Source organism: Myotis yumanensis, unplaced genomic scaffold, assembly GCF_028538775.1.
Source record: "Myotis yumanensis isolate MYYU_CA2020_CCGP unplaced genomic scaffold, mMyoYum1.0.hap1 SCAF_3, whole genome shotgun sequence".
Lineage (NCBI taxonomy): Eukaryota > Metazoa > Chordata > Mammalia > Chiroptera > Vespertilionidae > Myotis > Myotis yumanensis.
The window spans coordinates 129,673,893-129,745,981 of NW_027223754.1; positions in this window are offsets into that span (position 1 = coordinate 129,673,893).

Below are 72,089 nucleotides of genomic sequence, written 5' to 3' on the forward strand. Positions count from 1 at the left end.
CACCCCTGTATTCCTCATCACCATTCATTCCCTCTTGTTCACAAGGTTCAGTCACACTGGACATGGTGATGTTCCTTAAGCCAAGCAAGTTCTAGTCTCAGAAGCTTTGGCAAAATTCTACTATAGGGCCTCTACAGTCACTGTTCTCTCCCTGGAATGATTTAGCTAACTTTCTCCCTTATGCACTCGTCATCTCATTATGTCAGTGAACACTGTTGGAAACCCACTCAGACCCCTTTTACAGGTTTGTGTATCCAATCCCAGCTGTTGCTAACCTTGGCTAGATGAGAACACATAACTGCCCCTCCCTTATCCAGATAAGTGACCTCAGCCAAGTGGAGGTACCTTTTCCCCAGGCCATGTTGTACCACTTTGGCCAGCAATCAACTGAGACATGCTACCAAAGGCCAGACCTTGCCTAAGGTGGTATAACTTGTGCTCCACAGCTTCCTGTGGTCTACCTGAAAGTCTCCATCTGCGATCACATTCTTGCTGAACTTTTCACCCATTTCCATTCTCCTTGCCTCGCTTCCCTTCTCCTGACTTCACCTCTCTTTCCCTCTAATAAATCTTTGGACAAAAATCTACATCCCAGGTTATTCCTCTCGGGAAACAACCTAAGACAGTTGACTTCCCTGACCACCACACACCCAGGCACTCCTTACCTTGCTTTACATTTTTAACATAGCGCCTATCACCACATTGCACAATATATTTTTGCAATTTTTTAATGTTTATTCCCTTTATCTTCCAATAACATGTAAACCCTATGAGGGTAGGGGTTTACACTACTCTGTTCCCAAGCCTACAAAACTATCTGGCTTTTTGCAGTTAATAAATATGCATTGCTAAATGCACAAATAAATGCACAATGAAATTTTTATCATGTTTTTATTTGTTTAATTATTATTTATTTATTTTTTAAACTTCCTTATTGATTAAGGTATTATATATGTGTCCTTTATCATGTTTTTAAAAGGAATTCCTATTCTTAAAAACACTGGGAAACAATAGCCTGGATTGATTTAATCTGCAATAAAGAATGATTCTGTTAGGGACCATGTTTTCTGTGTGCTTTCAACCTATCTCACTATTGAGATACCGATTATTAATAAAATGTATTGTAATTAACTGATTAGTTCATTAAAGTACTCTTCTCAAACCTTGCAGACTTTAAATTCCGAGTCTTTAATCTTGTTGCAGTCTGATAATCAAATTTCCCTCTAGATTTCTTAATTAGCCTTTGTTTTTTAAATAAGACTGTTTTTTAAATCACCAATATTTTGCATCCAGATCTTAAGAGTCCATTTTAAAAACATATAAATGAAAATGTATGTATTTTAACAATGGAAATCATTAAATAATGAAGAATACTGAGAGGGAACAGACTTTGCCACCCAAAATATGCCTTTTTGAGATATAATTTAAGCTGGTTTTTAATAAGAAACAAAAGCCCCAAGAAAAACATTTTACTTCCCTTCCTACCTAAGAGAAATTTAGAGACAGGACCTGTTACAGAAAGGGAGATAGTACAGATAACTATAATAGTTTAATATGAACTAGTGTGATAGACAAGGAGGAACCTAGAAAGACCCAGTCTTCATCTCTGTCCCATTGTGTGAGAGATGGCCTGGTAAACATTGTTTGCCAAACATTTGCTTTTCTATCTTTATGTGAATGGCCTTTTTGCCTTTTCAAGTCCCAAACTGTAGCCCCTCCTTTCTCCTTAGCTCCAGAATGGGATATAAGCCTCCACTGCCAGTGTGTCCTTATATTCTTATGGAACGCCCCAGGTACATGTGTTAAATTCGGTTATTTTCTCTTGTTAATCTGTCTCATGTTAATTTCATTATTTGTCTAGCTGGTAATTAGAAAGGTAGGAAAAAATTATTTTTCCTTCCCCACAATACCTTACCACTATGAAATGGTGAGCATCACTCAGATTCAGTCAGAGATAGAAGGATTCTAGAGGAGTTTCTTGAAAATTGATTTTTAAGAAAGGTGATAGCTGTTTCACTAGACAGATCCTATTTTGCTATAAAGTCAGCAAAGGAGCACAGCTTACCTCTGAGCTCCTTCATTAGGAAAAGACTGCAGCCAGATATGACACATCAGAAATATTCAGATATCCAACTGTGGAGACTCTGGCTGCCTTTCCGCCCTTCAGTTCACAAGCTCTCCAATAGAACTCAGCTTTGATGAGTGCTTCCAGAAAACTGTCTACTTTGTCTTCTACGCTCTACAAAAATGACTAGGATAATTTGACTGCTACAGATTTAAAAAGTCAGAAAGGATTTGAGGTTGCAAGCCAACTTCACGGAGGTCTTTTCATTAAGCAATAAAGAGAGTTTGATTTAATTTTTTCATAAAAAGGCCTTTGTGGTCATGAAAGCCTGTTATCTGCTCCATTCAAAATAAAGATATCTTCCAGGAGAATATCAAACACAGTCCAATAAAGGCCTTGCAAAGATGCTTCATTCTAATTTGGGAATACATAATGAATGTACTTCTTTGCACTAGCACTTAATGCCAGTGCTTTTATGGCATATGATGTAACGTTTGTTTCTTTTTATTCAACAGAAAAGGTCGATGTGACTAATAATTAGAATTATGACTGAGAGAAGAAGACTGTAATTAGACTATTTTTCAACAAATAATAAAGTGTCAGATAAAAGAAGGTGAATCCTTGTTGTCAGCAAAACTAGTTTACATATAAACAGGAAAGTGATTCTTTCATGCAGATGCATATTTAGGTGACCTTCCAATGATCTAACTCATATAATAAATATTTATAAAAAGCTCTACCTAGATGTTCAAATAAAGAAATAGTTCTCTTGGAGTGTTATTTTGCCTTCCAGGTGATGTTTGGCAACTCTGGAAACTTTTGGGGTTCTGTAATTAGAGGAGCACCCCTGTCATCTAGAGGGCAAAGGCACCAGGGAGGCCGCTAACATCTGACAATGCTCAGGACAGTGCCCCACAATAAAGAATTGTCCAGGTCCAAGGATCAATAGTGCCAACTGTGAGCATCTCTGAACTAATGCCATAAATCTTTCTTGGTTCTAAAATGAATGAGCATTAAAGTAGTCCAATTATTAGAGCACAACAGTGAGAGACATTGTATAGCTAAAAAGTATTAAAAAGTGGAGGGGCTGTTATACTTTTTAGAACCAGTACTCTGTGATAACATTGGGATACAGGACACTTAGATATCCTATCATTGTCCTTTGGGGCTGTGTTTGTTAAGGCTGTCATAATGATGTGTCACTGACTAGGTGGTTTAAACAACAGAAATGTATTTTCTCACAGTTCTTTAAAGCCATGTTGAATGGATAAATGAGTAAATGCTTTCCATTCCTAGCCACTCTCCGGACAACAGACTTGGAGTTTATAATTTACCAGTCCATCTATGGATCTGACATATTTTGCTTATTCTTTTTTTGACATATGCTTATATTATTTATTACTTGTGTGTGTCTGTGAACTTATGTTTGCATCTCTCCTTTCCCTATCTCACCACCAATCACTCACCCCTACCTACATTATAAATTTTCATGAGAGGATCTACATCTTAGTCATTTACTTTTAACTCAACAGAATGTCACACATTAACGCAAATAATTTTCATTTATAACCAGAGAAGCATTCATTTTTAATAGTAAATGTTTCTTTAATTGTTTAAAGTAGGTTATCTTTGTATTTTCAACAAGGGTGAAATATCCTTGATTGTAGGTACAATGTCTTATCCTTTTCTATGTCCTCAAGACTTTGTACTATTTGGGGCATATAAATGGCACATTCAGAAATATTTTCCAAATCATTGACTTTGATTTCCCAGGTGTATAAATTATTTTTGAAAAGTAGTTTAAACACGGAGGATTTTGACTTATTTGGCATCTGGATTTGTCTGACAGATGATTTAAAGTCTTATAATTATAAAATATGACTGTTTATTGAGACAGATGTACATATGGTGCACCTTTTGAAATTGAATAAAAAGCGCCTGCGTCTAACATCTGTGTTGAAGGCATTCATCACAGCAGATTTCCCAGAAATTATTTTATACTTTCCTTGCTTCTACTAGAAATAGTCTTTCACCATGCCTTTTCTATAAAAGTTTACTCTTTTCTTTCTGAGACATTTCTTTACAGATTTGGTTTCATTTCATAATTTTATATGTCCTTTATAGCCTTATGAAGTTAAATTATATATTGTGTTGGATGCAGACTATGCTGCTATAAGACTCTAACCTACACGGTTTTTATTATAAGTTTATTTATCTCATATGTAATAGTCCAGAAGTGACCAGTCCAGGATGGTTGGGTGGCTCTGCTTTTCTAGGTCATTTAGGAACGTAGTCCCACTCCTCCTATTGCTTCCTCATACCCTAGTTGTGTTTGTCTACTTTGTCAAAGCTGAATCATCCTTTGTCCACAATCTAACTAAAATGATTGAGAAAAGGAATTTCAAAGCAAACATCTTTGTTTGGAAGGAGACAACTCAGAAGTTACTCAAATAACTTCCTTGCCTACCCTATTGGCCAAACTTAGACACAATGCCAAGAACCCTGCGTGTAAATCTGTAAGCTGGGTGAAGATGTACCAGCCAAAACCCCCAAAATTCTATTATTAAAAAAAATGTAGAGAACAGATACTGGTCAACAGTCTGACCCAGTGTGCTCCTCTAGCCACCTTCCAGGAGTCACTTCTTCCCACTTTCAGACCACATTCTTTCCTTCCCTAAATGAGGCAACCAACCTTCTATTAAGTTACTCCATTCACATAAAAATTGAGTTAAACTGTTGTCAAGTTTAACTTGGCCCTTTGCAATTTGTTACTCATAAACAAACACAAAAGTTACCTATGTCTCTGAAACTCAGTGTACAATGGTGAAGCTGAAATAGAATACCATAAGTTCGTTTTAATACAATAGTTAGAATGGGAGCACTCAGTGCCCTATCGAAATGACAAAAATATGGTATGCAATAATGTTCAGATACTTTTTCTAATACTAGAATAAATTGCTCAGCTGGACTTTTCTCCTGCTCTTTGAGAAACTCCTGGTCTGTTTTCAAGTTCTCTGATTTTCCTCACTGGAGTAGGATTGGATATTTTTCTGTCCATTACCTTCCTTTTCCACAACTTAAATAGGCATTGAGAGTACACTCAATAAACATTGTTTTAGGGTTAATAACAGTCTCTTGCAGGTCAGACTTATGCCTTCTTTGGCAATACGGGTTCCTCCAAAATGTAATAAGCTTCTAGTCTTTGCTCCCAATAAAAGCCACGTGAAAGTCACTACATTCAGCTTACTTTTATTAATAGTTCCTAAGTCTCTGAGGAATTTTATTATTTACTGCATCTGTGCTTGAACCCTCCCTCTTACTGTCAACTTAATACTAGCTAGTTTAAGGTCTTCTAAAAATATAGATTTCAAATAAGAAGTTAATCTGACTTATGTCCCTGAGCTGCCCTCACTGTTTCACTTAAAAAATTTTATTGGCATATAAGCATAACCAATGGACACAAGACACTGGAGGGTAGGGGAGACCGGGGGAAGGTCAAGGGGAAAAATAAAAAGACATATGCTAAAAAAAAATCTTATTGGAAAAACTGAAAGAAGACTCTGAAGGACAAACACAACTTATGCTGTTTGGAGCACAAAAAAGGGTTGACTTGTCCAGCTATGGGAGCCCATACACCTGTTAAAGCAGGAGGAATGCCACAGGTAGAAATTATCTCCATTAAGGAGTCTGTTTGCCTCAGTACCTGCTTGCAAGCCAGTTTATGTTACATTGTCACCTAGGATGATGTCTGCTTCTATGTGATTGGAGGCAGAGAAAAGAGGAAGATCAGGGTAAGTGACTTTATCTTCAAAGTAACGACTCTGAAGATGCACATATTACCTGTGCTCACATCCATACTGTTAGACCCAGAGTTAGTCCCAAGGCCACACACAACTGCTATGAAGGATGAGGAATGAAGTCTGTAGTGAGGCATCCCAACTCCTTGTAAGCTAAACTCCTTGGAGTTCTACTACTTAAAAAAAGAAGAAGGAAGGAAAGAGGAAAGAAGGAAGAGAAGAATTATTGAGGACACTTAGCAACATAAAATATTAATTTATAAAGAAAGTTTTATTGTACTCAATTTCAAAGAAGTTTAGTATCTATTACTAAGGATTGATTTTACCTATTCTCTTGAAATGTCATAAAAAGCATAATTAAGTGAAAAATTTGGAGTGAATACCTCCATCACAGCATGTTTCTACTAATTCTTAAACCTATCTATTTTGTTAGGAATACAGTAGCTATTAACTGATTTTGACTTTTTTTCGTAAGCAACTTATTTGGGTCACTGCACTTTTTATATTGCTCTTTAATATATTCTCTACAGAATTTTCAATTGTCTGTGAAAATGATTTAACAGTAGGCTCTCCTGCTGTTCAACTCAGTCACTCATGACTTCACCAGATGGTTTTGCTTTTTGGGCCAATGTTTTGTTGTTGTTGTTATTGTATGTGTTTTTTTTCATATTGTTTCCCCTCACCTAGATTCAATTAAAATCCAATATGTGACACTTATTTTTAATGTTATGAATAAAATGTAAAATACTGAGATGCATCTTTTATTTTTGTACATATTTAAAGCTAGTGACTAGAATATTTGCTATTACTTGTGAGCAAGGTAATTTTATTTTATTTTTATTATTTTTTTTAATTTTTATTTTTCGCTAAAAGTATTACAAAGGGTATTACATAAGTGTCCTTTTTTCCCCCCTGCCCTTAACAAGCCCCTACCCTCCCTTACCCCCCAGTGTCTTATGTCCATTAGTTATGGTTATATGGATGTATACAAGTCCTTCGGTTGATCTCTTACTCCCCTCCCTCCAGTCCCCCAACCCTCCCTGGTCTTCCCTCTGCAGTCCGACAATCAGTTTGAGGCAGCTCTGCCTCTGTATCTATTATTGTTCAAAAGTTTGTAATGGTCTTAATTATCCATGAAAGAGTGAGATCATGTGGTATTTTTCCTTCATTGACTGGCTTGTTTCACTTAGCATAATGCTTTCCAGTTCCATCCATGCTGTTGCAAATGGTAAGAGTTCCTTCTTTTTAACAGCAGCATAGTATTCCATCGTGTAGATGTACCACAGTTTTCTAATCCATTCATCTACTGATGGGCACTTAGGCTGTTTCCAGATCTTAGCTATGGTGAATTGTGCTGCTATGAACATATGGGTGCATATATCCTTTCTGATTGGTGTTTCTGGTTTCTTGGGATATATTCCTAGAAGTGGGATCACAGGGTCAAATGGGAGTTCCATTTCCAATTTTTTGAGGAACCTCCATACTGTCTTCCATAGTGGCTGCACCAGTCTGCATTCCCACCAGCAGTGCACAAGTGTTCCTTTTTCTCCACATCCTCTCCAGCACTTGTCGTTTGTTGATTTGTTGATGATGGCCATTCTGACAGGTGTGAGATGGTACCTCATTGTTGTTTTGATTTGCATCTCTCGGATGATTAGTGACTTTGAGCATGTTTTCATATGTCTCTTGGCTTTCTGAATGTCCTCTTTTGAAAGGTGTCTATTTAGATCCTTTGCCCATTTTTTGATTGGATTGTTTATCTTCTTTTTGTTAAGTTGTATGAGTTCCCTATAAATTTTGGAGATTAGGCCCTTAACAGATATGACGTTGGCAAATATGTTTTCCCACGAGGTGGGTTTTCTTGTTGTTTTGTTGATGGTTTCTTTGGCTGTGCAGAAGCTTTTTATTTTGATGTAGTCCCATTTGTTCAGTTTCTCTTTAGTTTCAACTGCCCTAGGAGCTGTATCAGTGAAGAAATTGTTTTGGCATATGTCTGAGATTTTGTTGCCTTTGTATTCTTCTAGAATTTTTATGGTTTCCTGTCATACATTTAAGTCCTTTATCCATTTTGAGTTTATTCTTGTGTATGGTGTAAGTTGGTGCTCTAGTTTCATTTTCTTGCATATATCTGTCCAATTTTCCCAGCACCATTTATTGAAGAGACTATCTTGGCTCCATTGCATGTTCATGCCTCCTTTGTCAAAAATTAATTGAGCATATTGGTTCGGGCTAATTTCTGGACTCTCTATTCTATTCCACTGATCTATATGTCTGTTCTTGTGCCAGTACCAGCCAGTTTTGAGAACAGTGGCTTTGTAATACAGCTTGATATCTGGCATTGAGATCCCACCTACTTTGTTCTCTCTCAGGATCGCTGCAGCTATTCAGGGTCTTTTTTTATTCCAGATGAATTTTTGGAGAGTTTGTTCTAGATCTTTGAAGAAGGCCATTGGTATTTTAATGGGAAGTGCGTTGAATTTATAGATTGCTTTGGGTAGTATGGACATTTTAATGATGTTGATTCTACCAATCCAAGAACATGGTATGTTCTTCCATCTGTTTATGTCTTCCTCTATCTCTTTTTTCAACGTCCTGTAGTTTTCTGAGTAGAGGTCTTTAACCTCTTTAGTTAAGTTTATTCCTAGGTATCTTAATTTTCTTGGTGCGATGGTAAATGGGATTGTTTTTATAATCTCTCTTTCTGAAAGTTCACTATTGGTGTAAAGAAATGCCTCAGATTTCTTGGGGTTAATTTTGTATCCTGCTACATTGCCAAATTCATGTATTAAGTCTAGTAGCTTTTTGATGGAGTCTCTAGGGTTTTGTATGTATAATATCATGTCGTCTGCAAATAAGGACGGTTTTACTTCCTCTTTTCCAATTTGGATGCCTTTTATTTCTTCTTCTTGCCTAATTGCAATGGCTAATACTTCCAGTACTATGTTGAACAGGAGTGGTGAGAGTGGGCATCCCTGTCTTGTTCCTGTTCTTAGGGGAAATGGTGTTAGTTTTTGTCCATTGAGTATGATGTTGGCTGTGGGCCTGTCATATATGGCTTTTATTATGTTGAGGTATGATCCTTCTATTCCCACCTTTCTGAGAGTTTTTATCAAAAATGGGTGTTGGATTTTGTCGAATGCTTTTTCTGCATCAACTGATATGACCATGTGGTTTTTTTCTTTCAATTTGTTTATGTGATGTATCACGTTTATTGATTTACGGATGTTGTACCATCCTTGCATCCCTGGGATAAATCCTACTTGGTCATGGTGTATGATCCTTCTGATGTACTGCTGGATCCGATTTGCTAAGATTTTGTTGAGGATTTTGGCATCTATGTTCATGAGGGATATTGGCCTGTAATTCTCTTTCATTGTGTTGTCTTTACCTGGTTTTGGAATTAGGGTGATGCTAGCTTCATAGAATGTGTTTGGAAGTGTTCCTTCCTCTTGAACTTTTTGTAGTAATCTGAGGAGGATAGGTTTTAGTTCTTCCTTGAAAGTTTGGTAAAACTCCCCTGAGAAGCCGTCTGGTCTTGGGCTTTTGTTTGCTGGAAGCTTTTTGATAACTGCTTCAATTTCTTCCATAGTTATTGGCCTATTGAGATTTTTAGATTCTTCCTAATTGAGTTTTGGAATGTTGTATTTTTCTAGGAATTTTTCCATTTCCTCCAGGTTGTCTAGTTTGTTGGAGTAGAGTTGCCCATAGTATTGTTTAACAATCATTTGTATTTCTGTGGGGTCTGTTGTTATTTCACCTCTATCATTTCTGATTTGGTTTATTTGGGACCTCTCTCTTTGCTTCTTGGTGAGCCTGGCTAGGGGTTTGTCAATCTTGTTTATCCTTTCAAAGAACCAGCTCTTGGTTTCATTGATTTTCTGTATTGTTTTTTTGGTCTCTATTTCATTGATTTCTGCTCTAATTTTTATTATCTCCTTCTTTCTGCTCACTCTGGGGTTTTCTTGTTGCTCTCTTTCTAGTTCTTTGAGTTGTAGAGTTAGATGATTAACTACCATTTTTTCTTGTTTTTTGAGATAGGCCTGTAGAGCTATAAACTTCCCTCTCAGGACTGCTTTCATTGTGTCCCAGGGGTTTTGGATTGTTGTGTTTTCATTGTCATTAGTGTCCAGGATGTTTTTAATTTCTTCTTTGATGTCATTGGTAACCCAATCAATATTTAATAACATGCTATTCAGCATCCAAGTGTTTGAGTATTTTGGGTTGTTTTTATTGTAGTTTATTTCTAACATTATGCCATCGTGGTCTGAGAAGATGCTTTTTATGATTTCAATCTTCTTGAATTTGTGGAGACTTGAGCAAGGTAATTTTAAAGCCTACCCATTTTCCTCAATTACTTTCCACACATACGCCCTTCTTTACTATTGTTCTGTAATAATTCAGGTGCCATTCATGTTTATCACCTCATACATCCCTTCAGTTATCCTATTACTTTTATGAATTTGCTTTATTTAACAAGTTTATTTAACATGTTGAACTAAGTCTAGCTGGGGAAAGCTGGTACTACTCTAATTATTTCTAGTCTATATAAATGGTACATACTTTAAGATACAGTCAAACAAAGAAAAACAGAGAGATTAAACTCCCTAAAAATTTCTCCCATGTTTTAATCCGGTTTGGCAATCTATCTGATCGACAAAACATTATGAAACTTTAACTCTTTCATTGGTCATATGACATTTCAGAAGTTCCTATGATCTTAGTGTATATGATCCTTAGTAACAATCATATATTCTTATGTTTTACTTTATAAATTATTTTTTACTTCATTTTCTTATGTTGACACTGTTACATATGTTCTTATTTCCTCCCTAAATTATTAACTTCTTTTATTGGCAAAACTTTTAAGGATCTTTGACCACACCAGCTTATAAAAGTGGTTATCCTAAAGCCACTTGCTCACTAGTGATCTCTAAAAAATGAGGTTCAGTTATGTATCTAAAAGATTTTTCTAATATAGAGAACGAGTTTGAAACTTGGTAAAATCAGGTTTTCAATTATTTTCATCAAAATATAGAAATTTAACTTGGATAGTGATGGAAATCATAAGTTGATTTTGTCATTTTCCAGATAGAGAATCTGGATTCCAATGGTTTGGATACCTTGTTTAGAATCACAGCCTCAACTCGGGGCAGTGAGGATGGAGTCTGGGCACCTTTATAGTCCTTGCTCATCCAATGCTTTTTCCTTTGCCACTTTTTAAAATTTCAAACGTAAATCTGTTTCCCACACTAAATAATTTTCAATTAATTTATATTATTTAAAAGTTAAATCAGCCCACCCAGTGTGGCTCATTGGTTGAGCGTCAGCCCATGAACCAGACCAATTCACAGTCAGGGCCCATACCTGGGTTTCAGACTCAGTCCCCAGTAGGGGATGTGCAGTAGGCAGCCAATCGATGTTTCTCTCTCATAGATGTTTCTATCTCTCTATTCCTCTCTTTTCCTCTGTCTAAAATCAATATATATATATATATATATATATATATATATATATTAAAAAGATTAAACTAAATATATGAAGGATGCAATATTCTCAAGAAACATAGAAAATAATTGCTTTCAATAGTTACTAATTTTCAAGAAAAGTCACTCTGAATGTAGTGAGTTTGAACTAATTACCTTTATTTTATAATCCAAAAAAATAAGGTTGATTTAAACAGAATTATTTGAAGAAAGCAACTATTACACATTTTTTATCTGTGTTTTTTTTTTTTAGTCACTGGTATTATACCTCCATATGCCTTTTCAATAAAGAGATCTAGCTACTGTTTGCTACATATATTCTAGGACATACATTTTTTGAAGTCAGGAATCTTGTATATCTTTTGTTATCATATATTTAGCATATATGATATATATCTATCATATATCTAGGTAAGGGGTCTGACACAAATTAGACAAATATTTGTGAATAGATAAATGAATACATACATACACATATGCACACATACATATATTGGAGTATTTACATATACTCACATGTACATTCATAAATTAATACATATATATTTTATTTTTACTAACATAACCGTACATAAAGTTTGATAAGTTACCCTATTTAAAAACATTACCTCCTCTTTAAAAGAACAATGATAAAGGTTATATTTGTGCAGTCTTGTGTGTTGTTGTTGTTGTTATTTTTAATCCTCACGCAAGGATATGTTTTTATTGATTTAAGAAAGGGAGAGCTAGAGAAGAAAATAACTATTGATTGTCTCCCATATGTATTCTGACAGAGAATCAAACCTGCAACCTTTTGGTGTATCAGACACCTGGCCAGGGCAATATTTGTGCAGTCTTGAAATAGGCGGGGTTACTTTGGTAAAGTGAAAGGAAGGAGAGAACATTCTTTATAGACAGATGGAAAACAGTATACACTGGACATGTGACTATGAATGAATTGCTGTTACTGTATCATAAAATGTATGGCAACAAGTGCTCACAGATAAGGCTGGAGACTGGATAGGAGGCAGGTTAGAAGCATGCTACAATTCAATACATCACAGACTTTAGTGGTCCTATAGAATTAATAGCTTCATAGAAACCTCAGAAGAGCGCATTTAGATCCTCCCTCCACAGCAAACCTAAAATGTAACGTCAATATTCCTATATGTGCAATTATCTTCCTGGACACACTGCCATTATGAATTATGTTGACTCTTCCTTCATTCAAAGTCCAATCTAGATGTTTTCCTTTTCTTTCACCTTTTCTTTTTTTTTTTCATTCTGTCACTTTCCTTTTCTTCTCCCCTCCTCTCAGGAACCTACAAGTTCACTTCTGTATTTTATTCACAACAAATTAGCAATGGTATTTTTTTTCTTAAGCATGTATGTTTGGTCTCACACTTCATCTCCATTGGCCAATCAAAGTTTGGGATTTGTTTCTCAACAAATTATGATAATTAACCTTAGGAGAATTCCATTGACTAAAAGAATTTTCCATCTTATTACACTGAAGGATCTCATTTTGTTTACTGTTGTTTAACAGAGCCTATATATTATAATCAAGAGGTAGGGACTGTCCATTGCACACACAACTTGAAAGTCCTGCTAGCACTGTAACAGGATTAAAACAAACATGAAAGAGGATCCCTAGTTTCTTCCTGACCTTTTATCCTTGTGAACCTTGTGAACCTTGACTAACTGACCAACCATAAGCCTTATAAAAGAAGTTCTCCACCCTAGCCGGTTTTGCTCAGTGGATAGAGCTTCGGCCTGTGGACTGAAGGGTCCCAGATTTGATTCCAATCAAGGGCACATACCTTGGTTGCAGGCTCCTCCCCAGCCCGGGCCCTGGTTAGGGTTTGTGCAGGAAGCAATCAACCGATGTGTTTCTCTCACATTGATATATCTCTCTGTCTTTCCCTCTTTCTTCCACTCTCTCTAAAAATCAATAGAAAAATATCCTCAGGTGAGGTTTAAAAAAAAAGTTCTTAGAAAGTACTATTCTGACAGTTATCAAGATAAAATTGCACAAACAATCCTGAGCAGGTGGCATGAAAATGAATACAACCTTACATTGCAAATTTTGCAGCATTTCATTATAAAAACTGATAACTTGGGCCAAATCATAAAAACTCAGGCCTCTCTCTTCTCCTCTCCCAATAAAACTCCAATCTCATTTCAACTCAGGAAGTTACCTGGTCCTTAGATGCACCCAATGTGCATCAGATGACCTAAACCTCTATCTCTTTGAGTAACTTAAATTGTATTCTTTTGATAGCACAGAAATACATGGATAAGCTTCATGCACAAAAACATAATATTTAACATGTGATCAGTGTCTAACAGAGAAAGATAGAAAATCTCCTTTTCTTCATTCTATGACAGCAAATGGTTGGCACTATGAACAACTAAGTCATTCACTTGAAATACCTGAAGATGAGGAAAGTTGTAGCAATAAGGCAACCTTCTTAATGTCTGAACTCTAATCTCTTGTTGTGCACTAACTGTTTACAGATCTCCTGCAAGAATCCTCCTCCTGAAGCATCAGGTGGAAACAGGGGTCTCCCTCTAAATTTGCTAGCATCTCTCTCTTCTAATGTATCTTTGGGCCAAAGCTCAGAGAAGAGAAAAGGTGGACCCATTGTGATTATTTTACTTTCTCTTTTTATTTCTATCTGTATTCTTTCCAAAATTCACTGGTCTAAGACTTCATGCAGGGCACAGTTATGTGCTGTATATTAAAGAGATTTCTGAAGTGCTACTCTAAGATGAGTTATTTGCAGATATAGGGAATGTAATAATAATGGAACTCTTGGGGACTTTGATTTACTATTATGGGAAGAAACTGCCAGTTCTCCCTTCAACCCCAAGAAACCCTTTTTGTAACACACTCCTTTATTCTTTTCTCTTTTTTATTTTTTGGGGACTTCCTCTTTGTATTTCTTCTGTAACAATCCTAATTTCCCTAGGCCTCTTGTTGCCTCAGGCAAACTAAGACAATGGTCTTGTAGTTTAAAAGGCAAAATAAAAAAGCACATCAATAATTTTCAAAGTATTACCCCGTTGTACATGTTTAGTTTAAACTACCTGCAGAGCATTTAGGAAAGCAATTCCCCCATGGTAATCCAGAGAGATTTGTTTTCTCATTTTAATTTAAAGTCTAAGCAATGTTCTAGTTTCATTTGGTCTCTTCTTATGATTAATCATCACCGATGGAGTTTGGCTGTAAACCAGGAGGAATTTTTAGACCTTTAAATCCATATAGTTTAAAGAACACATTTGGTTCTTAGAAAATATGATAAGAATTTGATATACCCAACCATAATATTTAGGTCCCAGAACCCACCTTAATTTAACAGTGGTAATTATTCGTTGTGTCGGCACTGTCAATATCAGTGTAGAACATTCATAAACAGGTCATCAAACCTTGAAAAGTTAAAGGAGGGGCCATAGAAGAGAAATAAGATAATCAGAATACACAGCCAAGAGTCAGATATGTCTTAGATACCAAGGTCACTGCAAACCAGAGCTAGGACCACAACAGCAAGAAGTCAGAGCCACAGGAAGCAGGAGACTCAATAGACTGTTCACAAAAATCAGGTAGGATATGTCCAGACTGGCAGAGAGACGAAAGCTGCTAAAGGCCACCAGGCATGAAGGCAAATTAGTTTTAAGAAACTATTGGATATATAATAAGGATTTAGGATTGATACTCTAATCCTTTTTTTTTTATCTCTCTCTCTCTCACAAGAACTGGTGATAAATAGACCATTGAGAGGCAATGGTCATTTTTCTTATGGCTGAGGCTACTGCTGACATTTGCCTCACACAGTAACTGGAGATTCTGACATCTAACTGAGTGAATAAGGCTAGACTTGAGGAAAAACAACAAGAACACAACAAAATGGAGATTTCCAGAGTGACTTCACATGGGGATGACTGTTGGCATGACAGTACTTTAAATTGAGGGGTAAATAGAGATGTGATCAAAATTCAGCAGAGCATGAGGGATCTTGGATGATTTGTCTGTAACATTAAATGGAACCTGTGAGTTGCCTGTGGATCAGATGTAAGATACACGAGTGGGTCAAACAGGATGTAAACTGGACAGCGTTTCATGCTGAAGCAGTGGGAACTGGGATTCCAGAGAGACTAGCAAGAAATCCCTAAGTGGCCCTAGTACAAGGAGATTTATAATATTCAACAGGTTATTTTTTATTTAGAGAACTAGAAAGTATATTTTTTAAAATGGTACAAGTCCCAATTCTACATGATAGGAAAGTAGAACAGGTTTCATTTGTCTAGTCATTTTCCAGTTTGAATCTTTCAATCTTACTGATTAAACTCCTTTCAGTGATAGTCAATGTGAATTCAGAAGCCATCTACAAGCCCTTGAAATTCCTCAACTTATCAGGAAGTGAGTTCTTAATAGATGCCTTTTAAGTGTGCTGAAGTGTTTCAACATTTATGTAAATGCCACTGTTTTTCTGTTACAGTCAAAGATATGAAATCAGATCCCTTCTTCTACATACTTGTTACTTTTTATTTCCTTAAGTTATTATTTAATATAAAATATGGTATTTAATTCCCCCTTCATCAACCAACATCTCTTAATACCTCCTCTTGACAAGCATTCAGCTCTGTGCTGGGAAGGATGTAAGGTATATGACATATAATCCATGTCCTCAGCACTTTGGAATAAATATATTTGGAGATGAGAGAGGAATAAATAGTGATGTTGCTAAATTCCTTTTTTTTTTTTTTTTTGAAAAGCAGACATTTGCCAGGATTAACAGTTGGTTTGAATAAAAAAAAATCATGTGCCCTCAATAGTAGCAATTAAATTTCAGAGGGTCAAAACTATATGTTCACAGGAAAAGGTAGAGTCAATACATGGAAGAAAAAAATCTATTTGCAGTTCAAAATGGGGTCTTCCTAATGCCCAAGTATCATCAGCATGAGTCCTTTATGTGAGCTGAGGAGATATATGGAGGACTTCATTTATTATATTTATCTTTTATAGAAGCTCTCATAAAACATAATTATAACTTTATTTGTTTGAATGTTTACACATGCCTGCTTTTCCCATCTGACTGTGAGCTTCATGAGCATAGGGACTACATTGGTGAGATTCATCATCACACACTCAATTCTGCAAAAATCTCAAACATGTGATATAGTCAGTAAACGTTTTTTGAACAAACAGAATTTGGGCCAAATTTTAGAACTCTGTGTATGCTATGAAGTAAGTTCCAATAAGTTCTCCAAACCTACAGTAGTTGGGATTGTGTAAAGGGCAATGCAATATCTTACTGAACTCAAGATCATTTTCACTTTGAGAGATGTCAAGAGACTAGAATGGTTTCCAGGCCACTCAAAGGCCTTAATCTTTTCCAGGTCACGCATGCCAGTAAGCATAGAGGCATTTTCTGAAGGACCTTTGAGATAAAGAACACTTTTGAGAGCAGGCAGTCACCCCTGACATTCTGCCTCGTGACACAGTAACAAAGCCATTTAACTAGCAGGTTTTGTAGAGGGTGCTCAGTCCAGACTATTTGCTATCCTGTGTCAGATTCAGCTCTTCCACAGATCAGCATATTCTAGTCAATGAACACTGCCCTTCAACTTTTGAAGCATTTTATAATCCAATATTACTGGGGAAATAAATGGATTCTTTCCATTTTTAATTTATTTTTTCATTGTCTCCTAGTGCTGAGTTTTTATGTAGCATTCTAGAAAGAGCTGCAGACATCCCAGCAGGGTGTTGTATTACACACAAAATCATTGCTTAACTGACATCAGTTTTGGGCCCCTGCCATTTATTTATAACTTCTCGGTTTTGCCCTTCAACCGAACTGTGTATAAATAGACTCAAAATAAACTCATTATGGAGTTGAAAGTTGAACATATGTCTGAAATGTCACAGCATTCTTGGCAGCCAATGGAAGATTGTCTATAGATTACCATTTTTATTTTCAACAATAAAAGCTTTTTCTCTGAAGCTAACTTCTAGGATTTAAAGCATAGCTCAACAAATTTGTGTTTGATATAGAAACACTATTTTTCAAAGTCTTATTTCCTGCCAAAGTGGTACCACGGGGAATTTTATAATAGTTAAATGACAAAAAATATATGTCATAACTCTCTGAGCACAGATAGGTTTTTTAAAGAGTTCAGCACCAGTCTTTGGCATTATTTGCCCATATTGCAGTGTCAAAGGTAACATAAATCAAACATTTTCTAAATATACATGAGTAGATAGTCCTCAAAGTAAGTGTATTCAACTAATTTTTGTTATGGACTTGGATTTTCGGGAAAGGAGAAACATGTCTGAAATAAAAACTTTGGGTTAAGACCATATATGTTTCAAGTTCAGACTATGATTAATCTATCACCTATATAATCATATTCAAAGATGCTTTAGGAGTTGAAGAAATTTATATTAGTCAAAATTGCCTATATTTGCTTTGATAACATATACCACCAAAATCACAGTGGCATAAATGTAACCAAACTTTACTTCTCACTCAGATAAGGTCCACTGTCCAGGCAACCTGCATGTTCTGTATTTCCTTCTCAAATCCAGATTTCATGCTTTACTGGATAGAGGTGAGAAAAAACAATTCTCACTCCAGCTTTTATGTAGTTAAATTAGAGGCCTGGTGCACGAAAATATGTGTACTTGGGGGGGGTCCCTTGGCCTGGCCTGCACCCTCTCATAGTCTGGGATCCCTTGGGGAATATCTAGTTGCCAGCTTAGGTCTGCATCCTAGAGTATTGGGCCTAAGCTGGCAGTCAGACATCCTTAGCACTGCCGTGGAGGAGGGAGAGGCTCCCACCACCACCGCTGCACTCGCAGCTATCAGCCTGGCTTGTGGCTGAGCAGTGCTCCCCCTGTGGGAGCGCACTGACCACCAAGGGGCAGCTTCTGTGTTGAGAGTTTGCCCACTGGTGGTCAGTGTGCATCATAGCGACTGGTCATTCTCGGTCGTTCCACCATTAGGGTCAATTTGCATACTACCCTTTTATTATACAAGATGGCAAAGTAATTCCTATCACTACCAGTCACAGGCTACTGGGAAAGACTAGTGGCATAGTCCCACCCACTACAAAGAAACCAGGAAATGTTGCTTTCCATAAGCACAAATTGGTTGAAGAGAATTGGTGACATTGGTAAACACTAATAATGTCAGCCTCAAAACTCCATCAAAGTAAGACAGATTTGACTTAGGCCACCCCTCACTGTAGCTTGGAGTGATGCATTTGCAAGCCAAGGAATGCCATGGGTTGCCAGCAGTCACCAGAAACTAGGCCTGGAACAGATTCTTCCTCAGAACTTCTACGGGGGACCAGTCTTGCCAACACCTTCAGTTCAGACTTCTGGCCTCCAGAATTGTTATAAAATAAATTTCTGTTATTTTAAGCCATGTAGTTTGTGCTAATTTGTTATGCTAGCCCTAGAAAACTAATATACCACCCCTAAAGCAAGGTGGTCCTATAGGAACATTTTCACACCAACTCCTCACAGAAGCTAGGGTGTATTTTAACAATCCTACATAATAATCCTATATAATAAAAGGGTAATATGCAAATTGACCCTAACAGCTGAATGACTGGTCACTATGATGTTCACTGACCACCAGGGGGCAGTGCTTAACGCAGGAGCTGCCCTCTGGTGGTAAGTACGCTCCCACAAGGGGAGCTCTGCTCAGCCACAAGCTGGGCTGATGGCTGCAAGTGCAGCAGCGGTGGTGGGAGCCTCTCCCACCTCCTCGGTAGTCAGACATCCTCCGAGGGCTTCCGGGCTGCTAGAGGGATGTCTGACTGCCAACTTAGGTCCAATCCCCTGGGGAGCGGGCCTAAACCAGCACGTGGACATCCCCTGAGGAGTCCCGGACTGTGAGAGGGTGCAGGCCAGGCTGAGGAACCCCCCTGAGTGCACAAATTTTCGTGCACCAGGCCTCTAGTTTAAGATATTCTTCTTGATGAAACAGTCTTAAAATATATAACATTGAATTACTTAAACTCAAGAGGGCACCTTTTAATGATCAACCAAAGGATCAGTCTGCCCTCCTTGTGTTAATACTAGAGGCCCAATGCACAAAATTTGTGCAAGGGGCTCAGCCCCTGCTGCCACGGCTTCATCCGGAAGGTCATCTGGAAGATTGCCTGGTCTAATTAGCATATTGTGCTTTTGTTATATAGATTCTATTAAAGTATTTGCTCTGGAACTCTGGAAATTCATGAAGAATCTGAAGTCTCCTGGAAAGCTAAGAACAATTAGAATAGCATTAATCGTCTGTACATTTTCTTGTATTTTTACTTCTTCACTAGTGTTCAAGAGGTTAGGCATATTGAGTTGGGAGTTGGGGAGTAAGAATTAAAGTTAACCATTTATAAAAATGTCAAGAATTTCTGTGCCAAAGTCACCATTGAACAATTTCACAAATAGCTAAGTGGGATGCCAAAAGTAGGTTGTAATAAAAGTCAGGTCAATGGGAAGATGGAAGTGAAGTATTTAAATTATTTCTTCCGTTAAAAATATGTTAGGAACTCTGTAAGATACCACCTATCTTCTTATGAAGAATTATTTATTCTCTATTAAAGTTGCAATCTTCCAGCAATAGATAAATCATGCCATTTCCAGAATGTTTTCAGAATATTTTGCTTTTCTAGGAATACTTTCCTCTTAATGTTTATAATGAACTAGAGAGGAACCACAAAACACTGAAATTTTTATTACATCAATTTATTGACATTAATATTTAATTTCACTTTGCAAATGCAACCACTTTTGAAACATGATTATTGCTCTTTACTGCATCTTATTTTGAACTCATTTCTTTCAGTGTTAGCTTCTGAGATTTGTGGCATATCTAGTTATGTGGAAGAAAAATCACTGAAATGGGCTACTGCAAGACTGATGTATACTCAGGCATTATCTCTGAGGTACTGCTACGACAGCCATTTGTGTAGTAACTCTATGGGTCTAATCATTCCAACAATGTCTTGTGATGATGTGCTCTGTGTTCATAACTATAATTAAATACAACATTTTAATGTATCCATATAGATGCATGTGTAATTCTGAAATCCATAATAACTAGTCATGATATTATGAAAGCTAGAATTTTCATGCTTAAATTTCCTCCAAGCCCACGTGGTTCCCCTAATAGTGTAGCTGGTTTTGATATCACAATACCTAGACTTAAATAAACAAATTATTATTTGCCATGATTGCTATCAAGTGAAACCAAAGCATTAAAATGAGCAGGAATGAGAAAGAGAGAGAGAGAGAGAGAGAGAGAGAGAGAGAGAGAAACAGCTCTATAATCTCTCTCTGGAATTAGTGCTTACTTGATTTGGAATCTGGAGACCAGAATCAGTTCGCATTTTCTTTACACAATAAACATAACTAGGAGATGTATGCTTTCTCTTATTTGCAGAAAAATCAGCTCTTTTTCTAATATTTCACTCAAGTGCATACTGGCTGCTTTTTTCACCATTTAATACAGTCTAATTTTTTAATAAGCCCTATATCAATATTTTCAAGGCAGTTTGTTTCCTTAAAAAAGATTTTATTTCTACATTATGCAAAATATATGCACATTTTTTGTTTACACTGTGAGCTTTTATCTCTGATTTTTGTATAATGGGTTTATATATTGTCTACTTGAGCATATCTGTCAGTCTTATGTTCCCACTAAAAAGAATAATCGCTAAATTCAAGAATGACTAAAATATTGTAAGACTATATTTTTTAAGTCTCATGATCCCTATGACAGTAATTTGGATAATAATGTTAAAAATATGAATTACCTGGCTCCTGGTTTGGTGAGTGTACAGCAAGCATTATATGACAGGAGTAAATGAATGTTTGAGTGACTTCTGTACACACTTACTGAAGATACAACCACGAAGAAGGCACACATAGTCCCTGAACTCCCAGGATTTATAGTACAGGGGAAATTAAAAAACAAAAACAAAACATATATAATTATTTTTAATTCTTTGGAGATAGCTCTCTAAACTGTCCTAATTATGCTATTTGTAGGTTAGCTGAAGATAACACAATGAAATGTTTCTTTCTTCCCATTCCTTATGAAATGTGTCTCTTCTATTTTCACACTCTTTTATTATATAAGTGTTATTTAAATTAAGTAACTAATATCTGACAGTAAAATAAAATTATTGTATACTATATATTAGTATATTCTATATTTCATTTCCAATCTATCTATACTATTTTATTTTAGTCTCTAAGACACTTTTAGAGACCTATAGTAGCACACCTATCATTTAAATTATATTTCAACTCCCAAATGCAATTAAGAGGAAATTAAGAACAAGATGTGATTTTCCCAAGTCTCTGGGCACAACCAATAATATAAGCATTAACGCATGTTAAATACTAAGTGATGCTATGTTACTACTCTGTGTACCCAATCTGTTATGTTGCTACTTTCAATGCAAAACCTTTTCAACAGCTTTTTTAGTGCATTAAAATTCAAATCCAAACCATCAAACATTATATTTCATAGTGTTTGCTTACTCTTAATCTACAGCTTGAGAATAAAAAACCATAAAATAGTGATGTAAAATCTATAATGAAAAGAGATTTGACTAGTATTATGGCAATTTGCTTTCTTGTTATCATACATTTTATTTTTTCAAACTCAAGCAAATTTATTTTAAAAGTCAGAGAGGTAGAAGAAGTGAAGTGTGGAAGAAGTGAGAAAGCTGGGCTGTGTGGACTCAGGAAACAAGTTACAGAGGCAAAAGAAGGGCCCTTGGAGTTTAGGAGAAAGAAAGCAAAGGTACAAACTTGAAGGAAGAAAGGGGGAGGAAAAGCTCAGGTGAGAGAGAGGAGAGAGAGGGAGTGAGAGAGAGAGAGAGAGAGAATCTGATGAAAGATGGGGGTGGGAAAATTTTTGCTCAAGAGAGAGAAATTGCATGCTTATACATTTTAAATGAAGAAGTGATGTGTCTTGGGCCAGTATTTATAAACCATCTCTTGAATTCTTATCAAAAAGAGTAATAGTTAGCTAAACACCAAGGACAAAATAATTTAGTAGATTTGTTGCAATAGCTTTTAATATTCATATATGTTGAGGCTTTTTTTTAATATAGATCCAATTCTGATATGTCCTATACCATCTGAGAATGCCTTGGGAGATTTCTTGGAATATCAGACTTTTAAAACATATTTTTGAAGATAATAAGAAATCTAATTTTAGTGTTGAATAAAGAGCATAAAAGGAACTGGTAATATTTCTAGCACAGAAATCCAGGAATATATTATATTTTTCCCATCTCTATAGTAAGAAACATAAAATAGAATAGGAAAGATTGCTAATCACATCTTATCTAATAAAGAAGGAATATGCTAATTGACCCTCACACTGTCGCACAGATGGTGGCGCCCACACCTAATAAAGAGGGAATATGCAAATCGACTGTTGTGCCCACAAAGATGGCAGTGCCCACAGCTACAAGATGGCAGCATCCCCTCAGCCCCACCAGGCTGGCAGGCGTACCTGGGGGCAGGCCCAGCCAATTCGTGCCTGCCTCCAGAGTCCCCCAGTCCCTTCAGGCCCCCCAGTCTCCCAGGGCCAGCCCGAGGCACAGGCAAGCCTCAGATGGTGGCTGCCCAGCTGCCCAGGGCCCGCTGAGGCTCAAGTAACCAGGGCCAGCTGAGGCTTGCACTGCCAGTAGTGGCAGCAGCAGAGGTGTGATGGGGCATCGCCTTCCCCTGATCACTGGGTCGCCTCCTGCCCCTGAGGTCTCCTGGACTGTGAGAGGGGGCAGGCCGGGCTGAGGGACCCCCCTCCAGTGCATGAATTTTCATGCACCAGGCCTCTACTTATAAATAAAAATAATTTTATTATGTGATCATTATATTAAATTCTTATTTTCTAAAATAAGCATATGTCAATTTTAAAATTTTAAGTATATATGAGTTCTAATTACCAAAGTTATTGCCCTAAATATCCTTTTAAAATATAATTCATACTTTTCTGCTTCAATTAATAAAAAGTACATAGAGAAACACTGCACCAACAAGGAAACTAATCCATATGCTAATTAGACCGGACAACTGAATGACCTTCCAGATGAAGCCATAGCTGCAAGAGACAAGCCCCTTGCATGAATTTCATGCATCAGGCCTCTAACAGGAATATATGCTTTCATGCTGCTAGATCTATTACACACACTTTGGACAAATCCTACCCCTTTCTGTGAGAACATAGAAAATGATAAATTGATGTAGTTGCTCTCAGCACCAGTCAGAAAATTGGAGTTGGAGCCTAGGGAAAAGACCCCAGGAATCATAAGCACATATAGTAAGCAAGAGCATTCTCCTAGAATATCAGCAATTAAAAAATCTTAGCAGTTCACAGTTGTTACCAGTATCTCTTCACTTGCTAGGTAAACAGAAATTTGAAGAAAACACCCCCTTCATTAGGAACATATATTAATTATAACTAAAGTATATATGTTAAAGATCTGATATAAAATGAGTTGCCATATCAAATTTTGTCTTCTAAACATAACTGAAATTTTTATGTGTAACCATTAAATCATGTCTTCCAAAGTTTCCCGGAACACTAATCATGCATACTTTAATTTATCTTTCCTAGCTTAATTTTACTGTCTTGGTTACAAAGATAATGGGAGTTCGATTCACACTGAGTGAATTCAATTTTTTTTAAATAAATGTAAACAAGAGACACCCTCCAATATTTAACAAAGATCACTAACCCACCTCTTAAAAAAACAAGAATACTTTCACATCTCTGAAAGATACAAATCAAAACAACAATGAGGTACCATCTCATACCTGTCAGAATGGCTATCATCAACAAATCAACAAATGACAAGTGGTGGCAAGGATGTAGAGAAGATGGAATCCTAGTGCACTGCTGATGGGAATGCAGACTGGTGCAGCCACTGTGGAAAACACTATGGAGTTTCCTCAAAAAAATAAATATGAAACTCCCATTTAACTCCGTGATCCCACTTCTAAAAGTATATCCTAAGAAATACCAATCAAAAAGAATATATGCACTCCTATGTTCATAGCAGGGTAATCTACAATAGCTCAGATTTGGAAAACCCCCAAGTGCCTATCAGCAGATGAGTGGATAAAAAAATCCGTGGTACATCTACACAATGGAATACTATGTTGCTGTAAAAAAGAAATAACTCCTACCATTTGCAACAGTGTAGATGAACCAGGAGAGTATTATGCTAAGTGAAATAAGTCAGTCAGAGAAAGATAACTAACACATGATCTCATTCATATGTGGAATCTAATGAGCAAAATAAACTGATGAACAAAATATATCCAGAGACATAGAAGTATGGAACATACTGTCAAACCCCAGTGGGAAGACAGGGGAGGGTGGATAGATGGGAAGAGATGAACCAAAGAACTTGTATGCATATATGCATAACCTGTGGACACAGACAATAGGGTGGTGAAGGTCTGGGGCAGAGGCAGGCTAGAAGAGGTTAATGGGGGGTAAAGGGAACATATGTAATACTTTCAACAATAAAATTTTTTTATAAAATAAATAAATTGTTTTTTAAAAGCCAATCCAAAATATTGCATTTTCAATGACTCTTCTTTTTAACTAACTCACCTATGAAAAGAACATCAAACTTATGTATAGTGGAATCTTGGAGACTTCCTTTTAACATTTCTCTTTATTACATTCTGCTTCAGCAAAATAAACTCTAAGTCATTAGGGAAACAGAATATGTGGGAATATTTTAAATGGTATAACTAAATAAAGGCTAGTGGGATGGATGTAAATTGGTTTACAGCACAAAAGTAATTCTTGGTTGCTCTAATGGAACTTACATAAACTTTGAATTAGCAAATATAAACTTGGTGAATGCATACAGACTTAACATCATTGTTTCATATATTTTTAATAAAGCTATCAAACTTAAAATTGCTTGCAGCAAGTAGAAATATTTTATTAGACCAGTAATAAGAAGATCCCATAAGAACCTCAGAAAACAGAATAACAACAATAAGAGAAGTTAAACTGCAAAAACGCCAAAGCATATTTATGGATGATTGCAAGACAGGACCATAAGCCTTTGGCACTTGTAAGTGTAAAATTGTGTGAGTAACTGATATGAAAGATTATAAACATCAACATCTCTAACTGTCCAGGACAATTTACTGATAAGATTAAAACATATCTGATAATCATCAAGTTATTTTATGAATCTAATGCCTGTTAGACTGACTGAATATTTCATATGGAAGATAGTGTTAAGTAAGATTGTCAAATTCATAGTAGTTATCAACTAATCTAAAATAAAATTTCTAATCACATATATTAGAGATATGGAGATACTCAGCACTGTGGATAACTCATTTTCTCTATAATAAGATTTATTTAAACTTTCCCCCAATGGTAAATCTAATTAAAATAAAGTTTCTTAAAACAGAGTATAGTTTTCTTTAATTTAAGTCAGATTTTCCCCAATTTACAATAATAAAAGCTAAAATTATGAGTAAAAAGAGCATAAAAATTATCTAGTATATCTGTTCATTTTACAGACAGTGGGAAAACTAACCCAGACTGAGCTGATAACTCAGCAGACCTACTGTAGAAAGCCAGGTCTAAGAATCACATCTTTTCTTTTAAATCCAGTGCTGTTTCCATTACAATTTGCTGCCTCAGCTTTTGTTTGTTTTTATTGTTTGAAGTATTAACACTTGATAATATAATTTATTGAAAAATTATCCTACAGACTAAGGCAATATTTTCATTTCTTTATCTGAAGAACAAACTATGTTCTATTTTTTCTAAATTGGTTAATTTATTTTGATAAGCATTTCTTTCATATTATTTTTTTCCTTTTCACCTCAGGATTAAAAATTATTAGAAGTTTGCCGGCTAGTGTAGCTCAGTGGCTGAGGGTCCACCCAGGAACCCGGAGGTCGTGGTTCACTTCCAGGTCATGGGCTCAATCCCCAGTAGAAGGCAGGAGGCAGCTGATCAATGATTCTCTCTCATCACTGATGTTTCTGTTTCCCTCTGAAATCAATAAAATAAATAAATAAAGTACCTAATATTTTTTAAAATGTATTAAAAGCTCATCAAAATACATTCTTTCCCAGAGGCTTTGAATCAAATTTGATATCTCTATCAGAAATACACATTTTCAATGGATTTTCATGATTACAATAACAAATCACTTCTAAGATTAATGATCGTTACAAGTGATTTAAATATTAAGATTAGCTTATTGTCTTTAATATGCAGAAATAGAATATAAGCTAAAAATGACATGTCACTTTCTAACCCTCTTTAGAACATTCTTAATTATTGATTCAACCCCTTTTTTTTCCTGCTATGCATAACCGATATTATGCTAGACATAATCCCCTCAGTTATATACAGGGTTATACAAAATTTACAATCATAAATTTACCTTTCTCTCATCATCTCAAGAAAGCACATAAGAATGCAAGTGATTGAGAGTGATATTGTTAAACAATCAAACTTAAATCCCTTTTAATGCATTAAAAGAAAAACATTACTCACTAAAATCCATACTTTATTGTTGGTTACAAAATTTTTCAATACACCACATACTGATTGTGATATCCCAGGATATTTGTCACATATAAATAGACTAGTGGCCCAGTGCACAAAATTTGTGCACAGGGGGAGGGGGTTCCCCTCCGCCCAGCCTGCACCCTCTCCAATCAGGAGCCCCTTGGGGGATGTCCGACTGGTCGGACATCTCTCTCACAATCTGAGACCACTGGCTCCTAACTGTTCACCTGCCTGCCTGCCTGATCGCCCTTAACTGCCTCTACCTGCCTGCCTAATGGCCCCTAACCCCTCTGCCTGCCTGCCTGATCGTCCCTAACTGCCCTTTCCTGCTGGCCTGATCTCGCCCCCAACTGCCCTCCCCTGCCGGCCTGGTTGCCCCCAACTGCTCTCCCCTACTGGCCTGATCGCTCCTAACTGCCTCTGCCTGCCTGATCACCCCCAACTGTCCCCCCTTGCTGGCCTGATCTCACCTCTAACTGCCCTCCCCTGCCGGCCTGATCACGCCCCCAACTTCCCTCCTCTGCTGGCCTAATTGCCCCTAACAGCCTCTGCCTTGGCCCCCAACAAGATGGCTTTGTCCGGAAGATGACCAGTTGACCTGGTCTAATTAGCATATTACCCTTTTAGTAGTATAGGTAGATTATATAGGATAGGATTGCTTAAATGGGGGGAAAAGCCTTTTTCATCAGGAGGAGATGCTCTTGGCAGACAAAAATACATAATCCCTATATCTGGACTGATAGCCAGCCATATGCACTATATTGCCAAACCAGTCATTAAAAAACTGAACCGCTTTCTTACACCTTACACCAAACAGCTGTTGCCCTTAAAACCCCTCCTCAGCCCCTACCTTAGGTTCTGCCTTCGCAGTTCACCCAGATTAGGTTCTGATTGGTCAGTTTCTATGCCAGTCAGCATCAAAAGCTCTGCCTCCTACGCAGCCATTGGCTCCTCACACTTAACGCAAATTTGGTTCTGATTGCTTGGTTTCTATGCCAGTCAGCATCTCTGGGCCCATCAATGGGCCGGATCAGAGAGATGGGTCTGATCAGCAGCCCCTGGGGAGGCCCAAGAGAAAGAGAGGCATGGCTGCTGGCCAAACCCCAAGAGAAAGAGAGAGGCAAGGGCTGATCAACAGCTGCCACGGAAGCTATGGATCAGACCCTGCTTCTCTCTCCAGGCCTCTTTTTGGGCCTGATCTGCAGCCCCCGTTGGCAGTCAGTGCTGGGTCACCATGGGAACCCAGCACTGATTGCAGGACTAACTTCCGGTCAGTCGAGCCTTTGGTCCTTTTGGATGTTACAGACCCTGGGTTTTTATATATTAGGATAATTATAATCTAGAATGATAGTAATTTGTGTGGAGAAAATAGAAAACATAACTATAAAATGAGATTAGTGTTAAATACTTAAGTATTTACCTTAGAGGAGGTAATGGATAAATAACCAGGAGGAACTCTTGCTTCTAGCCATGGTAAAGAAAGTAGTACCAGATTTCCCAAGTGGAGAAATTATATGAGACAACTATTTTTAGGCATTGGAAATAAGCCATTGCAGAACTGTGACCACTGAGAGTAGAGGAAACACAGGAGAGAGGCTGTGTTTTGACCCAGCATTTTAACAGGAGCATTTTCTGGACCATAGTGTAGAAAGAGAGTCCAAGCAGGGTATGTGAGTTTAGCTCAGGTAAGAAGACAAAAAAAGAAGTTCGGGCTGCTGCAGGAATGGGAAATTGTGGATCAGTGTCCTGGAGAATATCAAAGTGGCAGGCAGAGTGGGGAACAAGAATACCTACATGGGGTTTCCTCATTGGTTTTTGAACCAGAGATTGGCTGAATAAGTGCAGGTTAAGAACCCACAAGATCTAACTGAAGAAAGAAATTGAGGAAGATACAAATAATTGGAAGGATCTACCTTGCTCATGGATTGGAAGGACTGATATTGTTAAAATGCCCTTACTACCTAAAGCAATATGCAAATTCAGTGAAATCCCTATTAAAATATCAATGGCACTTTTGTCAGAATTAAAGCAACTAATCCTAAAATCTATGTGGAGCCACAAAAGATCCTGAATAGCCAAAGAAATCTTGAGAAAGAGCAAAGTCAGAGGTATCATGCTCCCTGATATCAAACTATACTCCAAGGCTATGATACTCAAAATGGTCTGGTACTGGCATAAAAACTATATAGATTAATGAAATAGAGGGCTCATAAATAAACACTTGCTTATATGGTCAAATAGTCTATGATAATAAAGGCAAGAATGTAGAATGGGGTAAAGATCATCTCCTCAATAAGTGCTTCTGGGAATACGGGAGAGACACATGCAAAAAAACAAAGAAGAAAGGAAGAAAGAAAGAAAGAAAGAAAGAAAGAAAGAAAGAAAGAAAGAAAGAAAGAAAGAAAGAAAGAAAGAAAGAAAGGAAGGAAGGAAGGAAGGAAGGAAGGAAGGAAGGAAGAAAGAAAGAAAGAAAGAAAGAAAGAAAGAAAGAAAGAAAGAAAGAAAGAAAGAAAGAAAGAAAGAAAGAAAGAAAGAAAGAAAGAAGGAAGGAAGGAAGGAAGGAAGGAAGGAAGGAAGGAAGGAAGGAAGGAAGGAAGGAAGGAAGGAAAGAAAGAAAGAAGGAAAAAATTGGACCACTTCCTTATACCACAGACAAACATAAACTCAAAATACATTAAAGACATCCATGTAAGACCTGAAACCATAAAACTCCTATAAAAAAAACATAGGCTGTAAATTCTTTGACATCATTCTTAGCAATATATTTTTGGATATATCTCCTCCGGCAAAGGCAACAAAAGCAAAAATAAACAAGTTGGACTATATCAAACTAAAAAGTTTTTCTACAATGAAGGAAACCATCAACAAAATGAAAAGACAACCTATAGTATATGTGAAGCTATTCACAAGTGATACATCTGATAAGGGACTAATGTCCAAAATATATAAAGAACTAATACAACTAAACACCAAAAAAATCTAATCATAAAATGGGCAGAGGATCTGAATAAATATTTCTCTGAAGAGGAGATACAAATGGCCAATAAACATATGAAAGGATGCTCAACATCACTAATCATCAGGGAAATGCAAATAAAAGCCACACCTGTTAGAATAGCTATCATCTTAAATCAACAAATAGCAAGTGCTGGTGAGGATGTGGAGAAAAAGGAACACTCATACACTGTTGGTGGGATTGTAAGTTAGTGCAACCACTATGAAAAAAAGTATGAAGATTGCTCAAAAAATTAAAAATAGAGCTGCCATATCAAGCAGCAATTCTACTAAAAACACTAATTTGAAAATATATACGCACCCTTATATTTATTGTAGCATTACTAGTAATAGCCATGATACGGAAGTAACCTATCAAGGATGCCCATCAATAGGTGAAAGAATAAAGAAAATATGCTATATATACACAATGGAATATTACTCAGCCATAAGAAAGAATGAAATCTTTCCATTTGTGACAACATAAATAAACCTATAGGGCATGATGCTAAGTGAAATAAGTCAGACAGAGAAAGACAAATACCATATGATTTCACTTATATGTGGAATTTTTAAAAAAATGTATAAATAGCCTAGCCACAGTGGCTCAGTGGTTGAGCATCAACCTATGAACCAGGAGTTCAGGGTTCAATTCCAGGTCAGAGCACATGCTCAGATTGCAGGTTTGACCCCCAATCATGTAGGAGGCAGCGAATCAATGATTCTCTCTCATCATTGATGTTTCTATCTCTCTACCTCTACCTCTCCCTTCCTCTCTGAAATCAATAAAATATATATATTATTTAAAGTATAAATAAAACAAAACAGAAACTGACCCATAGATGTAGAGAACAAGCTAATGGTTGCCATAGGGAGAGGAATGAGGGGATGTGAAACATAATAATAATCCACAAGGTCTAGTGGAGAATCCACATGGTCTAGTGGAGAGTATCTGTTACTTACAGAGTTGTTAACTGAGTAAAGATATCATAGATACAGCTCTGGGAGATATAGCTGCAGCCATGCAAAATGAAGAATACTCACAAAGCACTTTGGGCAGTCATTCCAGATCTTTGGAAGGTTATATTTTAGAAGAAAGGCTCAGGACTGAATGTAAGGACCACACACAGGACAAAGTTCAAAACCAAATAGTTCAGCTCTAATAAAAAATAAACCAAATCTATCTAGATCAAAAATATTTTTCATTATTAGTTACCAGAGGATGTAAATTAAAAATCTTAAGATAGCTCTTCACTCACTGAAATAGCTAAATATAAAATAACTCAAAAACAAATACTAGAAAGGATATGTAGCAACTGAAGCTCTCAGACATTGCTCATGGGAAGAAAATATGGAACAACCACTTTGGAAACCATTTAGCATTTTCTATAAAGTAAATTTATCTCAGCTATCCTACTTCTCTAATTGATAAAAAAAAACTACTGATACATGAAACAAAATTAATCTCAAAACTTAGATTGAACAAAAGAAGCTAGGCATAAGTGAGTACATACTATGTTATTCTACATTTATGAAGTTCAAGAATAGACAAAATTAATCAATGACACAGAAATCATAACCTTTCTAATCTAGGGTTGTGGGACTTGCCTAGAAAGGTAACACTAGTAAATTTTGGGGGATATTGGAAATCTATATGTTAATGTTATATTCATGGTTTAATCTTTTATTAAAATTCATTTATGTGCATAAGTAAGATTTGTTCATCTCAATATATGTACATTTTACCTTAATTTTAATAAGAACTTAAGAAAATTATAAAGTTCTCATTAGTCAAAAATGTCCTAAAGGAACCTAATTAGTTTTTTAAATATGCTTCTCTCTTACTATTGGAACAAAATCAGCATAAGAGAAAAGTGATGGAGCACAAGTTAATTGGGACGGACAAAAAAAATACTTCCTTAAATGTTGAGATCTCAGAAGACAGGCTACATATACATGAAGAGAAAAATAAAACCTTGGAGGCCAGGAGAAAAAGAGAAATACAATTGGTCATTTTTCAAAAAGGAGAAAAACAAAGAAAATGAAATACTAGTTATATCACACTGGACAAAGATATAGGAGAAAGAAATGTTTATCACAGCCTAGAAGTTCAAAAGTTGAGGAGAGATAATCTTGAGGGTAAATGGCAAATTTTTAGTTCTCACTTGGGTCTGCTTGGTGTATAGTTTTCAAAAACATCAGCAGCAGCTTCAGCTTAGAAACCTGCTGATGGTGATTTTCAGGTTAAAAAATAAGATAGAGGAATGAGGAGAAAGCCTTTCCTACGAGATAAGTTTCTGTATACAAGCAATTGCAGAGCAAGAGATAATGAATACTAGCAGCCATTGTACATGCATCGGATGTGAAAATCAGATGGAACTTTGGGGTGTCAATAATGCAAAACTCAAAGAAGCATGTGAACAAAAGGGTTTGAGTATACTATATAGGAAATAAAGCCACTCAATAAGTCCTAATGTCTGGGGCTTCCATTATTATAAGCACACAAATGCCTCAAATGCTCATAGCTGAGAAAAGTGGTATTTTCCCCCTTAGATGTGGTAAATGCATAGTGCCATTGGGTTCTCCAGGAATGTTGTTAAACTAAAACCAAGAAAATATTCTTTTACTTTCTTTCTCTTGGACACCAATAAGTTCCTCATATGATTTTTGGCCAGTAATAATGCATTATTTCTTTCTTGCTCACAGCCATTAGCCAAACTAGTCTCAAGAGTCAAAAAAAAAAAAAAAAAAAGAGTGATTATATCATTCTCTCAGGAGTCCCAAAAGTGAGGACACATAATTAATTCTAGCCTATGGAACATTTTTGCAATGCTTGGGATATAGAATTATAGAATGTGAAACACAGTAGTGGTTAAGCTATCAGCATCTGGAATCAGATTGCCTGCGTTAGGATCCTGGCTCCATCATTCAACAACTAGGCAACTTTGGGGCAAATTGCTTAATTTCCACAAACCTCAGCTTGCTCTTCTATAAAATAGGAATAATAACATCTATCTTATACAATGTCATAAGGATTCAAGGAAACAATACATGTAAGCATTTACCACAGATGTAGACACATACCCGTAGAAAGCATTCAGTGCGCACGTTGGGTACAATAAGTTAACTGTCCTTTGTCCAGGCTGTTCTTTACTCATAATTGAGATGAATTATAAACACTGTGTTAACTTTTTCTGAGCTTTTAACCTCAACCTCATTTCACAAAGTGAGAAATATTGAGCCATTATAATAAAAATTTAGAAAGACTTGAAAGACATTTCTGATTCACTTTTGTAATATTGCAGAAAGTGCAGCTAGTAAACATAATAATTTGAAAAAAAACAGTTTTCTATAATCAAGTTAAATACATTTTAATAGAAACAAATTATAACAGGAGCTAACATTTGTGTAGCTGCCATTTGGTATGCACTTGACATAATTTATCTCACTTAAGCTTCACAACGGGAAGGAAACAAGTGCTCTCAGTAACTGCATTGTAAGTGACAATTTGAAGACTACAAAAGAAATCTCTATGTCACAGAGTTTGCAAGTATATATATATATATGTGACCTGGATATAAATTGAATCCATCTGATTCTATGTAAACTACTTAGTCACTCTATACCTCAAGTCTCCCCAGCTGCAAAATAGGAATAATTACATAGCTTCTTCATATATACTCAAACTACTAGAACAGTGCCTGGCACCATATTATAATTGTGGTAATGCTGGCAGAGTTGAGAGCACTGGTGACTGAGAGTGTCAACAGATCTTTATTTCTACTGAAGACAAGACCTACCAGAAATGGCAGTAACGATAAGGAAAGATTCCCTTCTCACCTAACTTTATCAGTAGCAACACTACAAGTTGGCAGAGTAGAGTCTACAGTCGTCATGAGCGAACCACTGTGGAGAATGTAAATCAGAATTGATTTGTCAGTATATGGAAGAGACCAATTTGGGACTCCTCAAGAGCCTAGTAGTGGCTAGGAATAGAGGAATGTGTACTTTTTTCAATGGAATTAGAACCAAAGAAATTTAGATTTAAGTATTATGTGGTCTGAGGACATTTGAGTCATAGATATTTTATGACAATTTAATACTACTAGTGAAGATTCTATTCATCCATATTGCCAGAGTGTGCCAACCATCCAGATGAAGAATTAAGAAACACAGTCCCAAATAACAGCAGAGCATTACTCAACCCAGTGTATACAGCCTCAAAAGCCAGCAGCATTGCTTAATGGGATTATGTTTAATCTGAAAGCACACCACTAGAGATAATGTAAAACCTCCAAGGGCCTGAAGTGGCACTGAAATTATTCAAGTCCTGGACTGGAGAAGCTCTTAATCAGGGCTCCTGGAATGCTGCAGCAATTCAATAAGTTTAAATTGGTTTCACTTGGGTAGATCCATATGTGTGTTGCAAATGTTATCCCACACAAATCTCCTGTACAGGTTTATCAAAAAGGGGATCACGCCTAAGCAATTTGTGAAAATAAAAAACGAAACTCCAATGCTTGAATCTGGAAAATGTAACAGATAGAAAAGCTTGCTAAAGATTAAGCCTGTGAGTGTGTTCAATGTATATTTTTTTCAGAGCTTTTGGTATTTTTTTAAAATTTATCTTTATTGTTGAAAGTATCACAGATGTCCCCTTTGTTTTTGGGTTTGTTTGTTTTTCCCATTGACCCCCTCCACCCCACATCTGCCCCTCCCAAGCCTTCACCACACTATTGCTTGTGTCCATGGGCTATGCATATGTGCATGTAAATTCCCAGGTTAATCTCTCCCCCTCCACCCACTCCCACCCCTGCCTTCCCTCTGAAATTCATCAGTCTGGAGTGTATTTTAGAGAAAATAAAAACATCAGAATGTTAAAGATGATACAAAACTATAATAATGAGTACATTCAGAAGAAACCAAGATGGCGGCATAGGTAAACACGGGAGTTTGCTGCCTCGAACAACCACTTCAAAAATACAACTAAAAGACGGAATGGACATCATCCAGAACCACAGGAAAGCTGGCTGAGTGGATGTTCTACAACTAGAAGGAAAAAGAAAAGCATACCGAGGCTCAGAGGAGGCGCAGTGCTGAAGTAAAATACCAAGGTTCGGAGTGCATGTGGAGCGGGCTGGAGGCTGAGGGCGCGGTTGTTTTCAATCGGGAGGGAGTCTCAGGCTCTGAGCTCCAGTTCCGGGCGAGTCTCTAAGGACCCAGACTCATACGGGAGAAGCGGGACTGTCTGGCATCGCTCAGAACCCTAGGGCAGCTTTCTCTCCGTGGGGCTTTCAGCGACTACTGGGACACTGAGAAGCAGAGCCTCTGAGGGCAAGACTGAGAGCAGCCATAATTGCTAACCCCGCCCTGTTGATCCCGTGGGACCCGCCCCGCCCAAGCCCTGCAGGGAGGCTTTTGCTGGATAGCCTCAGGCAAAGGCTAGATTAGCACCTCCCTAGAGATCCAGGAGCCAGGAAGCCCAGAGGTCAGAGTGGGACCATCCAGCTTTAAGCTCCGTGGAACCATAAAAGACACACTCAGGAGGCAGACTCAGTGAGCACCAAAGCCCCATCGAAGCAAGTCTAGCCCCAGAGGGGTGTCTCCAGCACAGAAGTTCTCCCACCGCAGACACAGCTGATTCTCACAGCCAATTGACCTGGAGGTCAATTCCTCACAGTGATAACTACAACAATCAAGGCTTAACCACAACAAGACTGTGCACAAAGCCCACAAGGGGGTGCACCAAGAGTGTCTACCTTAGGTAATTGGGACACTTAGCACAGAAAGGCACTCTATCGACACAGCGAAGCATAAAAAAATGCCGAGACAAAGAAACAGGACACAAACGACAGAATTGGAGGAAAGCAAACTGTTGGATATAGAGTTCAAAACCACACTTTTAAGGTCTTTAAAGAACTGTTTAGAAGCCCTCGAAAAGACTGGTAAGACCGCCGATAAATGTAGTGAGATCCTCAAGAAATCTAATGAGACCCTCGATGTTGTGATAAAGGACCAACTAGAAATTAAGCATACACTGACTGAAATAAAGAATATTATACAGACTCCCAACAGCAGACCAGAGGGTCGCAAGGATCAAGTCAAAGATTTGAAATACGAAGAAGCAAAAAACACCCAACCGGAAAAGCAAAATGAAAAAAGAATCCGAAAATATGAAGATAGTGTAAGGAGCCCCTGGGACAGCTTCAAGCGTACCAACATCCGAATTATAGGGGTGCCAGAAGATGAGAGAGAGCAAGATATTGAAAACCTATTTGAAGAAATAATGACAGAAAACTTCCCCTACCTGGTGAAAGGAATAGACTTCCAAGTCCAGGAAGCGCAGAGAACCCCAAACAAAAGGAATCCAAAGAGGACCACACCAAGACACATCATAATTAAAATGCCAAGAGCAAAAGACAAAGAGAGAATCCTAAAAGCAGCAAGAGAAAGAAAATCAGTTACCTACAAGGGAGTACCCATACGACTGTCAGCTGATTTCTCAACAGAAACTTTGCAGGCCAGAAGGGAATGGCAAGAAATATTCAAAGTGATGAATACCAAGAACCTACAACCAAGACTACTTTATCCAGCAAAGCTATCATTCAGAAGTGAAGGCCAGATAAAGAGCTTCACAGATAAGAAAAAGCTAAAGGAGTTCATCACCACCAAACCAGTATTATATGAAATGCTGAAAGGTATCCTGTAAGAAGAGGAAGAAGAAGAAAAAGGTAAAGATACAAATTATGAACAACAAATACACATCTATCAACAAGTGAATCTAAAAATCAAGTGAATAAATAATCTGATGAACTGGTGATTGTAATAGAATCAGGGACATAGAAAGGGAATGGACTGACTATTCTTGGGGGGGGGGGGGAGAAAGGGGTGTGGGGGTGAGTGAAGAGATTAGACAACAATCGTGCACCTATGGATGAGGACAGTGGGTGGGGAGTGAGGGCAGAGGGTGGGGTTGGAACTGGGTAGAGGGGAGTTATGGTGGGAAAAAAGAGTAACTAATGTAATAATCTGAACAATAAAGATTTAATTTAAAAAAAAATAATGAGTACATTCAAAATTAGTAAATTTAACTGGATCTAACCAAGATGCACACACAGTAAGAAATGTATAGAATGTAAATGTAAATCCAAAAAGTTTTCATGTAAAAGAGAGAATATATGTTTTTTAGGAGTCGGAAATTCTGTACAAGCAACTTTTACCCTTATGCTATAGAAAAGAAGCAATTCACATGTATACTCCTAAATTGAAATAGGATTTTAAATGTCTATCACCATGTATAAAGGAACATATCTCACTTCCAAAAGGAGAACACTGAATAGGGAAACAATTAGTTGATTAATTATTCATAACCATAGACCATGTATAAAGGAACATATCTCACTTCCAAAAGGAGAACACTGAATAGGGAAACAATTAGTTGATTAATTATTCATAACCATAGCCAATATTTTACAAAGTATGAAATATACCAAGCAATCGCCCACATTTCCTCACTTTTACAAGGGCATTTGCTAAGTGCCTATTAAATGAATATAACTAATCATGGGTTATGTGTGCAAATTGCGCATAAATCTATCAAAATTAAATTACCACTCCATTCAACCCATAAAATCTAGCAGGTGGCCTAAAGAACACTTAACAACTAATCTACTAAGCAACCTCTATAACCAGCTAAATAACTTTCAGCAAGAACCTTAATTATGTGCAGGTGCAGATGGCTACATCCAAGGTATTATGTAGGTACATGAGGATAGAAGGAAATGAAATGAACCTTTATTGAACCAAGGCTCTGAGATAAGATAACTTACTCCACATCACAAAAGACTGTGATAGCTGGGGTTTTAACCTAAGTCAGTCTGACACCATAGTTCACACTTTCTCTACTTCCTTACCATGTCTTGTCTTTGTACAGAGCAGATTAAATCTACTTTGACATATGTCTCTTCTTGAATCTTGACTCACTTCTCCCTTCTGACTACCTTGTTCAGATAGTCTACCATTCTTGTTTCCCCAATAATTATAACCATCTTTTGAAAGTACAACTATAAAGCTTCCAGATTCATGATTGTATAATACAAAACTATCATCCTCCTTCTCCTCTCAAAAGTCACCAAAAATCCAAGATCTAAGACAGAAATGCAAATCCATTTTTGAAAAAAACCCTAGATGGCATTTGTGACCACAAATCACAAAGTATGAAGATGGAAAGAATATGGAGAAGAAATCATTACTTGACATAAAGGAGGAAGAGCAATCCTAATTGCCTGCAGAGTGGGTGTTTTGGTGGGTTCAAATCAACAAGTTTTATTTCCTCCTTGATAAAAATGAAAACAATAATAGCATATAACATAGCATTGTATTAAGAATGCAGTGAGAGCCGAAACCGGTTTGGCTCAGTGGATAGAGCATTGGCTTGGCTTGCGGACTGAAAGGTCCCAGGTTCGATTCCGGTCAAGGGCATGTATCTGGGTTGCGGGCACATCCCCAGTAGGAGATGTGCAGGAGGCAGCTGATCGATGTTTCTAGCTCTCTATCTCTCTCCCTTCCTCTCTGTAAAAAAATCAATAAAATATATTTAAAAAAAAAAAAGAATGCAGTGAGAAAATAAATGTGGTGTGGGATGTTGAAATGGGGTGTGGAGATATCTACCGAGAATCTCACTGAAGAAGTCCATTATTTGAAAATACAGATGAAAAGACAGACCTGAATGAAGCTCACAGGCATTGCCAGGCCTGCTGAGCACCTTTGGAAGCCATGGACACATACATGAGATCTGAAGCAGTGTGAATAAAATGTATGGGAGGGCAAAGAGGTACAGTCGATGGGACAAATAATAATGAAAGAAATTAAAATTAATTAAAGTAACATTTATAGTAACAATAATAATAATTTTTAAATGAGAACTTTGTGCCAGGCACTGGGCTAACTACCCCTTTCATTTCTCCTTATTTCTATCAAGAACCATATTTGGCAGACACTATTGTTAAGATTTTACTGATGAGAAAATTGAAACTTACATGGTAACTTTTTATAGCTGTTGATATTATTATCTTTCTGAGCTATAAGTAGAATATATGATTATGTGCCACTCAGTTTGTGTTATGTATTGTGCTGCTGGATACAGAAGGCTTTGAGAGTCAATTGGCCAAGAAAATTCAACAAATGGATATAGTCAAGCACAGGTGGGCAGTACCTCAGTTTTACCTGGAAAATGAAGGAAGAGAGTATCTTTGGATGAGAAGGATTTGAACATGTCCACACTCCTCATACTATCTGGTGATGATCTCTCCTTCAGGAATATGACTTTACTAAATGGCTATCCAAGTACATAAAGGAGTTGGACAAAGAGAGTGGCAAGAGATAATAATGTAGATGAGAGTGGGCTAGATAGAGGCTATGTGGGTGGGATGCAACAGAAATGAAACCAGGAAAAGCTGTTATTTGTTTAGAATAGAATTCTTCCTCTGTCAAATCAAAGCTAAATCAATCTGTTTCAAGAATAAGTTCTAAAAATAAACCTACTTATATAGTGCAGAGTCAGAATCATTCTATGTATTTCTACATAGATAAAGTGAATGTTGTCCGGGATCTTAGCATGTCAGAAGAGGTTGTCAATTAATATGCCTCTATCAGGGCAACAGACTATAATCTCCTCTACAGACATGAGTTGTGTGAAATCCAATGAACATAAGGGGGATTCATTTGGAGAGGTGCAGTTTTATCACAAATGTGGGCAAATAATTTAGTCTCAGCCACAATGAGAAGCCAGTCAGGATCCCTTGCTCCTTCTGCTTCCTTTTCTTAATTCAATAGAGACACCCATTTATTGCCTCCACAGTTTATTAAATCTGTTTTCAAAAAAATCAATTATTCAGAAATTATTCTCAAAAGTCAGGTGTGTCACCAAATGCAAAAGATTCTGAGAGAGAAAAAAAGTAGTTTATTTTCATGTAGATCTAGCCAAAATGCCATAATCATGAATCACCTTGTCACATGAAATATAGAACCACTGCTTCAAACATTTGGTTTAAGTACAGGCTGTGTGAAAGATGGCTAGCTGTCCATCAAAAATGGGAGATTCTCCCGTCAAGGGAGGCAGAACCTAAGCATAGACTATATTACCCACCCTTCCTTGAACTGAGGTGTAGACACATGAGTGGGTTTCACCCACAGAATATGAGCAACAGTGATGCTTGTACTTCCGAGGCCACAGTTTCTAAGAAAGTGGCAGTGAATTCCCAGAAGCTGCCCACCAACCAGAAGCAACTGCATGTGACAGTTATATGAGTGATAAATATTTGATTGTGCTAAGCCACAGAAACTTTCTTTTTGATATTTTAACTGTTTCATCAGTGTTCTGAATAAGTTTTCCAAGGTTATAATGTTATTTGTTTAATTTTTATTTTAAAGGAAAAAGTTTTAACCACTATGAGCAGAATGTGTAAAAGTATCTCAGGGCAGGAAACTTCTGAAGTTGTAAACTTGAAAGCTACTGTAAATTCTCACACCTAAAAACATCTCATAAATACATGTAGGTATTTTTCTTTTTCTTTCAATATTTTGCTATTTTCATTTTTAAGAAAAGAAAACATGAAATCCCTCAATAATCCTTTGTACACTCATGATCAGGTTGGCTAAAGGAAATGTAATCACTGGAATTGCTGTCTGACTGTATGATAAAACACTCATGTAAGCTGACCACTTGTTTCTATGGATACAGCCACATATTTTTACATTCCCATTACAGGCATGTGAACAGCCAACAAAAGAAATGTTAAATAAGTAAATATGACAAATTAAACAAAGAGGCTTAGAGCTGAAACATATACATATTAGGGATAATTCAATATAATCCTGGTCAGGAGCACATGTAATTTACACAGAAATACCTTATATGAGGCTCATAGTCAATTAGAAAGCTGTAAGTGTACAATCATTAACTTGGGATAGGAAGGCTTAGGAAGACATATAATCTAAATTCAATTAGACTAGATAGATGATAGATATATAGATAGGTAGGTAGATAGATAGACAGATAGATAGATAGATGGATAGATAGATGATAGATAGATAGTCTCTGTGTATACTTTAATGAAAAATGTAATTTTTATAAAATCAGACTATTTTTTCATGTTTATAGTCCTCCCAAAAGTTCATTTGTTTCCAAAGAGCTCAGTCCAGTCAGGATGATTCATTTCATCTCTGATTAAATGATTTAGTATCTATGCTCAGTCTTTGGAGGAGTGGTAGCACAAGCATAACTGAAGGTTAAAGAGACAGAAAGTTTTGGGTGCTCTGGGCTAGGATGAAGCATGTTGGTACCTCAGGAAGGCTTCAGGCAGATTATTTTTAAAAATATTTTTTCAATCTGTGCTCAGAAGAAAGGTTGATTGCCAGAGTTAGACAAGGAAGAAATAAGAGAAAAACTACTGTTTATTGCATCAAGAAATCATTTAAGCTCAGCCCCAAAACTTGCATTCCCCACCAAGAGGAAAAAAGTCTGTAGTTCATTGGACCAATTATCCTGTCAGAATGGCCACCATCTATTTCACTCAAGCAAAAACACAGGAACTTAAAGGGCTTTATCAAGTATTCCTTCAGCCATAAATAACATGCTTCCTGAGAGAATTTCATTAACTATAACATTCGATCTCCTTACATTTCCAATAGTACTGTGGCATTCCAATGATACATGAATGATCTTTATTGATTGACATCACAGGCAATTTCCCCCCAGCCCACCCATTAATAAAGTGTGTTAGCCAGTGTGTTATTGAAATATATGAGTTCCAATTTGTTAAGGAGACAAGTGAAAAATCAATGAACTAGAAAAATAAAGAAATATAAACTGCTAAGTGGTATAGTAAGTAAGTAAAAAAGACAAGATAGGGAAGGTAAAAAAGAGTGAGGGCATTATAGTATAGTTTCTCTAATAACTATAGTTAATCTCTTGAGTGCTTGGCTTTTATTTCTATTACAGCTTGCATAAGATCTGCCTGATGGTACTTTTATTTGTGCACTGATCTCTTCTTCCAAATTATAAAGTATTTGGAAACAAGGACATCTTCCTATTTATCTTTTCACCCTCTGTTTTTTAAAAATGTATACAGTGTTGACTGAGTTTAATTAAACAAACATAAGATTGAAGGTAGAGAGAAAATTTTGGAGTCAGATCTTAAAAGCATCCCACAAACTGATTAAAATGAAAGGATGGTGATGAAAGTAAGTGACCAATTTGTGACGTTGAGTGTGATTGAGGAGCCTGAGGTACTCAACAAACAAGGTATTACAAGATTTGATTATTTTTAAGGATTCTTGATTGCTCCAATGATGTCCAAAGTTGGGATAACATGGTAACAATGAGTGTTTAATTTATTGAAATAAGGTAAGGATAAAATGTAGATTCCAAAAGGGGAAAGTGGCATAATCACTCAGCATGGACCATAAAGAAAGAGGGACTGGTCAGTGATGGTCTGGAAGTGTCAACAGAGCATGAAATTTATTGACTTCACTTTGTCTTATAAGATTTGAAGATGTTTTTATGGCAGGACACAATACACTGATATATGCAACGCAGAGCTCTTAGTTACTTAGAGAAGGCTGTCTGTCCAGGCCACACAACAGAAAAGCATAACTGCAAGCTGAGGCTGTAGGAGGCAGCTTATGTATGATAGAGCAGTTTAGATTTCCAGGACTCCTTGTAGATTAGTTATTTTGCTTAATTTCAATTTCAGGGCATAGACTCTGCTCCATTTGTCAGTACCTGCCCTGGAGCAGCTAGGATAGGGGGAATGTGTAAGGTCTTGGAGTATGAGAGACCAATAAAAGAAGTGGTTGGGATGTGGACTTAATCAGATAATTGAGTACTGATCACTTTTAGGTCAATACAGCTTTTTAAAAAACTACATTATAATCTTGACTACTGAGTTCAAGGGAATGGAGAAGTTTCTTATCTTTCCAGAATTAAAGTTCATAGTCATTTGCTCTATGAACATAGTTATCTGATCTTCCCTTTATAATTGTGAAGCTACATTAAGGCAGAATCTTAAGAGTATTTGATCAATATGTAATACCTTAATCAATAAAGAAATAAAAAAGAGTATTTGATCAAACTCTATGTCATGATATATCAACCTTTAACAAATACTAGAAACAGATAATTAAAGTTATCCCTTGAAGCTTCAGAGATTTGTAGAAGACAATAAGTAATACTACAAAAAACTGTGTCCATAAAGTACTGGGAATTCCTAAATCTGAGTCTCCGATGTATCAATTGCAGATCTACTGTCAACATGTCCCACTTAATTTCAAGCCTATTGACTGCAAATGGGATATGTGCTTACACTGTCACATAGGAACTCTGAAGAAATGCTCCTCTAATTCTGGTTCACCTCCCAGCATTCCATCTATGCCCCCATTTCACACACACACACACCAGAAATTATCTGTAATAATATTAAAAGCATAATATGCTAATTAGACCAGACGTCCTTCCACATGACCTTCCTGGCGAAGCTGCAGCAGGGGGGGCCGAGCCCCTTGCACGAATTTCATGCATCAGGACTCTAGATTATTATAATAGTTTTGATAGAGAAGATAAAACATTAATAATTACAGAAATGGTTGAAGCATGTCCTAAACATTTGAAGTTAATATTCCTAAGAAAAAACACACCAATATCCTTGGTGCTGCTATTAGTGATTTAACACTGGCCAAAATGACAATCAGTGTGACCTACTGGAACATATCTTATGCTTCAATATCTACTGATTGAGTCTTAAAAATGAAATTAGTGTCAAAGAAAATTTTACTAGACAACTTAAACATTCAAGACTATTGAAATAGGGTAGAGAGATTAAATTGACTCCTTTGAAGAAAAACAAGAGAGATTTTAAGAACTGGGGTAAGCTAGTTTTAAGCACTGAAGAGAAGACTTTAGGGAAGAGGTTGGTGAATGCAATCAGGCCATCAGTGTCTGCTAATTGGCACTTATCTAAAGTTAGACTTTATCCCTAGCCAGTGTGGCTCAGTTGGTTGGAGCATCATCCCATACACCAAAAGGTTGCAGATTCCATACCTTTGTGGGGTGTGTATGGGAGACAACCAATAGCTGTTTCTCACATTGATGTTCCTTTCCCTCTCTCTAAAATCAATAAGCATGTCCTTGGGTAAGGATTTAAAAAAATAAAGTTAGGTTTCTATCCTCCCATAGAGACTGAGTGGAAGATAGGGGTGCTATCTTTTTGGATGATCACATTTCAAAGGGATGGCTTCCAGGTCCAAGAGAAATGCACTGGTGGGTTATAAAACTGGCTAGAGGCTGGAAGACTTAAATCTAAGACAGAGAGAAAGAATTTACAATGCAAGTAAATGCTCTAAGAAAAAGAAAGGCAGAAACCTAAAGTCAAGAAAAAATCTCTCTAGGCAAGCTGAGGAAAATATTAAGGCTGTTTTGGTCACTTGAAAAATAAATTTTTATCCTTTCAACTATGTAATTTTAATTGCTTGTTTTCTTAGATGTGTAAACTAATGTCTCTTCATACAGTATTTATTCATCCATTTATTTACACATTTATCAGATATCTACTACCTGGCAAACACTGGACTTAGAATGATTATAAACTTAAATAAGAAATTTAAAATATTAACAAAACAAAAAGGGAGGAGAAAATAAATTACTCCAAAAAGGTCAGAAAATATAGGAGCCTATGAATGTGTTCTTGTAAATATATTTAATTTTAATAAACAGTCATATTTTGAATGATTTTATACAATTCACTGAAAAGAGAACTAAAATTAACCCTTTCACAAAGTGTATACTTTTTTTCTAAATTATCTGCATTTTAAATTAAATAAGTTTCTTTGGATGCATTCATATTCTGATTTTCTCAAATAAACAACCCTTATAGAATTTATCAATGTATAGAAAGTCATGTTTTTCAGGTTGTACATTATTTTACTTTTTATTTTGTTCTGTTCTTAATTTGGATTGCAGTTGCTGCTGAAAACCAACCCAAAGTATTGGCTTGTTTGCTATTTAGCTATGTCCTTAGTTTATCCCTGAAAAAGGAATCACATTTTTAATGCATAGTCTTTTTATCTATACATCTTATTTTTTCCTCCTACCTCAACAATGCTAAACCACAGGTGAATTTGTTTTTTATTTCAGGTCTTCTTGGTTAGTCTAAAGACTAGAGGCCCAATGCATGAAATTCATGCAAGGGGCTTGGCCCTCGCAGCTCCTTGCAGCCTTAGCCAGCCCTCACAGCCCCGGCTTCGCCTGGTAGGTTGTCCAGACAGTCATCCGGTCATCCGGATGTTGTTCTGCTGTTCGGTCTAATTAGCATATTAGCTCTTTATTATATAGGATGGTAATGCCACTGTGCATTTAAAAGCTTCCAGCTTTTGACTAATTAACAAAGTAGTCCCCTCTTGTCAGCTGAGGATAAGTTCCAAGGCCCCCAATGGGTGCCTGAAACCATGAATAGTACCAAACCCTATGTATATTATTTTTTTTCTATACACATGCGCCTATGATAAAGTTTAATTTATAAATTAGGCACAGTAAGATATTGGCAACAGTAATTAATAATAAAATAGACCAATTATAACAGTATACTATAATGAAAGTTATATGAGTGGGGGTTCTCTTGCACTCTCAGCAAACTAGTACAAATTTCTTTCGCCCTCACAATTTCACAGAGAGAAGATTCCTTCTTACCACAGATCTTAGCAACTTCAGCATATGATTTTTTTTTCTTAACATATTGTTAAGAACTTTCAACTATTTATATAAAGGAAGCACTTTAGCCCTAGCCGGTTTGGCTCAGTGGATAGAGCGTTGGCCTGTGGACTGAAGGGTCCCTGGTTAGATTCTGGTCAAGGGCACATGCCTGGGTTGCAGGCTCAATCCCAAGTAGGGGGGGTGCAAGAGGCAGCCGATCGATGATTCTCTCTCATCAATGATGTTTCTATCTCTCTTTTCCTCTCCCTTTCTCTTTGAAATAAATGAAGAGAGAAACCAAGATGGCGGCATAGGTTAACGCCGGAGTTTGCTGCCTCGAACAACCACTTCAAAAATACAACTAAAAGACGGAACGGACATCATCCAGAACCACAGGAAGGCTGGCTGAGTGGAAGTTCTACAACTAGGAGGAACCGAGAATCAGAGGAGGCGCAGTGCTGAAGTAAAATACTAAGGTGCAGAGAGCGTGCGGCGCGGGCTGGTGGCTGAGGGTGAGGTTGTCTGTTTCAATCCGGAGGGAGCCTCAGACTCTGAGCTCCAGATCCGGGCGAGTCTCTAGGGACCCAGACTCAAACGGGAGAAGCAGGACTGTCTGGCTACAGTCCCTCCGAGGTTTACAGCGGTTGCTGGGACAGAGAGGCAGAGCCCGTGGGGACGGACTGAGAGCAGCCATAACTGCTCCCTCCTCTGCCCTGTTGATCCTGTGGGACCCGCCCCGCCCAAGCCCTGCACAGAGGCATTTGCCAGATAGCCTCAGGCAAAGGCTAGATTAGCATCTCCCTAGAGGACACAAGTTCTTCCACTGCAGACACAGCTGATTATCACAGCCAGTCCGCCTGAAGGTCAAATCCCTCTAGTATTAACTACAACAATCAAAGCTTAACTACAACAAGACTGTGCACAAAGACCACTAGGGGGTGTACCAAGAAAGCGTAAAAAATGCGGAGACAAAGAAACAGGACAAAACTATCAAGGGAGGATATTGAGTTCAGAACCACACTTTTGAGGTCTCTCAAGAGGCTTCTAGAGTCTGTCGATAAACTTGATGAGATGTACAGGAAATCTAATGAGACCCTTGATGGTGTGATAAAGGACCATCTAGAAAGTAAGCATACACTGACTGAAATAAAGAATATTATACAGACTCCCAACAGCAGACCAGAGGAGGGCAAGAATCAAGTCAAAGATTTGAAATGCGAAGAAGCGAGAAACACCCAACCAGAAAAGCAAAATGAAAAAAGAACCCAAAAATACAAAGATAGTGTAAGGAGCCTCTGGGACAGCTTCAAACGTACCAACATCAGAATTATAGGGGTACCAGAAGATGAGAGAGAGCAAGATATTGAAAACCTATTTGAAGAAATAATGGCAGAAACTTCCCCCACCTGGTGAAAGAAATGGACTTACAGGCCCAAGAAGCCCAGAGAACCCCAAACAAAAGGAATCCAAAGAGGACCACACCAAGACACATCATAATTAAAATGCCAAGAGCAAAAGACAAAGAGAGAATCTTAAAAGCAGCAAGAGAAAGAAAATCAGTTACTTACAAGGGAATACCCATACGACTGTCAGCTGATTTCTCAACAGAAACTTTGCAGGCCAGAAGGGAGTGGCAAGAAATATTCAAAGTGATGAATAGCAAGAACCTACAACCAAGAGTACTTTATCCATCAAAGCTATCATTCAGAATTGAATGTCAGATAAAGAGCTTCACAGATAAGAAAAAGCTAAAGGAGTTCATCACCACCAAACCAGTATTATATGAAATGCTGAAAGGTATCCTTTAAGAAGAGGAAGAAGAAGAAAAAGGTAAAGATACAAATTATGAACAACAAATACACATCTATCAACAAGTGAATCTAAGAATCAAGTGAATAAATAACCTGATGTACAGAATGAACTGGTGATTGTAATAGAATCAGGGACATAGAAAGGGAATGGACTGACTATTCTTGGGGGGAAAAGGGGTGTGGGAGATGCGGGAAGAGACTGGACAAAAATCGTGCACCTATGGATGAGGACAGTGGGTGGGGAGTGAGGGCGGAGGGTGGGGTGGGAGCTGGAAGGAGGGGAGTTATGGGGGGGAAAAAGAGGAACAAATGTAATAATCTGAACAATAAAGATTTAATAAAAAAAAATGAAAATATATTTTAAAAAACAAAGGAAGCACTATACAGCTTCTTTTTGGAATATCTGATTTGCCAGCATCACCTCTTGCACTTTGGAGCCATTATTAAGTAAAATACCATTACTGCAATAGTCAACCTGATAATTAAGATGGCTGCTAATGATCTGAAGAAACCCAAAACACTAATTTGAAAGAATATATGCACCCCTATGTTCATTGCAGTGTTATTTACAATAGTTGAGATATGTAACCCAAGTGCCCATCAACAGACACTTCGGTTACACACATATATATATACACATAATATTAACTGGCCACGAAAAAGAATGAAATCTCACCATTTGTGACAGCATGGATGGACCTAGAGGGTATTATGCTAAGTAAAATAAGTCAGTCAGAGAAAGATAAATATTATGGGATTTTGCTTATATGTGTAATCTGAAGAACAAAATGAATGAACAAACAGGATTCAGATGGGCTCCTAGATACAGAGAAAGACTGACAGTTGCCATAGGTAGGGGGGCTGGTAGACTGGGTGAGGGAGATGAAGGGGTGAGAAGTACAGGTTGTTGGTTTCAGAGTGGTCACGGGGAAGTGGAGTGCAGTGCAGGGAATATAGGCGGTAGCATTGTATTGACTATGTGTGGTGCCAGGTGATTCTGAAAATACCAGGGGAGCCCTACCTGGTTTGGCTCCGTTGATAGAGCATCAGCCTACAGACTAAAGGGTCCCAGGTTTGATTCCGATTGGGGGAGGCATGTACCTTGGTTGCAGGCACATCCCCAGTAGGGGGTGTGCAGGAGGCAGCTGATGGATGTTTCTCTCTCATCAATGTTTCTAACTCTCTATCCCTCTCCCTTCCTCTCTGTAAAAAATAAAATATAAAAAAGAGAAAATACCAGGGGAAACACTTTGTAAAGTATATGATTTTCTAACCCCTATATGTACACCGGCAACTAATACAAAATAATATGGAATGTAAATTGTAATTGGAAACTAAACAAAAAAAATATGGCTACTAATGGGCACGTAGCATATACAGCCTAGATACACTGGATAAAGGGATGATTCACATCCTGGGTGAGATGGAGCAGGACAGTGTGAGATTTCACCAAGCTACTGAGAACAATGTACAATTTAAAACTTGAGAATTGTTTATTTCTGGAATTTTCCATTTAATATTTTCAGACCACAGTTAACTGTGGGTAACTGAAATTGCAGAATGTGGAACAGTGGATAAGGGGGCTATTGTCATTGTTCACCAGTGAGATCTTTAAAACGCATTTTTGCAGAAAGTGTATTAAAACCCTTTTATTTCTACTAAACATACCCATAGTTATAAGTAACAAATACATTAAGACGTAAAAATGGAGATGCAAAAGTGCTCTTTTTCTGCCTCACTTCACAGCAAAAACATTTTTCTTCATACCTCCCTTACATTTTTGAAACACTTTAAAAGTTTTTACATTACCCCATTACACTGTAGAGTTTAAATGTGCAATTCGCTTTACCAGAAACAAATCGAACCAACTAAACATAAACTAATATTTTACACCACCCATGTATTTATTGAATTTTGCTTCTTGTTATATGATGTATAAAAAAGCCACATAAATTATTGAATGCCGAACGAAATAACTGAACTTGACAATTTTCTACACACAACATGTAAAAAATATCCAGGGTTCTGAGAGCCAGCCAGGCTTTTCATTTGAGTGGTAAGGGGAAAACAATTTTAAGAGAAAAAGTAAGTATAATTTTTCATATATAAAGTCAATATTATTGATTTTTAAAACATTATTTCTTATATGATGAGAGTTCCACCTAGTGGTAAATATATTAAACCAGGTGCGTTTTAGCAGTTCCCTTTCTATCTTTCTTGTAACTGAATTATAAGAAATAAGAAATAATTCTGATGAGGGAGCTTCTGGAAAAATATATTCATCCTGAAAGCTATCTGGGATAATTTTACAGTTTGACTTCTGAAAACTGCAGACCTTCAGGCAAAGATTCTCAGCACAGACCACTGCGTCCGCTCTCTTCCCATAGAGAGGATGATACCTGGTCAAGCTTTAGCATAGCTTCCCTCGGCTCCAGGTCCTGTCCCTAACTTGACTATGCCAGGCCCCTTAAAATGCCTGGCTGAGAAAGCTCAGCATTGCCAAAAGGTTTACTGTTTGTTCCAAATCGGACTATCGCTGCTAACCTCCTTTTCCTTGGAGCGTTTACTTGAGAAAGCAGACAACGGTAAATCTTCACTCTGTCTTTTTGTGATGTACCTTCTACAAGCCGGGAATGTCTTTTTCAAGGGCCTGGGAGCTATCCATTTGAAATGTAACCATCAAGAAGGCTAGGGTCCAAGGGTAGGAGCCTAACTTAAATAATCGCTACATAGCAGACACAGGTGGCCTCATCACCCTGACCAGCCGCCTGCATTAACATCCTTCCGCTCTTCTCCCTTAGCCTCCCAGCACTTAAAATACTTCCCACCTTTCGTTTGAGGGGATTTCAGCTCAGTTTACATTGAGTTCTCTCTTCCCCACTGCAGTTGTCTCAATAAAATCTCTTGCCACCTTTAACAAAGTCCATTTTTGTTTGTCGTTGACACTTCAAAGCTGGCAATCCAGCAGGTAATTCCGGAGGCTGACAGAAGCCCATGGAAATCATCTGTCCACACCGCCTTCAGGCAGTGATTTGATTTGGTCAGTGTAGAAAGTTAAACATTTCCACTTATCTGCCGAAAGTGACTTCTTGGCTTCTCTTAGAAACACTTCCCAATACTGCATCTCCCTCTCACTGCCAGGAAATGTGTCTTTAGTTCTCACTAAAACCCCACATGTTGTCATCTAAATTCTTCTTCTCTTGTTCCTTCCTCAGCGGAACTAGAGAAAGAATTTATGGATCATCTAGTTAGAGCTGAAAGAACTGTTACAGATAAAGTAGGCTACTTTACAGAAGCTCAATTTTTAAGTCAATTGCCTAAATTAAAAGAGCAAATTAATGCCAGAAAAGGATTAGCTTCTAGAAGCTGATTTAAAACCTAGCAATCTCTCTACTCCATAACAGTGAGTCTACCTCCTTTGGGTATGGTCTTTTTGATAATTGCAACCAAACACCACAGATGTGTGGTTTGCCTTCAGTCTTCTCCTCTTAGAGTTTTAGCACTATTGATCTCCCCTCTGATACCTTTCTAAATTCTCACCTTGCTCTTTTCCCCCAGTATATAGTACTTAGTACAGCACAAACACATTAGACTCACTCAATAATTATTGTGTGGCCCCTCCCATCTTAACTGCATTGCTAAACTTTTCTCCCTCGTGCCGATTTGAGATATGCTCACCAGAAGAGAACAGCCTATGTGTGTATATGGTTTGCAATTATTATTGCTTCATTAGATAAATATTAAGAGTAAATCGTCCTCATTTTTATAATCCATCAAGTAAGACTTTAGCAAAGTACCTCAGTAAATGTGGCAAGTAATGAATTACCCTGCGAAAAAGCATGAGCTTCATATTCCTGATGGTTTATATATAAATATATGAAGATAAAACTTAGTGATAGAAATTTGGATTTCCATTTTGTGGTTTCTCCTACAGAATATTAGCCATGCTTATGCCTACATCCTATTCCTCATTAACTTCAAATATATAACCTTTGTCAACCAGCTGAAGGGCTTGGCATCCCATCTTTATTATTGCTACATTCAAATTATTGTTAGAGAACAATGGTTTCTGGTTTTCATTAGTGTTGTTCCTGAGACTATATTCCTGCCTTACATAAAAATATTAATTCATTCAATTCAGAGTCTTCTAAAGATATTGGCTTCTCACAAATATTAAAGTTCTTTCATAGGCTCAAACTACTGTTCATTTCTGTGCTTTGATGCCACTTAGAAATACTGACCTGTAAGTTATTTATGTCTAGAACCAATTGTTCCTTTTATGCCAACTGAAACACACATGAAATGGCAGGCAAACACCCTGGCATCAACCAGGGACCACCACAAAAAATAAATAAATATATTGTTGTTTCCAAGAGATACTGGTATATGAAAGAAAGCTTGTGAAACTGAGAGATGCGAAGAGAAAACTTAGACTATGAAGATGTAAGACAAAAGATATGAATTCAGCTAAAGACATCCTTATTTATATCCAACAGCATATTCTATTATGATTAATTTTATTTCTCTTTGACTTAAAATATATTTACTGCCTAATTCATAAAATATCCCTTAATAGTATCTATAAATCATTTTAAAGTCTAAAGTTATATATAATGTAAACAAAAAAGTGTATTTTCTTGCTCAAACCAAATAAAAAACAACAACAACAAAAACATCCCCAGAAATCAGAGGCAATTCCTTAAGGGTTTTAAGAATAATTGCAGCTGTAAGGAATCTATCAATATTGGGAATAATATACTTCTACCAGTTCATGTAGAAAGTTGATTTTAACTACCTACCGATCTGTCTCTCCCACTACTCTAAGCCCCTTGAGAGGACTCTGTCATAGCCCCATCATTGAACATACTATCTATCACATATGGTTCAATAAGTGTTTGCCCAAATAAACTACACTTAAGTGCTTATTGAATTGGTGATTAGATTCAGAAAATCCTTAAGATTTTTTTCCTCTTGATAATTCAGTAATCTACAAAAGTGGGTATTCAAGTTTTATATCTGATATCAAACTTTATATATGGCCTAGAATACAGACTCCCCCCACCCCCGAAATACAGTCAAGACTTTTTTGCTTAATTTTATACAAGTTGAATATGATTAAAAAGTTAGAATGAAAGGTCTCTTTTAATTCCTCTGATATGGCCCTCAAGTTCCTATCTTTCAGCCTTTGGTGACATTCTTTCAGGCCCCTGTGCATATATTTTCCTATCTCACCACCCACTTTTGACTAAAATTACTATCCAACACTCAAAGCCCAGCAAACCACTCATAACACACCTCACCAAGGAAGCATAACATTATGTCCATAAGCATTGAAATTAGATGGAATTAGGTGTGCTTTTCTGAGGTATACTTCCTTTGTCTATAAAATATACATCATTATGAGGAAAATGTTTTATAGACCTAACACTGCATCTAATAATATATATTTCTGGACTTTTTTTCTTGGGGTCCAAAACACCATAACTGATACATAAATACATCAGCAAACCAGTATGAATCTCCAAGCCAGTGATTTTCAACCGTTGTGCCACAGTACACTGGTGTGCCGCAAGAATTTTAAAAATATGCAATACCTGACTATTCAGTCATGGCCACCAACCTCTTTTCCCTTAGGTTGTCAAGTTAAAAAACAACAACAACAACAAAGACAACAGTCAGCACAACAATAGCCATCTGGTGTGAAAGAATCCAAAGTATACTTTTTTTATGCCGTAGAATTTACATTAGTCTATGTGTGCCATGAGATGAAAAAGGCTCAAAATCACTGTTCTAGGCATTTCCCCAGACTCTACTCCCCTAATGCTCAATTTTCTGTTCTCATGCTTACCTACCTAGTTTTTATTTTTATATCGTTGTACTCTTGTCTTGATATCTGCTTTGTTGTTGCTGCTGGTGTTGTCTCCCAGCTTTGGTTGAGTTTCTTGAATCTGTTTCTAGATTTTCCTCAGCCTGTTAATATGTAGCCATTCTCAACCTTATATGGAAAGCTCCTCCTCTATTTCCAGCACATTGTATTGCAGTACTCCCTTCAGCTTTCATACCATAAAGGAGAGAGAACATGAGCAGTAAGCACTGATCTTCCAGCAATGACTGTAGTGAACCAGACTCCTTGGATATATAGGGAACTTTGATTTTAAAGGGGAAGGAGTATCCTAGTTAGTAGAAGTTCCAAAGAGCTAAGACTTCTAAATAAAGGATGGGCCCACACTGTAGGAGCAGATGAAAAGACAGAAAATAAAGCAGATGCTACTTCATATGAGTGTTCATAAAAGGCCCCAAGGAAGAGACAATATTTCAGCAGAGACTAGAAGGAAGTCAAGATACAACCTATGTGATAGTCTGGGAGACAAGCATTCCACCACAGTGAAAAAAATCTACACTATTCTCACGTTCAATCTTTCTTATAATTTTTAAGTAACAACAAGCAGACCAGTTGGCTGAAGTGAATCAGGAAGAAAAGGGTCAGAAATAAGTTAAGAGAGGCCAACTGACATAAGTCCTTGAAGGTAAAGACCTTGGAAAATATGGTAAACATGATGGGAAACTATTAAAATGTTGAAAACAGGAAAACAATATGACCTGGTTTAATATTTTTCATTGATTTAAGAGAGAGAGAGAGAGAGAGAGAGAGAGAGAGAGAGAGAAAGAGATTTCTTGTCCCACTTATTTATATATTTGTTGGTTGATTCTTCCATGTGCCCTGACTGGAGATTTAACCCACAACCTTGGCATATCCAGATGACACTCTAACAATTGAGCTACCCAGCCAGGGCCCTGGTTTACATGTTTAAAGTAACTCTGACTTCAGTGTATGTGTAGGGCTCAAAACCATATAAAGAAATCACTCAGGTAGACACAGATGGCACCCTATCAAAATCAACAACAGATGAAAAAGAGTAAATACATAATCTTCCAGCTTTACACAGACCAGCAATGAAAGCAGCAACAGAAACAAGAGGTAAACTGAAAGAATTTAAAAACAAGGAAACAAACATTATCCAAGCAAAAATGAGAAAAGTTTTTGTAGAAATCATAGAAATAATAGTAGAAAGCGTAGACATGAGACAAAGAGGTAGTGAGTAATTCTGACTGATGGAGTGAGACCTAAGCTGGCTGGAAGGCCAGATGGATAGAAACTTGGGATGCAAAGGGACATTCCAAACCAAGAGAATAGCAAAGGCAAAAAATCATGAAGATGTGACACAGCAGGTTAGAGAACTACAAATAATTCTAAGAATGTTGCACCCTTATCTATCTAGCTTTACGTTTTTTATTCAGCAAATAGTAATTGCTAACTATTTGCCAATTACTGTACTAATCACTCATGTTTATTATCTCACAGTAATCTTATCTAATAAGTATTATTACTGTCCCCAGTTTATAGATGAGGAAACTGAGGCTTTAATATTTAAGTAACTTGCCCAAAGTCATATAGGTAGTAAATGGTGGAAGAAGGATTCAAGCCCAGGCAGTAACACTCATCAAGAACCTGTCCCCCGCCCCCCCCCCGCCAAAAAAAATTGACAATATAATGCTAAATGTTATACCAAATATACATAAACAGATTCTTTTCTTCTAGTACCTTCCTAAAATGAATGATATCAACCTATGACTCAGGAAAGTATAAACTATAAATATATGCATATATATAAATACATATTTATATTTAAAATATATAAATATGTGTTGACTGTTAGTTTACTTTTCTGCAACTTACTCTGCATATAAATACCTAGCAAAAGATAATAATAAATAATAAGCAAAGTTGATAGCAGAAGCCTAGGACTTAGGCTCAAATCTTTATATCAGCAGTACTATTTTTATTATTAGATAGTAGGAGAGATATTCCATAAGTGTTGTAACTTGCTGATTTTATCAACAAAGGGTTGTTGTAAAAGAGATTATCCCTACAAAGCATTTAGACTAGCCTCTGAACTATAGTAGGAACCTCTTTCATGTTACCTGTGATTATTACTCCTGAGCCACCTGTTATTACTATGAAGGCACAATGAGTCTAAATAAAATGCAATTAGGAAGAAAGAGTTGAATAAAATGTGTATTTTTGTGTCAATTAAAAATTAAACTTTGCCAGGCAATAATATATGAAATAAATAACATATAGCTAATAAAATTTTAACCATCAAATATAAAGTAGAAGAAAAACACAAGCTAAGGATCAGTTTTCCTGGGAATGTTATAAGGTAAAGTAGATCTATCCTTGTAATTGTAAAGATTAAAGTACATGATTTGTGGTCCTTGTATTACTGTGCCATTGTTAGCTAGTTAATGTTAATAATAGGAAGAGACCAAAGGGGAGGCCAGACATTACAAGCATGACAGCTTCACCAGGAAGCTACAGCTTCACACTCCCCAGGAAACCACTGGTCCATTCATTCCATGTAGATCACTGAGAAAAGAGGTCAAGCAAAGGGAAGATGGGCACATATGCAGTGAAGTTGGGGTGACATATGGAAGGTGTTTGCCTGTCAGGGTATCCTCTGAAAAAGATCGTTGGCTAGGAGGATAAAGCCATTGCAAGTGTGCAAAATCTTAGAAGGGTAAATCCCCAGACAGAGTTCCCTCTCTCTTGACCTCCTTGTTTCCCCTTTCTCTCCTGCCTGGTGACACACATCACCCACCATGTGGTCTAAAGCAGCATGGGCCATGTAGACCCCACATACAAAGAACTGCAGCTGGCAATACAAGCTAAGGTAACCAGATGCTGGGAATGCACTGGACTTTAATATGCAGCAAAAACTCTTGACAGTGGCCTTTATTCTGGCCCTGCTGAAGACATGGCTGGACTCCTTCCATGGTGAGATGGACAGAGATGGGACCTTGGATGGGAACTCCCCTAATTTTACATAATCAATAAAGCTTTCCATGAAATCCCATCCTCCCCTGGGGACCTCAGGAAACCCTTTCCCTGTGGCACCCCAAAAACTGCACTTCTACCAATAACATTTCCATTTCTATCAGGCTAAATCCTGTTTATCTTTCAAGGATGAATTCAAGTGTCACACCAAGGTCTTTTATGCCCATCAGTACTCTGCCAAAATAACTGTTAACACATTCTTATGTTTATTATTGCTCATTAAAAACTGAGAGCAAGGCTAGAGAGTTCACAGAAATCTCTCACAAATCACTTCTCCTTCATTGTTGAGTGCACCGCAGCAGCCATCTTAAAGCTAAGGGCTGGGCATGAGGTTGGAAAAAAAATGCCTGGGAGAGAAATGCCTGCTAGTTTTCAAACACACCCCTAAGGTTGGGAGATGGTCAACAAAACAGGGAAGGAACTCCTATTGTTGTAGAAGATCGGAGAAAAGCCAAGCAATGCTTAGAGAAATGGAGTTACACAGCTTTATTATGCTGGCAGACTCAGAGGAGGTTGCCTCTCAAATTCTGAGCAAACCAATATGGTGGAAGCCCCTCTTTTATCCCCTTTTGGTGTCTTTGTCCCCCAAATATGGATTATACTTCTGGACCTTTTGTGGGCTTTGCAAAAAGCCCCAGGTGTTGGGGGTCTTGAGGCCGGCCTGGCACCAGCGCTAATAACCCCCCTCTGGGGGCTGTGTGCTGTTCATGATTTATGGCCTCAGGTCTTGAAATACCAGATTCTGGGAAAGGGGAAGTGACTTCATTGTAGGTTATCAAGAATATACATTAGGTTACTGGCACAAATTCAGATTGCTAGGCCCCCCCCCCAAAAAAAATGTATTATTTTCCCCATCACTATGGTAAGAGAAGTGGCCTGGGTAGCAATAAAGAAATCAAGTCGTCATATTCCAACCCCTGATGAAAGGAAAAGCTCAATTTTGCCCCCAAAATATTTGAAACTAGTGGTGAACTAAATTTAACTAAAGGTGAAGCAAAGTTTTAATACAGCTAAACACATATTATATTGGTTCATCCCCTTCCCATACTAGCAACCTGACAAAAGAAGAGGCATTTATTCTTCTGGGGCAATACTATTTATTTCAGCTACTATTCTTTTACCCCACAGTATCAAGCTTAAAATAAAAATCACAAGATATAAGAAGATGTTACTCATTGTGAAGAAAAGAAATAGCCAATAGAAACAGAACCAGAGATAAATCAGTTGTTGGAATTATTGGAGAGGGACTTCAAAACAAAACTAGTAAGCATATTAAAGATATATTACAGAACGAAATCCTCCTAAATTGTTTATTTGCATACTTAATTATCTGGTGTGGATGAATATTCAAGCTGAGGGTAGGGGATTTTTTAATTTATCTATGCATCCACAGAATAAGTCCATTGCCTTGTCCTTCATAATATTCAATAGATCTGTTATTGAATACATAAAATAAATAACTCTATGTATTTTCATGTCTTTGGGAAAAATATGTATGCATACTAATTATGCATAATGAAGGAAAGAGTAAATACACTAGATGATATACACACAATATGGCTACTCCCAGATGAAATAGTGGTCTTAACTGAGTCTCATCACTGTGAAAATGTACGAATCTGTTTCAATCATTGAATGTTGGAGTAAAAAAGACAAGTAGGTGCTCTGGCTGGTTTGGCTCAGTGGATAGAGCATTGGCCTGTGGGCTGAAGGGTCCCAGGTTTGATTCTGGTCAAGGGCACATGCCTGGGTTGTGGGCTCGATCTCCAGTGGGGGGCATGCAGGAGGCAGCTGATCAATGATTCTCTCTCATCATTAATGTTTCTATCTCTCCCTCTTCCTTCCTCTCTAAAATAAATAAAAATATATTTTTAAACAAAGACAAGTAGGACATGATCTCACTTATATGTGGAATTTAATGAACAAAATAAAACTGATGAACTAAAATGATCCAGAGACATTGAAGCATGCAATATACTGACAAATTTCAGAGGGAAGGGTGTGTCGGGGGAGACATAGGAAGACAGTATGTATGCATAACCCTTGGACAGACAATAGTGTGGTAAAGTCTTGGGGAGGGGCTGGAAGGGGGGAAAGGGTCAATGGAGAGGAAAAGGGACATCTGCAATGCTTTTAAAAATGAAGATAAATAAAAAAAAAAAGAAATCTGTGAGAAAAATACATTGATAGCATTGATTTAATTTTTAAGCTGAAAGTCATTTCAGGCATTTGAGGGTTACATTGCAATACTGGCAAAGTCAAGAAGTATGAGAAGGCCACTTACAAACTGAGAAGAGCTATAAGCCTTACTGTTTTGCCAGAGAATTAAAGTAATACCTATAGATAAACTCCCTTGCGGTAATATATTTACTTATAAGTAATGCCTACGTCATTAAATGTTCTGAAGTAATAGAAAGGGGGTTAAATAAATACTTTTAGTTTTTGTTATACTTTTTTCTTTTTTAAAGGAGAGTGATGGCCATATGAGTATCTATCCCAATATTTTTGGAATAATCTTATATAATAAAAGCCTAATATGCTAAGTGTTTGATCGTCCTGCCAGCTGTTCAACCAATCAAAGTGTAATATGCTAATGATTTATAAGGCTGCTCAACCATTCGCTGTGATGTGCACTGACCACCAGGGGGCAGACACTCCGACCGGTAGGTTAGTTTGCTGCTGGGGTCAGGCTGATTGGGACCTAGCGAGATGGGCCAGACACACTGTGAATCCCTCCCACGGCCCCTCCCCAACCTCCCTCGTCCCTCCCCAGCCCTGATCATGCACTGGTGGGGTCCCTCAGCCTGGCCTGCACCCTCTTGCAATCTGGGCCCCCTTGAGGGATGTCAGAAAGCCGCTATCAGCCTGATCCTGCAGGTCAGGACGAGGGTCCCCAAGTGCACCAGGCCTCTAGTCTATAATATAAAAAGCATAATATGCTGATTAGACCAGACATCCTTCCTGACGACCTTCTGTACAAAGCCAGGGCTGCAAGGAAAGCACGGGTCCCAGGTGCCAGAGGGAAGCTGGTGCTGACAGCCAGAGGAAGGAAGGCCTACTCTTGCATGAATTTTGTGCATCGGGCCTCTAGAATTTAATATATATCAAATTTATATCATGATATCTCTTCCCTGGATCCAAGAAAAGAAACATGGGATATAACATAGGGGTAGTTGGATTATAATGTGAATAGAAAGCTGCTTCCTTTCTCTGTCTCATTCAGTGGAAATCCTATATAATAAAGAGCTCATATGTTAATTAGACCGAACAGCCGAACGACCTTCTGGACGTCCTTTCGGATGACCTTTCAGACGAAGCCAGGGCTGCGAGGGCCAAGCCCCTTGCATGAATTTCGTGCATCGGGCCTCTAGTATGGAAGAATAAGAGAGAGTGAAGGAGGATAAAAGTCAGATTTCAGGGTTCTCATTTTTTATACTTCTCATAACTAAGTTGCACATGGGTGGTGTGTTTATCCAATTACATATATAGGGAGAATGAAGGCCTCTGGAAAAAGTCTAGCTACCAGCTCATTGTTATATCCATCATAATATATAAATAATTCAACTTTGGCAGAAAATAATTATCAGGAAAAAGAGCCCATGCTGTACCCTGACTCCTCATGGCAACCCACAACAGAGTCCAAGGATTCTGGGAACACTACCGCAAATCATATAGGCTCCCACTGTACCCAGATGTCATCTTGTATAGAAGCCAATAGTTGGAGGAGAAAATATGAAAAGCCAAGCATTTGCCTAGAAGAGATCAAGTCTCCACAAGACACTATTTCAATCAGAAGAAAGATGACACTTAATTGACATGTTTGAAGTTCCTCTTCCAATTTCATACCCTGTAGGGTCGAAAGTGAGAGAAGAGAATTAACTCTGTTACAGAGGCAAAAAAGAAAAATTTCTTTTTGCACATTTGGTTAGTAATGTAATTGTTATCACCACACTACTGATAGAAAAGTAATCAAAATATAGATGGATTTATAGATGATGATAGGTAACTAGATTGATACAAGCAGATAAATATATCCAACATATAGGTATAGATGATCAATAAATGTATAAAGTAAAAAAATAGAGTTGATATATAGAGATATAGAGATAGATATAACATATCCCACACAAAAACAATGAATAGTCTGGTATAAAATGTTTATTTCACAGATATTGTTCATGAATACAAAACTATCACAATGACTTCTCCACACATGTACCCCCTCAAGAGTAAAGTTTAAAGGAAGGAAATCAATACTATTGAATATTTTAAACACGCTAACTTCTTTCCATATGCTATCTCATGTAATTCTGAAACAACTATGAGGTGGAAAGTTTATTAGTACTATTTTATAGTTGAGAATACAAAAATAAAGTTAAAGAAGTTAAGCAACTTATTTAAGGTCAGGGAGCTTCCAATAACAGGACAAATATGTAACCAGGTTTTACTGGATTTGTTATCTGAAATTAACTCCCCAAAAGAAAGATTTTAGGAAAATTAAAGAATTCCTTGTTTGGGACTCTGATATATAGATTCCCTTGGAATATCATGGTGCAACATCATAAATTAGCCAACTTATTATATTTTCTTTTCCTAAACAGTATTATAACAAACTTTTAGGGATTTATAATTCCTGTGCTCTTTCTGGAGATACAGAGCAAGTGTACTAAAATATGTACATAGTATGAAAAAAACATTCCTAACAAAAGAACAAAGTTTTAAGTTGCTTAATATTGGAATTAGATTATATTCAGCAGGTAGGCAGAGATATTAATAGTATGTCAAACATAAAATATTAGATTTTAGGTACTACATCAATAGTCAACACAAAACAACTTAGCACTTCAATAGAAGCCTAAATATAAGAAGTGAAGCTAATCATTCTTTCTAAAAGAGATTGATTTTAAATGATTCTGGAGTAAGAACATTGTGGCAGATTCTCTTCTAAAAAAAGATATGTAAACAATCCAGAATAATGATATGAAAGGAGAAAGACCAGACATTCCTCGTACTGACCTATGAGGAAGATAATGTGAACACAAGTAGTGCTGCTTTATTTTATATATTCTTGAGTTACTGAAAAAGGGAGGAATATTTAACATTGACCAATAACACAGTGTTATTTTTCTTATATAATAATAAAAAAATCTATAATAATAAAAGCATAATATGCAAATTGACCAAATGGCCAAACAGCAGAATGACCAGTGGGACTACCTTCTGGACAAAGCTGGGGCTGCTAGGGCCAAGGCAGCCGGGGCTGCAAAGGCCGTCGCTTGCACGAATTTCATTCATCAGGCCTCTAGTAATGCTATAACCTCTACCTGATTCTGCATTCAGAATTAGGAATGAGGTATCTAATACCACTACATAGTAACACAGAAACTAAAAGGTATAAAAATTCAATTAAACTCAGAAGTAAATAGAAATTCTTTTAGGGAAAAAAAGAAACTCAGAATATCTCTAAATACTTGGAGACAAGGTGAAAAAATCAATTTATTTTGCATATTAAAGCAAAATCTTCATATATCCTAAGACTCAACTGTAAGATTTTACTTAAAAATCCGTGAGGCAAAAACAAGTTTTAGTTTCTATTATTGGCATTTATTTTTACCAAATCTATTATTAAATGCAAACAATGTTATATATTTTTAAAATTGTTTTAATGTTTTTATTGACTTATAGAGAGAGGAAGGGAGAGAGATAGATAGAAACCTCATTGAGAGAGAGACATCGATTGGCTGCCTCCTGCACACCCACTAGTGGGGTTCAAGCCCACAACCCAGGCATATGCCCCCACCGGGAATTGAGCCAGAGACCTCTTGGTGCATGGGATGATGCTGAATCCACTAAGCAACACTGGCTGGGAATCAATGTAATTTTTTAATTTAAAAATTTACCATTGTCATTTCTCATTGAGTTGACAGGTGCATTAAAAAATCTTGGATTCCTGAATGTCATAGTGTTTCAGAGCAATGCTACTCAAGGTGTAGTCTGTGGACCACCACTGGCCTTTGAATTTTTTGTTAATGATCGGCAATACAATGACATGAAAATTGGAAGTGAGTGTTAGACATTTTTATGGTAACAGTATAATTTTATATCTGTTGAATCTAAAAATAAAAATATATGAGCTTGCATTTCATTTCTCTAGTAATTCATTTATATTGTACTTTATAAAATCTTTGGTCGGCAATAGTTTGGAGAAAGAAAAATTGTATTTTCCCCCAGGTAAGTTTTAGAAGCACTGATTAAGGATAAGCTTTGGCAACAAATAGAAGTTGCCTTTGAGTCCCAGCTCTGCTAAATTCTAATTGTATGATGTTGGGTAAGTTACTTCATCTCTCTAGGTTTTGATTTGCTCATATGAAATGAGTACCTACTTGATAGTGTTGTGTGGTCCTTAACCAGAAACATCAAGGTCATTCAGGTGTTTGTTATAAATGCAGAGTCTCAGGATTTTCTCATACCTACTGGATCAGAATTGGTATTTTAATTCCCCCTATTCATGAACATAGTATATGAACACGGTATATGCTTCCATGTATTTCTATCTTCCTCAATATCTTCTTAAAGATCTTATCATTTCCCAAGTAAAGTTTTTTTTTATCTCCTTGGTTAAATTTATTCCTAGGTACCTTATTTTTTATGCAATTGTAAATGGGATTGTTTTCTTTTTTACTTTATTTTTAAATATGTTTTTATTGATTTTTACAGAGAGAGGAAGGAGAGGGATAGAAAGATAGAAACATAGGTGAAATAAGAGAGAAATATCATTGAAGGGCTGCCTCCTGCACACCCCCTACTAGGGATTGAGCTCAAAACCCAGGCATGTGCCCTGATCAGGAATCATACCTGTGACCTCTTGGTTCCTGGGTTGATGTTCAACTGCTGAGCCACACTGGCTGGGTGGTATTGTATTCCTAGTTTCTCTTTCTGATAGTTCATTATTGGTGTATAAAAATATTCATACTATCCAAAGCAATCTATAGATTTAACACAACTCCTACCAAAATACCAATGGCATATTTCACAGAACTAGGGAAGATAGTCCAAACATTTATATGGAACTACAAAAGACCCTGAATACCCACAGCAACCTTGAGGAAAAGAACCAAGTTGGATGAATCACACTACCTGATATCAGACTATACTTACAAGTCTATAGAAATCAAACCAACATGATACCGACATGAAAACAGACATATAGATCAATGGAACAGAATATACTAGTAGTTGAGAAATAAACCATCACCTTTATGGTCAATTAATATTTGACAAAGGAGGCAAAAACATACAATGGGGGTAAGGACAGTCTATTCAAATAAATGGTGTTGGGAAAGTTGGACAGATACATGCAAAAAATAAAATAAAATTAGATCACCTCCTTACACCATACACAAGAATAAACTCAAAATGAATTAAAAACTTAAAAGTAAAACTCAAGCCCTAACCGGTTTGGCTCAGTGGATAGAGCATTCGGCCTGTGGACTGAAGGATCCTAGGTTTGATTCTGGTCAAGGGCATGTACCTTGGTTGTGGGCACATCCCCAGTAGGGAGTGTGCAGGAGGCAGCTGATCTATGTTCCTCTCTCATCGATGTTTCATATATATATATATGTAAAACTCAAAACCATAAAGATCCTAGAGGGAAACTTAGGCAATAAAATCTTGAACATTTCTTATAGCAATATTTTTTCTGATATATTTTTTGGCTAAGGGGAACGAAATAAAAAATAAACAAATGGGACTACATCAAACTAAAGAGCTTTTACAGAGCAAAGAAAACCATCAACAAAATGAAAAACAACCCACTGAATGGGAGAATATACTCACCAATGATACATCTAATAAGGGGTTAATATCCAATATTTATAAAAAAAACTCAACTTAATACACATTTAAAAGAACAATCCAATTTAAAATTGTGCAAAGGACCCGAATAGACACTTTTCCATAGAGGACATAGAGATGGCCAATATACACATGAGCCCAATATCACTAATCATCAGAGAGATGTAATTTCAACCACATGAGATAACACTTCAAGCCTATCAGAATGACTATTGTCAATAAATCACAACAATAAGTGTTGGCAAAAAGGGAATCCTCGTGTACTCTTGGTGGGAATACAGATTGGTACATCCACTGTGGAAAACAGTATGGTGTTTCCTCAAAAAATTAAAAAAGGAACTGCTGTTTGATGCAACAATGCCACTTCTGAGAATATATCCAAAGAATCCTGAAACACTGATTCAAGACTATATGCACCCCTATGTTCATTGCAGCACTATTTAGAGTAGCCAAGATTTGGAAGCAGCACAAGTGCCCATCAGATGAATGGATAATACAGCTATGGTACATTTACACAATGAAATACTATGCAGCTGTTAAAAAGAAGGAAATCTTACCTTTTGCAACAGCATGGATGGATCTAGAAGTTATACTAAGTGAAAGAAGCCAGTCAGAGAAAGACAAATACCATATGATTTCACTTATATGTGGAATTTTTTTAATATATATTTTCTTGATTTTTCACAGAGAGGAAAGGAAAGGGATAGAGAGTTAGAAACATCGATGAGAAAGAAACATCGATCAGCTGCCTCTTCACACCCGCTACTGGGGATGTGCCTGCAACCAAGGTACATGCCCTTGACCGGAATCGAACCTGGGACCCTTCAGTCCGCAGGCCAACGCTCTATCCACTGAGCCAAACCAGTTAGGGCTATATGTGGAATTTAATGAACAAAATAAATAAACAAAATAGACTCACTGATACAGAAAGCAGACAGACAGCTGTCAGAGGGGAGGGAGGCTGAGGTGCTAGGTGAAATAAGTGAAAGGATTAAGATTAAAAAATAAATAAATAAATCTCATGGACACAGACAACAGTATGGTGATTACCAGAGGGAAAGGCTGGTGGGGGCTGGTGAAAGATGGTAAACGGGATAAATGGTGACTGAAGGAGACTAGATTTTAGATGGTGAACACAAAATGCAATATGCAGACGATGATGTATTGCATAATTGTACACCTGAAACCTATATAATTTTATTGACCAATCTAACCCCAATAAATTCAATTAAAAATAATCGGCATTTTAACAAATCCCAATCACCAGGTGTTGCATGTGCACATAGCAGTGTTTCGTGTAAAGCATATGATCAGAAACTATTATCTCTTATTTATTCATAATAAGATATGTAAATATTATTGCATGGAATAGAGGATATTATTTGGAATGCGTGTAAATACAGAGAAGTAAAAACCAAACAATTATCTTTCTGATATTTTACAAGTATCTAAAAAGAACAAAATATAATGCAAAGTCTGTGGACATTAATAATGAAGAGCACATGCTTCTTATCACCAAGGATCTCACGTGATAAAATATAAGCCAAGTTCACCTAATAGACATAAAGTGTTCTGACTTGTTTGGCTAACCATAAGTAAATTATTTGCAGAAACAAATGAAGAAATTGAGGCAATACTGCTTTAATATAGCATTCATGCACAGAGTAAATTTTATTTAAACTGAAAAAAAATAGAGGGGAGATGACTGCTTAGTCAATAACACTTGCGTATGCTCATTCATATATCATAATTAACCAGAATGTTCAAGGGTTGAAGTATTAACTTAGTAATGATTTTTAGAGTCAACACAGGAAAGGTAAGACAGGTAAGAAAAGGAGCACATGGACAGCTGCAATTTTTACAAAATAAAGGTGCGTCCCAGTAGTTTACACAAGGGGTGTGTCTCAGCCTAATATTGCCAGTGGTGCTCCTGAGGCCACAGCATATACCTCATAAGTTTAATATCTAATGTGTATGTGAGCATTCTCCTGTAAAGCCTAAAACACTGGCAATTCACCTTTTCACTTAAAAAACCTTTCTTTTCTTTTCAACTCCATATAGCTGATTTCTGTAAAAGCTGAACTTTCACAAAATAGAAACTTCAGTTAATCATAGAAAAGTATTTTTCTACTGTGCCAAATGCTACCAAGATACTTCCAGATGAGGCTAGTTACCTAGTGTTCACTCTGTACTACACAGTGCACCCGTTACTAGGAAATGGATGTGAAAGAAATGAGGAAATTTCTCTAACTGTGATACTTACTAGAAGTACACAAGGGGCACAATACACAATATTTTCACAGTGAGTCCAGGTATCTGGTTTCACCTCTCAATTTTCATCTACTTTTCATTTTATGTTAGGCTTCAGCACAGCATAAATATGAACAGTGTGCTGAAAATCTGAGCCCCACCGAATGTATCCATAGTTTGAAGACTCACCTGACACTAACACAACTGATTTATAAGTTTTAGAAAATGTATTAAAACTGGATAAAATTCAGTTGTATTTCTTAAATACAGGGTGCCCCCAAAATATACGCACACACTTTGAATAATTGTAAAGGCAGTGTTTATTGAAATACATTTCATTTTCAAAATTTACCTACCAGCTGTTAAAGTGTGTATACATTTGGGAGAACACCCAGTATATAGAAGCAAATCATATTTTCTTATAAATTAAAATTTTCTATATATTGCAAGGAAATCATTTGGAAATACCACAAGACTTTTTGAAATTGACCTTAAATATATTATCTTTATAATTAAAAATATGAAATAACAATATATGAATGCACTTAAACAATTCAATAATTAGCTTTATATGCCATTCTTATGCTTGATAATACAGTGCCATTTTAAAAAATGGTTTCAAAGTTTAAAATTATATTATTAGTGTTATCACTTTGTTTTAGACCCCAAAATAAGTTGTGGAGACTTTATTTTAAATTTCATGGCATTGTCTAACTTTTTAAAAAAGAGCCTTCCTAAAGTACATGTGAATAATTGTATTAAATTATTCATCATGAAAGTTAAATTGACAGTTAATTATAATAAAGGAGAGGGTTTTCTGAATGTAATCCAGGGCTTTAATGCCTAAAAAATGAACTACACTAACAGAATTTGTTCTTGACTAATGACCTCAATGCTGTATGTTAACCCCAAGATTAACATTTCACACTTTCAATAGCTAAAAAGAGTGCTTGTTTTTTGACAGCATATAGTATGCTGATTTTTATCTTGGAGAGGAGCATGAAATAGTGAAAGTTGAACATGTTTTGTACTGAATTCCTAATTTCACCTTTCATCAGCTGTGTTATTGGGGCAAATTGTTTAACTCCCTGAGCTTCAGATTTTTTTCCAGCTGTAAAATGTTGATGAAGATATGCAATTTTTGGCTTTGTTGTGATGAGTAAGAGAAATGGAACTCAAAAAAAGTACTCAACAAGTATTGGCTCCCTTCCTTTCTTCCTCTCTCTTCATAATGGGAGGAGAGGAATATTTGTAACTAGAGGCCCAGTGCATGAATTCATACACGTGTGGGGTCTGGGCCTGCCTGGAGGAGGAGACACAGGAGGTTGGCTGGCCAGCCATGCCCTCAATTGAAGTGGGGGGGGAGGGCTGATCAGGGGTGAGGCTAGCTGGGGGAGGGGCCCCAAGTGGTTGGTGGGCTGGCCCCGCCCCCTGGTAGAACTCCCAGTAGAGGGGACAATTTGCATATTACCCTTTTATTATATAGCATACCTCAGGTCCCTCAATAGAATTTTTAAAATTATATTTTCTAAGATTTATTAGTTAATTTTTCACATGCATTATCTCTTTTATTTATTGATTTATTGATTTATTTTTTAATCCTCACGTGAGGATATTTTTTCCATTGATTTTCTTAATAGAATGGAAGAGAGTGAGAGGGAGAGAGAGAGAGAGAGAGAGAGAGAGAGAGAGAGAGAGAAATATTGATGTGAGAGAGATACATTAATTGATTGCCTCCTGCATGCAACCAGACCGAGCCTGCAACCAAGGTATGTGCCCTTGACCTAAATCAAATCAGAGACCCTTCAGTCCGCGGGCCGACGCTTTAACCACTGAGCCAAACAGGCCATGGCTGCATTAGTTCTTTTAATGTTTCCAATAATCTTGTGCTGGGGCAAAGAAGATAACTATTCCTTTTTGATAGGTAAATAAACAAGTTCAGGGAAGTTAAATAAATTAACCAAGTTCACACAACTACAAATGACATAAGTGGGGTATAAACCCATATCTGTCTGATTTCAAAACCATTCCCTACCCCCTAGATCAATGGTTTCCAAACCCAGGCCTACACATCAGTACTCAGTGGTACAAAAATCTCTGTAAAAAGTAGAACATTTAGGAAAATTGGTATAATCAGGGAGCTTTTCAAAAGCAGGATATATTCCTATTTTTAATTTCAGAGAATATGTCCTTTTTAAGGATAAAATATTTATTATTTTTGTTTTAAAGCAGTAGTGAGAGGAGAAGGTAGATATTTCTCATGTTTTATATAAAATTAAATGTTGTCAAGGCTATATGTCTCCATTTTTTAAAATTTTACTGGACTATGAAATGTCGAAGTGTAGAAATATATGCTATAGCGTGCTACTTTATTACTCTCACTAGTAATAAAAAAAAATGAGATTGCACTGAAAGAACATGAGACTTCCAAATAAAGCGGGCTCCAGGGATTGTAATAGGACGATGTGGGTAATCTCTATTCTTATCATATACAGCCTAAAAGCTCCAAAAAGGACATTTTAAAGTTTTTAATGGATTACAATGGTGGCAGTTTCAGCACAACTGTGAAGTTTGGCGGTGTCAAATTATTCCCTAGTAGCAAGCTACATATACGTAGGATAGAAGAGACTCCGGTGGCTGTGGTCGCCTCTTACCAGGCCCCTGCCTGGCAGTGCCCGTGGAAGCACACCTAGCATGTGGCAGCAGTGTTCATATGACTCTCTGCAGTGCAGAGCCAGGGGTCTTCAGAGTAATCACACTGATGACATTAGGGTTAGTAGGACACTAACATTGTATTGCTCTGGTTTTCTAGATTGTTTTCTACATGTCCATTTATTTTTTATTTTTTAATATATTTTTATTGATTTCAGAGAGGAACAGAGAGGGAGAGAGAGATAGAAACATCAAAGATGAAAGAGAATCACTGATTGGCTGTCACACCCCCTATTGGGGTTTGAGGCCACAACCCGGGCATGTGCCCTGGAATGAAATCAAACCTAGGACCCTTCGGTCCACAAGCTGACACTCTATCCACTGTGCCAAATCAGTTATGGCATCAATTTATTTTTTTATAATCTGAAATTCTCCTCTCTCATTCATTTTTGGCCACATCCTTGAATTATCTGGCTGGGCAATGTAATGTTGAAAGAATTTGAGATTTAGTAGCCTTGTATTACCACATTCATATGAATGCTGTCTTCCCATCTTCCCCCAAAACAAGGCCGGCTTGCCCTGAAACAATGCCTCTATCATTCTCATTGCACTTGCATCCTACAATGCAATTCACTTTTTATTGTCTGTACTAGCAGTGCCTACAAGGTACCTGCATTCCGAAAGTGAATGGATGAATGAAAGAATTAACTATTAATGGTGTCTCTAGTACAGGTACATTTGGAGCAATTTTAGTGGCTTCTCTCTATAGAGAGATGAGGTCTAGTGAAGCACTCCTGGATAGTCCCCCCAGACATTTCAACAGAACTACAGAGCCCCTGAAACACTATCAGGATTTGAACACCCATTTTTAAAATTTGGCCTACATTTATAAAATTCAAGTGATCTTTTATTGATACATGATGCCACTGGTTTTACAATTATATAATCTTGCAATAAAAAGGAAGAATAAAGAAATATCTCATGCCCAGCCCATGTGGCTCAGTTGGTTGAGCATTGTCCCATGCACTAAGAGGTCATAGGTTTCATTCCCACTCAAGGCACATGCCCGGATTTCAGGCTCGATCCCCAGCAGGGGGCGTGCAGGAGGCAGCCAATCAATGTTTCTCTCTCATACTAGTAGATGTTTCCATCTCTCTCTCTCTCTTCCTCTCTCTCTAAAATCAATAAAACATCTTTTTTAAAAAAAGAAATATCTCATTTGACATACCTTTAACAATAGGTCCTTCAGGAGGTTTCCTTAATGATGTAAAGAACTGAAGCATGCAACAGGCTGATGTATTTCAGAGGGAATGGGGGGTGGGGAGAGATTAACCAAGGAGCGTATATGCATATATGCATATATGCATAGCCCTTGGACAAACAATAGTTTGGAGGAGTCACTGGGAGGGGAAAAGAGGCATCTGAAATACTTTCAACATGTGTAATCAAGATTTTAATAAACTGGAACTAAATATATCCACAATGCAGGATAAAATTCATGCTATTATTTTTGACAACTTTAAAGCAAACAAAGTTATCAGAGTAGTTGAGAGCTCATATGGATATAGTATATACTTTCAACAGAAATTTTTCCCCCAGAGGGAATTATAAACAGAAAATCTATAAATATTTGAGGGGTTCTTTGAAATAAAATGTAAATAAAAATGACATACAAAAATCCATATAGGTTAAGTCAAAGCGAGTTAAATCGTGTTCTCATGATTAGATTAGCAGAAGTCCTGGGGACAAGGAAATAAGCTGCAATATACCAAAAGGCAGAATTCTAAACTATGATATGATAAATACCTCCAAAGCATGAAAAATTTTCAGTATCAATAATTAGGACACTGCAGCTTGCTCTGACTGAAAAAGATGCACTAGAAACATTTTTTTTTTCAACTCAGCAATGAGTGGAATATGCTTAATAAAATATGTTTGTGAGAACAATACCTCTACCAAATGAAATACATAGATGTCTCAGTGCCTCGGGTCCTTTTACAATTACAATCATTATAGCCATTAAGAGACTACATATAGAAATAGGATTCTGTAAGTTATTATAAAATTCCTCTGATGTCTGATGCACTTCCATACAATAAGAAAATTCAACATTCAGAAGACTTCCTAAGAAGATGAATAAGGCTGAAAGGGTGCAGAGGCATTGGTGTGAGGCCAAGGGATAGGCATAACTAGAGAGGGATTCAAACAAACATCTTGGGGGGGTTGGGGGGGGGCAATGGGAGAATAAGGACACATATGTAATACCTCGATCAATAAAGAAAGAAAAAAAGAATTGTATAAATAAGGAAGATGCTGGTCCATTTGAGAACAAAGGCCTTTAGCAGTTGTGTTTGCATGTTAAACAATAGCAAAGAATAAGCCATTTGCTGTAGTATTTACAAGACCAGGTTCCTGCTTCTTCCCCAACTTAACAGGTTACTGTGTGTCCCTAAGAATAATAAAATAAAACTGTCTTTGTTCTTAAAAAAAAAATACTTAACTGAATCTCAAAGAATTATTGATAATTTTCCACATAAGTAATGAGAGCAAAAACATTCTAGACAGATAGAGTAGCAGAAGCAATAGTATGGCATACTATTTAATACCCTTTTGACCACAGGAGGCAAGAAACACAACTCAAATTGGTTTAAGCCAAAAAATAAAATAAAAAATAAAAACAGAGTGATGTTTGGCTCAGAGATTAGTCAAAATCCAGACATAAAAACAGAAAACATGATAGGCATTTCAAACTGAAAATATTTACCATAGGGAATTGATTATCTGACATTGGATGCAAAAGGGATTGCTGAGTTAACAAAGATAGTAACCTCAGTATAAATCTACCATTCTTAAAGTTGATAGAACAAAAACAAACCTAGGATCTTGAAGGAAGGGCTCCAATATGTTTGATACTCAGAGCTCTGACGTAGGCACAGAGCAGCTGGAGTTAGAAACAAACTGGAATACAAGTAA